Raw genomic sequence first — 57,682 nt, 5'->3', positions numbered from 1 at the left:
TACAGTTTCCCTTATTCATGTCACACTGATGAAAAATGTACCTGCCCTCATGTGACATGCAGTCCAACTCAGTGATCATGTCAACATTTGTGCCTGAAATAGAACATTCACGGCATGCATTGGTTTTCTTATTTAATCAAATGAAATAAAGGGTTGGAAAGTCATCATTTGCTGGGAGATACATATGGTGAACACTCCATCGACTAGAGCTCGTGAGACATGGTTTTGACAATTTAAACTTCGTTATTTCAATGTGAAAAACAGTATGCCATCTGGTAGACCACAAAAGTGCAAGGACAACCAATTGTGGAAAAACTGATAATGCACAATGCTATCTTCAACAAGTTGTTAATTTAAATCACGCAGCGATCAAAGGAGGACCGGAATTGGCCAGAAGACATGGCAGAGTGATTTTGTTACATGACACAGCAAAACCAGTGACAGACAACTTGGAATTGCTCAGATTCCTTCCACACCCACCATTCTGCCCCATCCTGGCACCATATATCACCTCTTCACATCAATGAGGCACACGCTCACGGAGCAGCACTTCAGTAATTTCGCGGAAGTTGGAAAATAGCTAGACGAATGGTTTGGTGCAAAAGCCAGACAATTGTTCTGAAATGGTATTTATAACTTACCAGAAAGGTGGGTGAAGTGTGTAGAAGCTAATGGCCAATATTTTCTATAAACAAAACATGAATTTACCTTCAAAATTACGTGTTTCCTTTACCAAAAAAACTGGCAAAAACTTATGCACACACCTGGTACTGTATATCTCCAGTAAACTGACATAACCATTTGAGAATAACAGAAGTTACAAAGTCATCACAATTAATGCAAAGTAATAAATATGGAAAGGTGATCTCTTGGAGACTGTTAGATAGCTCTACAGTACTGGAACACAGCACAGTTGTCATAGGAGCACTGAAAGTAGAAGATATCATCACGTTGAATGGGACTCGACATCGGGGTGCAAGTATAATATTTTAATGTCAAGCCCCAAGCCCCACGAGACATAGAAGTGCAAAATATTAAGTGCCAGAAAAGTATACTCAGTTTTTTATTAACGAGATTCAGAGTCATTGTAACAACATCAGGAAAGAAACTTACCAGATTTGTTTAATTTTCATTTTGTGCATCATCAAGAATAAGTACAATGTTGTTTTAGTGACATGATTTCTTCCTGAGAATAGAATTTCTTAATTTTTGATCTTTTTCTTTTTTAATAAAGTTGGTATTTCAAACACCATATTTGTTTATTTATTTGTGTAACACTGGTAAAATCATGATGTCACCTATCCCTGTTTTAAGCATCAGGCTAACAAACGGTCCACCCTCTGAATCCTCAAGACTCCTGACTGCTAGGCAGCCTGTGTATATATAAATTATACAAGAACAACCATCACAGATGCCAGTTCACAGACATTTTACTGCATACAGTAATAAATAAATTACAAGGTATTGTGAGTAACAGCAAAAATAACTCAACACAGTTGTCAGATAGACAGCAGACAAAGTGTGAAAAGTCCTTCTCAATGCAATTAATGTGCTGATGTAGTTGAAATACTTCAAAGGGATCACTTTACATACCCCAGTATCAATGAAAAGGAATGTTCATTGGGGTAACCACTTATCGAGGTTTTAAATAAAGGTTAAAGATATCTTCATATAGTTTTTAAGGTTTCAGAGGCTGTTATTAGGCGTGTAAAAGAAATGGTATACAAGTTGATCATAGGTTTTGAATTGCAGTACGCTTCCACTGCATGGGACCCTCAACAGGAACACTTGATTGAAGAACTTGGAAGGATTCAAAGCAGATGATTTCTGACAAGACTAGTGGATATGGAAAGTTACAAATGTATGCCCAAGAAGACATAACAGTAAGGAAATGAGCTGTTCAACTAAGAAATATATTCTAACCTCTCAGTGGTGAAATGGTATGGAATGTCGTAAGTATAATAAGCTTTGGCGGAGTTTTTAACAGTAGTAAAGTTAATAAGGTTGGCTTTCTTTTTAAGAAGAGGAATTAGGGATTGGAATTGTTTACCAACAAAATTTCCATCTTTAAAGGCATTTAAGAAAAGACAAGATAAAATACTGAAAGGGATTCTGCCTCATGGACAAGGACCTAAAAGGAGATCAGTGGAGAGTGATTCATATACAAATATATCATAGCAAAATTAACACTTTATTTCAAATGTGGACAAAATTTCAAATCAAAATAGTAGTAATTATCTGGCATTTTGAACAGGAGGCTGGAAAATGCTGTAAATTCATTTGTAATTTAAAACACATCTGGATATTCTGAGAGGATCCTGTTCTAAGCCAGTTCACATCTGTACAAATTAAGAACTTGAGCCAAATTATCCTTTTCAGCTGCATTCACTTATGCGGTCTAGTTTTGGTTATTGTTTATTCAGACAAGAGGTATTCTCACATCAGCCTGTTTTTCAATGTGAATATTCCATTCATTTTGTAAAGTAGTTCCCGAACACTATGAAAACTTGCTCTCAACGTGTATTTTCTCATGCATTCGTAAGTACGACACTTTCCTGAAAGCCTTTCCGCACGTCGAACACAAGAAAGACTGAGGTTCATTATGCAGTTTCTCGTGCCTTCGAAGGCCCGACGCCGTTCCAAAACCAATACCACAAACAGAACACGAGAATTGGGTGGCATTAGTGTGTTTACGTTCATGTCTTCGTAAATGCGACGATACTGTAAAACTATTTCCACAAATCGTACATAAGAAGCGACTCTTTTCAATATGAAATTGTTGATGCTTTTCTAACTTCGCCAATGTTTTAAAGACTCTTCCGCAAGTTGAACAAGGGAAAGGACTATTAATGTGCATATCTTCATGCCTTTTTAACAGCGACACCCACCTAAACTCCTTTCCGCAAACTGAACATGGGAGATTGGTCTTGTCACAACTGTTGTGCATTTTCTCATGCATTTTTAGATTAGAAGTCATCTTGAAAGTTTTTCCACAAATGGAACAGGTGAACGGTCTAACAACAACGTGGATTATCTCATGGGTTAGTAGTCGCGACAACTTTTTGAAAGAAAAACCGCAAACAGAACAAACGAAAGGACCATTTATGTTATTTATTTGAACTTTTGGGAGACCCACAGATGTTCGAAATTCTTTATCGCGAATCAAAGACGACATAGGTTTACCACCAACATGAGAATATTCATGGTTTTTAAAATCTGACAGCCACATGAAAGTACTTTCACATATAGAACATTTAAATGGCTTCATTGCAGAGTGGACATCCAAGAGATGTTCCTCAAGACTTCCATCAGTAAACTTACTATTGCATATTGAGCAAAACAATAGCTCATCTGTGTGCGACTGATGCACTAGATGACCTGATTCCACCAGCCCTCCAGTTAAAGCCGCAAACTTCTCCATACTGAAAATATGTACAAAACTTATTACCATTTGGCAGCAACAACAAAACAAAATTAAGTATAGATTCAGAATGGAAGAATAATGCTATTTCAACATAACTTTTATTTGTTTAAAATATACTTGCAGCAATCGCAAGCTGCTGCGGAGACAAACTGATTATAAACATTTGCAGAGTTACTTCACAGATCTTATGTTAATAAAATCAATGAAATTGCATAGAGGCACATTACCATGGGCTTTAAAAATAAAAATGGATTACTTGTGTACTCATATAGTAAAAGGATTTGTGGAGAGGCTATGAGAACAAGACCTTTTTCTTTAAAAAAACCCACAAAATTTCAGGGATGATCACCCTGTTGGCACTTATCATTAACAAATGCACTGTCACTGGTTTACAATAATGGTACTGTCACTGGGAATGTTAACAGTAGGTTCTCAGAAGAATCTTTTGAATGCATCTACTTATTCAGGCCTCCTCTCATGGCTCTTGAATTTTACAATAGGATCGATTATATATCCGGGGGAGAGTATGGCTTACATACAATGATATTAGCCCATAAATTGATGTCAACACACAAAAAAAAATGCATTTTCTCATGGACAATGAATCCCCTCTCTTTTCAGGCATCTTCAGTGTGATGACGTAAGTTTTGTATGTGTGCCATGATCATAGGCAAAGGTTGATTCCCTCAAATCTCCCTGATATAGCACAAACAACTGACAAACTGTCTCTCTGTTCATTACACGATATCCCGTAACATTACTTAGATTGAACATATTTCAAAATTATTTATACTATTACAACTGCTTGAGTTAACAGGTTGAACCCTGCTCTAAAATAATATCTTTTCATCACTTGTGAACACACTTCTGATATTATAGTTCTTCTGACTAAAATGTGCTTTTCATGGCTTGTCGTACATGTCAGAAATTTATCAAATCAAGTTTCTACAGCCATGATTGTTTGTAATACAAAGTTTATTTTGAATAACTGGAAATTTTATATTTTATAAAGTTAAATTTCTCTAGATGATTAAATTTTCTCCTGAGGAGACCTATATCTACATAGTATTGATAAATGTGTTGATCATCCCTAACAAACATGAATAACATAAGACAACATGCCATTAGTGGTCATAGTAATTCGTATTTATCAATGATCAACTCATACTTTCCTAACATTACAAATATACGATTTTACACTGGTCTACAAAGTGACTGCTACATAAATTTGTGCAAATTGAGATATTGTGTTTAAATTAACAGACCAGGGTTGATGTCCTTGCCCTAGATATTAATTAATTGTTACTCAAATTACCACCTAAAATATCTACATATAAACAGTGATACTGTAATCAAGCATAACCTGCACTAGCTCACACCCAAATAAAATTGTGACTGAAAAATCAAAACATCCTATTTTAAACTATTGTTTTACGTACCTATTTCCTAGTAATGACTCTAACTTCATCTCACAGAGCAAGGAATACTCATAGACAAGAATAAATCATGTTGATGACCTGCGTTCCAGCAACTACCTTGTTTTGTGCACTTAAATGGCCATGGATCAGTGTGTCATCTTGTTATTTCATGGTCCTCTAAATAAGTGACAAACCCATAACCTTGCTGTTCCTAGAAAAAAAATGAATTTCAAGTGATTTTGTACAAACTAGTGCTTTTATTGGAATAATCCTGGATTTTTTATCAATTAGTTAAATCTCATCTATTTAATTATAATTAAATGAATAACAATGGATACAAGTTATCCATGAAACTCATCATTATTACTCAACAGAGATTGACACTATTAAGTTTCAGAATTTTTTTAAAATTTGCTTTACGTTGCACAAACACAGAGAGACTTATGGCTACGATGTGATAGGAAAGGGCTAGGAATGGGAAGGAAGCTGCCATGGCCTTAAGTAAGGTACAGCCCCAGCATTTAACTGGTGTGAAAATGAAAAACCATCGGAAACCATCTTCAGGGCTACCGACAGTGGTGTTCGAACCCACTATTAAATTCATATTTTTACAACATTCCGGCCGCTTATCTGCATTAAGCATAATTGATATCAGTGATGTCCTATCATTTTCAGCTGCATGAATTTAAAATTTGTGGCAGGTTTTCCACTCTCCACCATACCCTTATTATTATTATTTTTTTTTTCTCTTGCGTATTCGATGCAGCTACTTTATTTTCATTTATCCCAGGTGTTTTTTCATGCTATTTCATTTACTTTCATCATATAGTCAATGGCTCCACTCAACCAGAACTCTCTAATTATTTTTTACATTGTTCAACATTCATCTCGATTCATTGTTGATTCACTCTCTACTGAGTCCACTGTCAGCAGCCCTGAGGATGGTTTTCTGTTGCTTCCCATTTTCAAACCAGGCAAATGCCGGGGCTGTACCTTAATTAAGGCCACGGCCGCTTCCTTCCGACTCCTAGCTCTTTCCTGTCCCATTGTTGCCTTAAGACCTATCTGTGTTGGTGTGATGTAAAGCAACTTGAAAAAAAAGAAAAGAGATTCACTTACTCTCATTAATATTCTCACATAACCTTATGTCGTAATCGCATGGGACATGCATTTATTTATCTTGGGTTATTTAATTTTATGTCATGTGCTTGCTTTTTACTTTCTTATGGATCATTACATTGCCCTATATCCTTACTTTTGCCCCTTTTGTACATTAGCAATAATCACTTAAACATTGGCTTTAATTCATTATTACAAAAATCATGTGTGTCATCAAAATATTCCTAATATTTCCCAGTTACCCAAAATTGAATAGATTCCCTTTACTTTCTTTTAAACAGGATTACTTCTTGATTATTGGATTTATCCTGCATCATGGTTCCTAATATGACATAATTTTATTATTATTATTATTATTATTATTATTATTATTATTATTATTATTATTACTGTTTTGGACATCATCTTAATCCTGATAATATTCACTCAAAGATTTATTATTAACCTGGTATTAATTTAAATACTATCTCTTCCATCGAACCTTGTTCAAATGTTCATTAATGCTATTACCATGACCCAATGTAAATGTTTATATGCCATTCAAATCAAACATTACAATGATTATTTATTTACATGGATTTGCACATAAATCACCGATAATTATTGTTACCAATCCACCTATAACTGATAGTTGAACATTTATTCTCATTGTTGTTATTATTCAACAAATTAAATTAATTAAATTTCAATTGAAGAGCCTAACTTAAATACTTTTAATCTCTCAAGTAAGGTTATAATTATGTTGTTCGTGAATTCAAACTAGGCACACAAATAACATCCTTCACATGGACGATATCCACACTAAGGCTTATCCATTTGTTATTTTCCAGAATCTGATACTATGTCTATTTATGTTTAATTTCATTCTGAAAAAATTACAGTATCACACCAGAGGCCTCTGTGGCAAATGTTCCAGTTCTCATCTTCAAACAGCATCACCTAACCTAACCGTATATGTATCGTGAAAATACAGGGTGAACAAAAAATGCCGCACTTAGAGGCCGGCATGAGATTCTTCATTCCATTGCAAGACAAAGGTTTCTATAGCCAAATCAGATCTGGTGCAGATGGAAAAAAAGTTAATAAAGAGAAGATGGCAATACTGTCACATCCAGCAGCGCATCAGAATGTAATAGAGAAACGAGCATCATCCCGCCCTACCGTACCCACTGTCACAGCTCACTGAGTAGATTGCAGGGTTATCGAACCTACATGCACCATGGAGCTATGGCTCAAATCTAAGTCAGGTTGTTTTTTTCTCTTGTATGTGTACCATTACGTTACAATTGACGTCAATTGACATGAAGATAGATCGGATGAAAAATGGTGCAGGTCAGCTTCAAGCGTCAAGAATGCATGGAGTAACCTTTTATGACAAGTTGATCGCAATTAAGAGGCATTGCCCGACGAGAAGGAAAGGAAACTCTATGAAAAATGAACAATTGTACGTAAAAAAAAAATTGAAAACGCCCTATTCTTATCTACTTTGGCAAAGAAGATTACACCAGAAACGAGCTATAAAATTCTGATTACCTAACAAGAAGAACAGCTATTATAATCGAGAGAACCGTACTAGAATCCATACGTGGGAAGAATCCAATAACAAACTATTGTAAACTACTTAAAAAAAACGGCAGGGAAGCACGTATAATACACTCCAAGTACTGAGCTGAAGAAGAGGTGTCGGATTACGGCATTCATAGTTTTTTTTCTAGGGGCTTTACGTCGCACCGACACAGATAGGTCTTATGGCGACGATGCATTCATAAATAAGGCCAATAGTAACTTATAAGCGGCCAGATTTTCTCAAATAATACAAATAATCCATCTACAAGATTCAAATAACATTGTTTAGGCAATATATTTCACCAAGAAAGAACCAATTTACAAAGATATAATTAACTCTGAGTATTATCCTTAAAGAATAAGAAGCATGAATACAATTAGGCAATGTACTTGGAAGAGCTTTGTATGAAAAACTAAGATGTATTCTGTGAAATTAACAATGTCTTTTCGTTACATGGAATTTGGACTCGAAATGGAGCTAGCGTAAATCGATGGAGGAAGGCTGACCAGATCATCGTAAGCTCAGGCCCGGTGACTTAGAGAGATCCAGTATGGCGTAATCCAGCACGAGGCTAGATGTTCTGAGATGCCATGAGGAGGAAGAAGAAACCAACATCGGACATAAAAATGGCTTGAGATAAGTAACATTTTCAAGAAATTTAACTATCAAATTACTTCATTTAGTGTAGTATAATTGTAGAAGTGCTGAAGTGCCAAAATATAACTTGTTTGTGCCAATATGTGAATTCTAAGGCATATGCCAGAGAAAATAACCACAGATATGTGTTATGTATGTATAGTAATATACTGCCGTGCTCGTAAGATGATCTTAGGTTAATGTGAGCAGTATCGGGAAGTGAATGATGATGTTTTTGAACCTATATGGTTAAGAGAACGTCGTATATCAAACTAGGCGAGGCTAAGATAAGAAATTGAAGTGTATAATAAGAAGACTAGGTTACCCAACGACCAGATCGACTAACAAGGCCAATATCGTTCATATTTACGAAGAACTGGAATAAAGTAGCAGCTTGCAGTGTTATGAATAGATACTTAGGTAAAAGAAGTGTTTTACTGCGACGTAGTATTAATTATGGGGAAGTTGAGTAAAGATATTGGTTGTATGAGGAGGAATCGCAGTAATTAGATGCGTGAATAGTAATATGTTGTTGGTGTTTTGAAATGTTGAATAGTTATTGTGTAAAAAATGATTGAATGACATAGGCGCGAATTTATGGCCTAGCTACGGTTATGTTACGATTGAAAATGAGGCAAACAATGGAATTAAGGCCTAGATACGTGAATATTAAGTATAGCATAGAGGTTAGATGGTCGATTGGTTGAACTTAAATCAAATATTGAGATAGGTTGATCGTAATTTAGATGTGTTTTGAAGCACATATGGGAAAGAGATATAGTCGCCTAACAAATATATTTGTCTCACATAGTGAATATATAATATTGGAGCACGTTTTGACCTAAACATGGCACATTGGTAGGCAGTAAGAGGATTCATTTTAATTGAAAATGCACATAGTATTTAACTGATCTGTACGACTAGCAGGTTTTGACGATTGATGAACATGGATATGGCACTCGTAAATGAAGATTTTTGATTTTATTTTGGCACATATTTTTTTAAAAATATAAGGATGTTGGAATTGATATTAATATGGTTAGGATTAATTTCTTTTAATTACTTAAGATGGCATTTTGAAGCCATAGTTGGAAAAGAGTTACTTATCTCATGCCACAGACAAGTCAATACGTATTCCAATCCTAAAGAAGACTGCAAATAGACCTAAAGGAAAGAAAGACCACTCCCTCCTTTAATAAAGAATAAACCTTATTTATCCCCATGATGAAATAAAATCATGAAATGTGGTCACACAACAAAATAATAATTAATGCCCAAATGAATTAATGAGACCTACCCAATTTTAATTGTATTAATTCAAGAATTTGATTTGTCAAGAGTGATAAAGTGTCACATTTGAGTTTATTTTCCTCTATTACTAGAGATTGATATTATTTTATTATTTGTAGTATTAGCATGCTAATAAATTAGTTTTGAGATTATTTAAGCGTTTATGTTCCAAGGTAGAGGTAGGAAGATTAGTTATAAGATAATATATAGACTGGTATTTAGGAGTTATGATATATTTAGAGGCTCATATTGATTTTACGATAGGATTTCGGGGAAAATAAGTAATTTATTGAACAAATTCACCCTCTTCAATGGAACTTACGAAGGTAGATAGTATTATCGGCTATATATATATATATGGATGTTTTACCCTGAGACGCTGACTAAACATTGACATGCAACCACCGCGCTTGATCTGTATATTCGTCCCCGATTTCGTATAGTTAATTAGTAGCATTTAAGAGGAAAGATAGCACGGGCAACAACGTATTAAATTAGTATTACAACATGAAGCAAATTGAAAGGAAGTACAGCGCGATGGTTATACATATATTGTTGTCGGTCCAACGTGGAACTTGATAAGAATTAGGGCTACGATGCCAGTACAGGTCACATATGTGTGACGTCAGGTCCCTAGTTCCCGTTGTGTAACTGCATTTGTAAGCATGACATCCTGTTGTCACATCACAATAGTCGAACACATTGTTCCATTCGACTGAATGCGTGACTCGACTAACCACGCAGTGCACAACCAAAACTGGTCCTGTCAAGTGCATGTAGGGCAGCTTCTCGATGGAGTACACAAATGGCAAATACGTCAATATGCTTTTAGTGTTGGGTGCATCTGATAACCAAGCTTCTGCTGCTGCTCGTGAGTATGCAGCATGGTACCCTCAAAGGCGCCATCCCGTTGCCCTAAGCTACACCTGTGGGAAACCGGTAATCTTTGTACACAAGTAGTGGACAGAGGTCGTCCAAGGAGTAGACGTACTCCACAAACAGAGGACGACATTTTTGAAGCCGTTCACCAATCACCTTGGCAAAGTACCCGTGATATTGCAAGGCAGTTCCAGGTACCTCAAACACTGGTTGTTGACGTGTTGCACGAAGAAAAACTGCACCCATATGATTGCACGTTAAATCAACATCAGTGGCCAGAAGACTGCATTCGATGATGATGATTGTTGTTTTAAGGGGCCTAACATCGAAGGTCATCGGCCCCAAGACTGCATTCAACGAGGACAGTTCTGTGAATGGCTTTTGCAACAAGTTGAAGATAACAAACATTTTATAAAGAATATGATATGGAGTGAGAAATGTAGCTTCACTCGGGAAGGTATTTTCAACCATCACAAGAGCCATTATTGGTCTGACCACAATCCACATGTCACCTGTGAACATGGTTTTCAGGCACGCTTTGGCATAAACATGTGGGCTGGAATCGTAGGAGTGCTTTGAGGCCCTTACCTATTGCTGGACAAGTTGAATGCACCCCGCCATCGTATGTTTCTGGGCCATACTTTGCCTGACGCTTTAGAAAATGTTCCACTTGGTGTTCGGCGACAGCTATGGCTTCAGCATTATGATGCACCACCACACTTCGGAATGACTGTGCGTAACTGGTTAAATGAAGTGTTTCCAGGGAAATGGATTGGTTGTGGAGGTCCAATGTTCTGGCCTCCACGTTCTCCAGGCCCTAATCCACTAGATTTTTATTTGTGTGTACACTTAAAAAACATGTTTATACTACTCCACCCATGGATATACAAGACCTAATAACTCGCGAGCATGCTGCATCAGCAATGGTGGATGCAGGTGTGTTGCGTAAGGTCCGGCAAAGTATGCTCCAGCGAGTGGCGAAGTGTTTGCAAATGCAAGGTGGTCACTTTGCACATCTGCTGTGAAGCGAATGTTGCTCGTAAGTGTATGTACCAGCTCTGTAAAGATAAGACTGGACGCCACACGTACACTATGTAATTATTGTGCGTTGCATAATGGGCAATTCAGTGTAGCCTATCTATTGAACTGTATTGTGTTTCCTTGTACCACACTGGATAGAGACAATGTTACTGTATCCACTATTACACTGACTGACAGAGCAAATGCAACACCAAGAAGGAGTGGTTCGAAAGGGATGAAAGTTGGGGAAAAAACAGAGACGGCACGGACGAATAATTGATGTTTATTTCAAACCGATTTGCAGGTTACACAATGCGCACGGCATCGACTCAGTAGGATGTAGGACCACCGCGAGCGGCGATGCACGCAGAAACACGTCAAGGTACAGAGTCAATAAGAGTGCGGATGGTGTCCTGAGGGATGGTTCTCCATTCTCTGTCAACCATTTGCCACAGTTGGTCGTCCGTACGAGGCTGGGGCAGAGTTTGCAAACGGCGTCCAATGAGATCCCACACGTGTTCGATTGGTGAGAGATCCGGAGAGTACGCTGGCCACGGAAGCATCTGTACACCTCGTAGAGCCTGTTGGGAGATGCGAGCAGTGTGTGGGCGGGCATTATCCTGCTGAAACAGAGCATTGGGCAGCCCCTGAAGGTACGGGAGTGCCACCGGCCGCAGCACATGCTGCACGTAGCGGTGGGCATTTAACGTGCCTTGAATACGCACTAGAGGTGACTTGGAATCATACGCAATAGCGCCCCAAACCATGATGCCGCGTTGTCTAGCGGTAGGGCGCTCCACAGTTACTGCCGGATTTGACCTTTCTCCACGCCGACGCCACACTCGTCTGCGGTGACTATCACTGACAGAACAGAAGCGCGACTCATCGGAGAACACGACGTTCTGCCATTCCCTCATCCAAGTCGCTCTAGCCCGGCACCATGCCAGGCGTGCATGTCTATGCTGTGGAGTCAATGGTAGTCTTCTGAGCGGACGCCGGGAGTGCAGGCCTCCTTCAACCAATCGACGGGAAATTGTTCTGGTCGATATTGGAACAGCCAGAGTGTCTTGCACATGCTGAAGAATGGCGGTTGACGTGGCGTGCGGGGCTGCCACCGCTTGGCGGCGAATGCGCCGATCCTCGCGTGCTGACATCACTCGGGCTGCGCCTGGACCCCTCGCATGTGCCACATGTCCCTGCGCCAACCATCTTCGCCACAGGCGCTGCACCGTGGACACATCCCTATGGGTATCGGCTGCGATTTGACGAAGCGACCAACCTGCCCTTCTCAGCCTGATCACCATACCCCTCGTAAAGTCGTCTGTCTGCTGGAAATGCCTCCGTTGACGGCGGGCTGGCATTCTTAGCTATACACGTGTCCTGTGGCACACAACAACACGTTCTACAATGACTGTCGGCTGAGAAATCACGGTACGAAGTGGGCCATTCGCCAACGCCGTGTCCCATTTATCGTTCGCTACGTGCGCAGCACAGCGGCGCATTTCACATCATGAGCATACCTCAGTGACGTCAGTCTACCCTGCAATTGGCATAAAGTTCTGACCACTCCTTCTTGGTGTTGCATTTGCTCTGTCAGTCAGTGTATGTTCTACGTATTGGTTTTATTTGTGCCATGGACGAAACAAAGTGGTTGTTTACGTCTGTAGGAAGTTCATGTAACGTTTGAATGCTTAAATGAAGGTAACTGTAATGGTAAGACAGAACATAGTGTATAGCATAGTGGTGTATATTGGATACAATTTGATACATTAACTGAAAATAAAATTGGCACGAATGCGACTCGAACAGCGGCGCATCCGCCCACCCGGAATGTATGGCATTACCTCATCTCACTGAGTTAACAAGACCGATCTGACAGAGCAATGAGTTCATGCGACCTGTACTTGGCCATGCTGCACGCTGTTACAGCATTCCCAGAGCCTCGTTCTTAAACTTGCATTTCTATTAAACCTATTGGTGGGACTAGGTTTTGCAAGATAAATTTTTGTTTTGAATTTAGACGAGGAACCACACGCCGACCTCCATGTGCGGCTCTTTTTGTTCACCCTGTATATTTCAAGTGCACGTAGAGAAATGATAAACTCCTCACTACAAATTTACAAGAGAACAGCCTTTCCAAAATTTAACTAGACGTAAGAAAATACAAACTATCCTCTGAAATGAGTGATATACTCTACCATATCTTGAGGTGTACTATATTCTTACTTAATTTCAGTAAATACCATTAAAATTAAACGATTGTTTACTTCAAGAATATATTTCTAATAACAACTACTATCGGCCCTGTAATTTTGAGTTATCTTTTAGAGAACTGTCGAGGGATATTACCGATTGACTCCAGAATCGCCTTCGATGACGAAAAGAGAGCTCAAAAGTGTACGTAGTGTGAAAAGGATACAGTACAATGATGATCAATCACATTTTGTGGCAAATATTTCAGTTTTCTTATTCAAGCAACGTCACCTAACCTAACTTCACTGTATTATATGTATCGTGAAAACATTCATAACACAAGTAGAGAAATGGTAACATTCTCCCTGTAAATTTATACAGGAATAGCCTTACTGAAATTTAACTAGATAGAAGATAATGCAAGCTAACCTCTAAAATTAGTGATGTGTTCTGCCATATCTTGAATTGTATCATATTCTTACTTAATTTCTGGGTATAGAATTAAAACTAAGCGATAGTATACTTAGCCTCCATTTCTAACGAGTTAATAACTGCTACTGAATACGTTGTTTACGTATTTGTTATGAAACCATGTTCTTCTCCTACGTTTCTGATTTTCTCCATGAACCAGCAGTTGGCAGGTATTACTAATTGACTACAACTTCACCTTTGAGTCTCAATGAGAGCACTCGCAAGTCCATATAGTGAGATAGTGATACCAAAGTTGATCTATTGTATTCTGTGGCAAATCTTCCAGTTCTATTATACAAACAGCATCACCTAACCTAACCATAGTATATGTATCATGAAAAGATATTTCAAGCACAAGTAGAAAAATGATAACCTTCTTGCTATAAGTTTACATGATTTCCAAAGTTTAACCAGAAGCGAGAAAATATAAACTAACATCTGAAGCAATGATGCACTCTGCCATATCTTGAGGTGTATCACATTCCTACTGTATTTCAGTATATAGCATTAAAATTAAGTGATCGTTTATTTTAGCCTTTATTTTGAACTATTTAACAACTGCTGTCAGACACGCTATTTATGCATTTCTTACAGAAATATCTTCTCTTTGTTTTTGAGTTTTCTTCACAGAACGGCAGTCGACAAGTGTTACTAATCGTCTCTGAAGTCACCTTTGAATGCCAAGAAGACAGCATGCTAGTGGACAGAGAGAAGAAACGACACAGATGATTGATCACATGCAATAAAATTGCAAGGTGCATAAATATCTGTAACGGGAAATATCGCGCATGGGTAATTGCTTGTAATAATGGATGCATCAGTGATAGGGCTCTCGCTGTAACCGAAGGATAATATAGAGTTTAATATAGGAATTTGAAGGGACAGACAAAAACCGTCATTATAACAGGGTTCTCACTATATGCCGTATTTGCTAAAGCGGACTTCTAATCTAAATGCTTTGATTCAACATTAGGCATCTTGAAGCAATTAATTACACACTCTCTCTCTCTCTCTCTCTCTCTCTAATTTTCACAGGAAGCACTTGTTATAATCTATTTTATCCCATGTAGTTGATGTAACAGATAACTGTCTGGCTGCAAGTCTGCCAATTACTGTAACAGACAAACACACTCTGGATCACAAGTTCGCTGACCATCAGCTGGTCACATATTTCTAACCTCAAGCCTGTTATCCAATTGAAGACTGCATTTACTGCTGCTACACTCAAATGTTTATCAACAAGCGAGCGGTCAATCTCCTTGGATTTCCCACGGGGCTGGATAACTGAACCATAGCCGGGGGCCTTCACTGCTATTTGCTACCTGCTACTGTGAAATTGTGTCCCTTTACCACAGGTCGTCTGACAGCATGAAAGAATTTGTTTGCTGGCCTGCCTTTACAACATTGTCTCTAACTAGCAGTTGGAAAAATAAAATCCAATTCTACAGTTTATTCCTAATGCTTGCCAACTTTTGCTATCATCAACTCCTAGCTCGTATACTTGCACATTCAATTATTTCATTGTTCAAATACTCTGAATTGTTTCTGATTCACAGAAAATATTAATAAGTTTTCAAAGTTCAACTCTCTCATTGGCTCTCATCAATATCAGCGCAGAAGTTCACTCCATTATATATTTTCAGCAGCTCGGTAACTTCACCAATATAAAGTCTAAAACTTTAATGTACAAGGACGAATGACTGTCCGTTGACTGATCATAGACTGATGATTATTAGAGCTCCGGGTTATCTCTTGTAGGTGCGTGGGGTTCACAGGATCTACTTTCCTAGTTGTACAGAGATCATGTGATCTATCATTCCCATGTGCTGGGGGTGGAGTTTCCAGTAGCACTATCACCTACGTCTACAGTGTTATCACTTCACTAACAGCTGATTAACATTTGAAATAATAAGCTTGTCAATTGCTGAGGTATATTTCACAATTCAATTGTACACCCTTTAATTATTCTTGTGGCGAGGGTGGCACCCCTTTGCATGGCAGAGGTACAACTCACAGATGTAGTTCAGCAACATCTGTTCATATACTGGAATCCGTAGAGTGGTGTTTCGCAGCTACTGGAATTTAATACTTCTGATGTAAATTAGTCGATAAAACTGTCTGAACATTTAAATTACATGTCTGGATGTCAGCTGAATTCAAATTCACCAGTATTATTCGTTTGTAGCTCAAAATACAATGGTTAGTGCCCACATCCTTTCCTGTCACCTGCTAAAATGGTGACTTTCTGTTGGTTAATTGGTGAACCGCAACTTCTCCAGAGCAGAACCATTTCGTACCATAGAGGGGTTTAGAAGTATTCTATCCTTAATTTCATGTTCCCTGACTTTCTCTACTCTTTTGCATTGTTCCTTTATGTCAAAGGAACCAGAGGGAAAGTTTCGGCTTGTTGGTGTGAGAGATTTTATTTGACCTTCATTTACAAATGTGTGCTTCAGTGCTACAAGCAAGATGTGACAATAACAGTGTTCACGGGCTTAACTTCTCCTGGTGTGATTTCATTCTGCTCTAGTAGGACAGGAATGTTTGAGAAATACTTTGTACTGGTAGAACTATAAAATGAAATATAAAAAATTAATATAATTTCTATTTGATACTGTGTTATGGGTGCAATATGTATCTTTGTCATTAATTTCTTGTTCCTTGAATGGGTGAAGATGTCTCTTATAGAGACACAAAATATTTCAAGAAGTAATTCTAGGAAAGGAATAAATAATTTCCAGTAATTTAAAGGTGGAATTTTCCACAAAAGAACTATAGCATACTCGTTTAAGTTTGACAATAAGGGTTAAAAAATTAAATTCACTTCATGCAAGAAATAGCTTCTATGATAATAATTCTGCTAGTAGTATTCGGGAGATAGTGCGTTCGAAACCCACTGTCGGCAGCCCTGAAGATGGTTTTCCATGGTTTCCCATTTTCACACCAGGCAAATGCTGAGGCTGTACCTTAATTAAGACCATGGCCGCTTCCTTCCCACTCCTAGCCACTTCCTGTCCCATCGTCGCCATAAGACCTATCTGTGTCGGTGCGACGTAAAGCAAATAGCAAAATTCTGCTAGTCTCACAATAATCAAGCTGGGAAATGGGGCATTTCTTTTATAATTCTATATGTCCTGCACTTCCTTTACTTCAAAACTTTGTTAGTTCAAATGCAGTCGCAATACACTGGTTTCATGCAACTCAATGAAGTTGGATGCCATGTTTTGCTCTTCTGCAAATTGTTTCAAATTCTTTCAGGGTGACAGCACTGCTTCCCTCCAGTATCAACAAACTCACTCTAGTTTTAAATGGTACATCACATGAAAGTACCACAAGAATATTTTAATTGAGTTGTTATAGGAATAAAAGTGAACTGTGTATATTCAACTAAATGAGAGAGAAATACCAAGAGAGGAAGTAGACAAAACAAATAAAAGTAAGAGGTATATGAAAAAAGAGATGTGTCAGGTAATAGGATTATGAATAATACTCCATCATAATGCGAGTTCTAATCATGACTTCTGACCTTGACACACTTATAAGGTGCACATTTAAATCTTAATGCCGGCCCCGTGGTGTAGAGGTAGCGTGCCTGCCTCTTACCCGGAGGCCCCGGGTTCGATTCCCAGCCAGGTCAGGGATTTTTACCTGGACCTGAGTGCTGGTTCGAGGTCCACTCAGCCCACGTGATTAGAATTGAGGAGCTATCTGACGGTGAGATGGCGGCCCCGGTCTAGAAAGCCAAGAATAACGGCCGAGAGGATTAGTCGTGCTGACCACATGACACCTCGTAATCTGCAGGCCTTCAGGCTGAGCAGCGGTCGCTTGGTAGGCCAAGGCCCTTCAAGGGCTGTAGTGCCATGAGGTTAGGTTTAAATCTTAATGAAAGAAATTAAATTCGTATGTTCTGGGTGAAAACAAGGTTGATTAAGCATGAAGAAAGTTAAGTTATCATGTTCGGCATTTTATTACAGATGTACTGAACTGATCACCTCCCATTACATGAACGAGAATATGTACAATCATAGAAATGATCAATGTGTGTGTAATAAAATTGGGACAAATGTCATAACTGGAACAAGAAGAAGGCCTTAACAGTAGGAACAACAGAGAAACATAAGATGCTGCATGTTTGCACCTAGCAAAAGAGATCAAAAAAAATACTGGAATCTCACACAGAATTTCAATAAAACACAGTACTCACTCTTTTCTTTCTTCCAAACTGGGGATCAGTTGGTCATCATCATGCTTGTCTATGAATATTTCACTCTTAATGTCTGCAGAAGGCTATAGGAAAGAAAGAAAATTAAAACAAGTATTAAGGTAACAAGTATTAAAAATGTAAAAATACAAGAAAAGTGAGCAAATATATTTACTATTTGCAAAGCACGAAATACAATTAAATTACCCTACAATATACAAATGTATAAACTAGAAAGGAATAAATAAGTGTCAAGTCATAATCGTTCAGAGAGATTAGAATATGAAAAGGATCACATAATAATGACAGATCAGTGCGAGAAAAGGGAGCAACAAAAAGAAGAGTCAATGACAATTTCCACTTCCTCACACACTGTCATCCATCAACTCCTCTCTCTCTTCCTCCCTCATAGCACTCTAACCTGTGATTGTGTTTATTTTGTTATGTGTTCCTTTCCATATTCCCATTTTTCTATGTATGAGTTCATTTCTCATTTGAATGTCCCTTTCCATTATTTCAATATGCCAGCAGGATTTGAATTCTTGAGAGGATGTATAATGGTCCTTATCCCCACCCAGCTTCCCAGGTTGGTGTCTACTACATCAAAGTCCAGTCTACAATGTTTGCAGGTGTTGAACTTTGACTCTACAGGATGTCTATCCAAGTGCCAAGTTTTAATCAAAATTCACAACATTTTATATTCAAATTACTCATGGAACCCTTCATGTCTTACTTCTACAGATGTGAACAACACCTGTTATAATAATAGTGAAAAGTTTAGAGGAATTAACAGTTGTGCATTTTATCAACTGATGACTGCTCAGTTGAATTTAATGACCTGAATCTCGCTCTAAAAGTCAGAGAAATGTAACCTACGTTATACATTTTGAAGCCAACAATGAGCAGTATGACAGAATGCCTCATGTAACAAATTATGCAAAAAAAAATAATTAAAAATTGAGGTTCCAAGACACCTGGGAAAAATACCTGTCTGTCTTTGTGATATGGCCTTGAAACTCTCAGAGATCAATTTCTCTCAAGATTGCCCACATCCCCTAACGCACACAATACTATAATAGTACCTCAGATGCCGAAGGGGATGTCCACTCTTCTACTTTCTACAGGAGAGCAATTGTAACTAAACTTGGCAAGACTTCTGTTGAAGTTCCAGCAAATGCAAGGCTGTTCATTCGCTCAAACAGCTTGACACATATTAAAATCAAATAAATTGGGACTGATGAACTAGCTGACCTTTAAAAACCAAACATCATCATCAAAATCAAATAAATCAAATCAATAATTAATGCTCACAGCCACGCGCCTATAACCGCAAGGCCAACTCGCCAGGTACATTGGATGTATTGTTACTGGTAGAGCGGGAGAAAAAATTAAACTTAGAAGTTAATTTTTAGAAGCAAAAATTTGTTTTCAATTACAGAAATATCAAACTTCATTTAGTCTCAAACCTGAAAGAAAGGATATTTAACTCTGAATAATTTGATATCAATATGATTTTTATGCTGCAATTCACAGATGAAGTAGGACACAAAGTCATTCACTGTACACGTAACTATCATAGACGTCTGGTTCTTCACGGTCCGATGCATGGTGAACAGCTGTGACTGTGCAGAAATATTACGGAGCAAAATCATCACTTCCACAAAGTGGAATTTGTTTTTGACCAAAAACAGTCACTATTACTTACTAAATCATCTGGAAACTCGAGGATATCAGAATAATTTGGCCCTCAACATCGCCCAGCCTTTACAAGAAAAAGATGATGCCAGTACATGGAACCAAGAAACGAGAAGATGTATAATTATGGTTCAGGAAGTACAACAAACACGCGATATACCAAATAAACAAAGTAAACTCTAAACTAAACTGACAGCAAGATCAACTGTTGTATTCATAAGACAACCAAAAACCAATCCATGCAATAACAACTTCAAATAACCACAATATTAACATTCATTTTCAATAGATATCATTTGTCGAAAATAAAATATATTCTGTAGGACTGGTGGATCTATCTGTTGAGTAAAATGCAAATTCAATGCTTTAAGTTACTGTCACAATCATATTTTACCACACATCTTTTTACCAACAGCTAACCAAGTGACCAAAATCCCTAAATAGGACAGAGCCGATGTATCGGTGCTGTGAGCATACTCACCATAATATCTCGTGCTAATAGATCAGCACACCGAGTGCAAGAGGGTTAAGTTCTTAAATAGGCAGGACTGACCATGCATGAAAAAAGGCAATTCAATGACACATACCTCTTTTATTATGTCTATACAAGAATCTTCCACAGGGATTTGATACTGGACATCATTCATCTCACTATTGTCAGCAAAGTTGACCGTTAACTCCTAAAATGAAAAAGACTTGTTCATTAAACCAGTAAGTGACTTGAAGATATGTTTGCAGAGCAAATATCATGTGAGCCCTAATACTTTTTAAAACTGAAAATTAAAAAAATAAGGAAGAATGCGGACAACATATAGATTTCACCAAAACATCATGGGGCCGATGACCTTTGATGTTAGGCCCCTTAAAACAACAAGCATCATCATCAGCACCAAAACATCATGATACAAAGTCAGAAATGATCAGAAGTGTTCAGAGAATCAGCAGAAATTAAGACAGCACTAGTTGATATAATCACTATACTGAGTGGTTTACTTTTAGATTTCTCACATAATACCCAAATTAAAATTCTCCCCACATGTAAACTTCTAAATGGATTTCTCTATATTATCCTGAACCATATTTGAATCTTTAGGTTCTAGTAAAACAAAAGGAAGAAAGAATAACTGTTGCAAAGCTGTGCACTGTAATGGCCAAGATTCCTTTCTTGTAAGATGTGTTTAATTATGTCTAATCCCAGAAATCTCATCACTACTTCCAGCAGCTGCACTGAAATTGATAAGGGCATCTAGAATTGGAACACAACATTCCTTAGCTGTAGAAAATATAAAAGCCACTCAGTTCTCAACTTGTAGTTGTACAACCTCAAGATTTCCTACAGTATATAACCAAATCACTGTTTAACGGAAGATATGACAAATTTTTAAATACAGCTACTTCAAATGGAAACTGAATCAGAGATGCACGCTTTTCATATTAAAAGTTTCCCATGTAAAAACAACGATTTTATACATGGCCCATTTGGTGAGAACACAGTAACCATTTTACTAGACCATCATGCCTACTTCAGAACTATCTGATAGATCTTAGTAAGAAATTCCCAAACACATTATTTTGAATTCCAACCCTTAAACTTAAACAAATCTTGCAACTTCAGTTAGCCAGTCTAATTATAAGTAATCTGGACAAAGATATTTAAAAGTAAATTTTTCACATGATATCTATCAACATAAAAAATAGGAACATAAAATATCTTACGCCAAACTAGCAAATCTTCAGTTAAGGTCAAGAATGTTTTATGACGAAATATATATACGTAATGTACAGCTAACACTCAATACTTTCAAGACATATAAAAATATTGGGACCTTCATGTGCACAACTTGTCTGAGCTCTCCTGAAAAACTGACAATACACACAATAGTTGTTTTGACAGAGAAGGGACGATATGATATACACAATCTGGGGCCTGTGTCAGAAAAGGGAACACAACAGGAGTAAATATGAAAACATAAAGGAATACAGAATAGCTCGTTGATTTGAGGAAAAAATTAACCTATATGAAGACGAGAGTATATTCCACCCATATACAGTAGAACCCCTATTTAACGTTTCTTCAGGGACCTTACATCGGGGTTTACCTTAAATCGAGAAGCATACTTTTCCAGAGATCCTTGCCTGTATTAACATAAATTGTACCATCATATATTATTTGCATATTGACAGCAATAAAACAAGGAGATATCTACCATACACTCTGTACCATAGTTAAGGTTTGTGCTTCATTTTGACAAATTTTTGTTGGTGAATGCTAAACTGCTTCGATTTAATGTTGTTCTTATAATGTTATATACGACTTTTCGCAAAAGGTGGGAAAGCTACCAAACTCACACAAAAACACATTAACCCATTAGCGCCTGAATTAAATTTTTTTCTGAGATTTGCTTATTTATTGTGTTTTGCCACATGTTTGAGACCAAAATAAACTAATAAAACAAGTTTCAAAATTTTGGAATCGCTAGGTCATAAGATATTTGATGTTGCCATATGGCAAATCTAGGCGCTTGCACTACCTATTTTTAAACAATGAGTTTTGAAAGTCGAATTTAGCTTACAAAGTGGTTTTTCCTTTTTTCGTGCAGTAACAGTGTTGAAATAGCATTATTTATTGTAAGAATATGGAATATCAATTTGTATTCACATCACAGCAAAAAAAAAAAAAAAAAAAAAATTGAATTATTGAACAAAGGAGAAAATATTTGTTTGCAGTACATAGACACATATGTACAGTTCGTTGCCTGTCAAAACAAAATACTCACTGGAACAAAAGAATAAAATCAAAAATAAGAAAATGAAGAATCAAAGAAATTCAGATGCAGTTACAAACTATAGAGTAACTACAGTAATCTATATTTACAGAGGCATATGAAAGCTTACCCTCAATACTTGCGTGTTAGCCACAGGGATAGAGAATGAAAATCTTTCACTGTCTTCATATCATCCTGCGTGTCCTAATAAGAACGCTTGGACGGCAACTTTTATATCCAGAAATGAAAAGTATGGCGATAAAACAATGAATTTCATTAGCAGTTATTTGTGGGTCCGTACGATTTAAAAACACTGCATACATTTTAGTTTCTCAAACTAAATGTTCGATCAGCTGGTTATCACAGATCCCTCCATGGGAACTTAGAATTTTCCATTCAGCTGATTATCTGTAAACAATTAAAAAATGTTAACAGTCATGGATTTTCACTTGCTATAACTAGGCTCCGGAAATGTCAACAGTCGCCCAATACTGAAATCAGCCCCATCGGTCTATCTAGGTTTGTTATTTGATCTATTATTTCCTCTATCAGTTATCCGCTCTTTCGCAGTATCAGGTATTGAAACAGAAAAGGCACTTCGTCCTCTGGTAACACACCTTTACCATCGTAACTAATCCAGATTCTTTCATTATTTACAAGCTTCATTGCAGCACTGACATGTATCTGTCGAGAGAGAGATTATCGATAAGCCCACCATCATCTTCATCACCAGGAGCCCTCATCTGTAAGTACATTTACATAGGGCGGTTCCACAACATCACCATCGAGATCTTCAATCAGTAGCATATCCAGTGCTTCTAAAAGGGAAACAGTATAAAGTATCATGATCTGACAGCTGCAGCAATGTTACTGAGTATAAACGCCTAGCGTTGCCATACGGCAAGGCTAATGATTTAACAAACACTACTACGGCATTGTGCGCCCATACCATTTGAAATGCTTACAACATATATACTGAAGTGTGCACAACACTACTGTAAACATAATACAATGAAAAAGCTTCCTATAAATTTTATATCCTTCTTACGTGAAGCCGGCAGCCATTTCGCAGAAATCTTAAAATAACCAAGAGTCCACCAGCCTTTATGCCACAACAATAGATTTTAAAATTAAACGTGATCACTCGATGCTACAAACTCTTCTCTAACTGTCGGATGACACGACAATCCTCCAGATTATTTCTTGTTGCCAACAGTATTAAAAGAAAAAGGTGCGAATTGTTGCCATATGGTAACGCAAGGCGCTAATGGGTTAAAATTGGTATGAAAAAGCAATCAGGTTTTTTTTAAACTTTTGCAGAAGTTTTCCAAGCAGCAGCTTACTCTTTAGCACATATTTCCTAATTCAAATAGTCTTAACATGAATATTCCATTTCATTCTTAAGAACTGTAATAGCATCAATCCACAGGATTGTGGCAAAAATTACCATTTTCTTATTTGAAAAGGCATCACCTAACCTAGGTTTACCGCGCACGTATTATGAAAACATATTTTAACCTCACTGTAGAATAACATTTTCACTAAAAATTTACAAGAGCAGCCTTTCTGAAATTTAACAAGCTGCGAAAGTACATAACATAACCTAACCTCTGAAATTAGTTATGCACACTGCTGTATCTTGAGAAGGAGAAGTATCACTTTCTTATTTTATTTCAGTACATATTATTAAAATTAAGCAAACGTTCAGCTTTTAATTCTCAGGAGTTAACAACTGCTGGCATTGCAGTTATTGCGAGGACATATTTTCCTGATGTTTGATTACACGAGTCGGAGACTCGGAGTTGCAAGGAGACCTCAAGCTCACTCAAGATAGACTCACTCACGCGTAGCGAGGAATCGATATGGAAGATGATCGATCGCATTCACCATACAAATGCTGGAGTAGTCATATACAGTATTTGATAGTGTATGAATATTGATAACGGCTACAAATTAATGGCCTGAATTTGCCCATAATAATGGAGGAATCTCTAAAAGGGTCCTCATTGTAACCAAAGGATATTGCACAGATATATCCTATAAATTATAACAACATTGTCATTAAAACGGGAGTTCTCTTCTGCTACAGCGGCTGTGGTCGGATATGCATCTAAATCCAACATCTCACTTTAGGCCTAAGTGCCTGAGCTCTAATTTCCTCTTCTGCTTGGAATCATCCATAGCAAGCTTATGACATCTTTTTCATAGGTCCTTAATGTTCCATAACTAAAACAAATAGAAGTAAACATTTGAGAATGTTAACATTTCCTTAACGCTAAATGCGGGTTTTGCCCTATTGTGAATTACATTAAATCAAATATAAAATAGCATTGCTCTTATAGAATAATTTTCAGGACTGAAAATTCCTTCCATTAAATGCAGGTTTACGTTAAAACGAGGTCACGCAAAACTGGGGTTATAATGTCCAGAACTGATTATGTTAAAATTTTTAGTTATTTCATAAACAATTAATAGGACCCGGATCCATATGCACTAAAAATCTCCCAAAATATGCATGCTTATATGCAGTAAACATGCTGAAAATATGCAAGAAAATATGCACTAACAACAGAAGTAAACACACAAACCAAATGCATTATTTAATTTTAACTCGGTGTTAAATTAATAAACATGTTTCATTCCTTGCAAAATGATGCATGGAAGTAGGTTATCTACAATTTTTCAATGTTTTCGAGGGTCAATGAATTTCTGTTGTAGGACAGAATTAACCCAATCGCATCATTTGACGACCCTAGCTCATCATAGTTACTCGTGGCATATGAATCAGATGACGAGCTCTGCTCACGGCGATGCACAGCTGTACATCAATCCATATAGTTCAGTCACTAACCCACAGACGCCACTTGTATACATTCTGAGCTGAAGTTTACACATGTGGCTTCGGTTTTGTCCCTTTCAACAGGTTCTCGCACACTTCCGGAACAAGAGATAAGAGAAACTTTATTCACATAATTTCGCTCTTGTCAGTTGCCATCATGTCGTCAAGCAGATATGCTGGTGTTGATGAAGAAGGAATACGGAAGCTAATAGATAGTCTTCTGGAGAGTGATATTGAAGGCAGTGATGTTTGTGACGACGAAATAGACCCTGAAGTCCTTAGTTCGAGTACTAGCGATGCGTATAATAGTTCTGATGACACGGAAAGTGATGCAAATAACGACGGTGTGCCGAGTCTTTCGAAACGAGCTCGTACCTCGGCACAGACTAACTTGACTGACTGGAACTGGACAAAAAGTGACAATAAACCTGTTGTACATCAGTTTAGTGAATACAGTGGGGTTAGTGAACATTTTTTGAAAAAGTTTGATACACAGCCACTATCTGAACTCTCAGTTTTTTGTGAATACATGAACCCTTTGTTTGACAAAATGTCTGTCGAGACAAATTCATATGCAGCAAAACAGTTGAGCAATCCTGACAGAAAAAAGTTGAAAGACGATGACAAATGGTTTGAGACTACACCCGACGAAATTAGGGCATATTTTGCGTTAGTTATACTGTCACAAGTGCGAAAGTCAAGAATACAGTTATACTGGAGTAAAAATAGGTGTATAAACACTCCTATTTTTCGTGAAACCATGAGCAGGGGAAGATTTATTATAATTTCACGATTTTTACATTTTGTTGACGATGAACAAGTCGATTGTAGTGATAAACTAAGAAAGATTAGGCCTATAATACAACATTTCTGCTCCAAATTTTCAGAATTATATTTACCTTCACAAGACATTGCTCTAGATGAAAGTCTAATTAAATTCAGAGGCCGCCTTTCATATGTCCAGTGTAATAGGTCTAAACGTTCTAGGCTTGGAATAAAAATTTACAAAATTTGTGAATCAAGTTCTGGCTACTGTCTGTCTTTCAAAATTTATGTAGGTGATGATGTAACGGATCCAAATCTGCCAGCAAGTACAAACATTGTTCTCAACATGTGTGAACCCTTGTTAGGCCGAGGACATACATTGTTTTTAGATAACTGGTATTCTTCCCCAGATTTATTCAAAAGGCTACACGACAAGCAGATGAATGTAATTGGAACTGTTAGACAGAACCGAAAAGACATGCCTCGCGATATCAGTAAGACGAAACTAAAACGTGGAGAGTATGAGACGTTGGCTGCCAAAAGTATGTTGTGTGTGAAGTGGAAAGATAACAAGGATGTTTGCTTTCTCACCACTAAACACAAATCAGCTGACATGACAGGGACAGGCAAACTCAGACGAAAGAGAGGACAAACCCCGAGGGAAGAAGTGATAAAGCCCAAGTGTAGCCTTGGATATCAGAAGGGGATGGGTGGTGTTGACCTTCAGGATCAGGTTACAGCTCTGTTCCCCGTCATGCGACGCATAGTGAAAGGATATAGGAAAATAATCTTTTACCTCCTGGATATGTGTATTTTCAATTCCTTCACTGTGTATCACAAGATCGCTGCTAACAGAAAGACGAGCTACACGAACTTCCGAACTAGCATTGCGCAGCAGCTACTAGAGACTGTTCAGTTGCCGGAGTACTCAGTTCGAGGTCGACCTTCAGCGAGCACCACCCCAACCAGATTACAAGCTAAATCATGGGCCCACTTTCCCATGCGTATTCCCCCTACAGAGAAGAAATCAAAAGTCACAAGAAGGTGTGTTGTGTGCTACAGCCGAGGTAAAAGAAGCGAAAGTTGCTGGCAGTGCAAAAAGTGTGGCGTAGCTCTTCACTTAGAAGAATGTTTTGAGATGTACCACACCAAGCAGACGTACTAAAATAGCGGCATTGGTAAGTTTACTACTTCTTTATTATGCATGCAAATTTTCAGAAAGGAATATTTACTGGTTGGTTTTGTATGATTTTCTAAATAATAGTGTGATGACGACGGCAGTAGAGCAGTATTTAAATGTGATTTCTTAGTGAACTCCTATGGTATTTAAATGTGAGGCGAATGGGTTAATGTATATGCTGAAAATGATCGTTCTCCGTCGACTGACTGGCACTGGCACTGACAGCTCGGAGCATTCTTCAGCCAAAGACTACCTGATTTCACTTATGTAGTTGTTTATGGATTGAATCTTCTTTAGTCCTGGGTTTGACTCCAACACCACACTGAGTTTCCTTTTAACCTTTCCTTCAGTTTCACCAGGGACACCATTTAAAGTACTATTAGTGTTTTGAATTAACTGAAGAAATTTGTGTAGGGGTGCACCGCGAGTTTCTAGGCCCTTAATCACCTTCGAAAGTGACGAATAATGCACATGGAAGGAATTGATACCTTTATAAACAGTTTCAGATTCAAATGTGCACTTTGCTTCACAAACACTCGCAGTATCACTATCATCAATACTTTTAACTACATCTTTCACTTGATTAAAGTTCTCCTGGTAGAATGATACCACGGATAACCAAGCACCCCATTTTGTGAGAACATGTTCCGGCAGAACAGAAAACTGAGGGAGATAAGTTTTGACAACTGTACACGACTGCACGTTATAAAAGAAATTGTACACAAACCGTGCTTTCAGGAACAGTTTTTCCCTACTTGAAATTAATTTGTTGACAGATGGAAATAGGGTATGTACCTCTTCTGCAATACGATGCAATCCATGGGCCAAACATGTGACATAGATGAGATTTGGGAAAAAATACTCAAGAGAGACTGACCAGTTTTCAACATGTACGAAGCTGCATCTGTGACTAAAAGACGCACTTTGTAACAATCGCTCTCTGATTCACTAGGTGACACACAGAAGTTATTCAGAAATCTTAGATAATCGATCACACATAAGAGAAAAATATACCTGTATATGCACTAACGTTCAAAATATGCATCTGCATATGCACATATGCATTTTAAAAATATTCGGGCCCAAACAATTAATATGCAACACCCAAGAAATAAATGTCATGCCACATTTAGATTTGCACCTCTAGTTTACAGTTAGCAGGCTGTTTCTAAAATCCAACACTAAGCACATATAGTTTCAAAACTCAAAGCACTGCAAGTAACCGATAATGACAAGAAATTAAACATATTCAAGTGTTAGCAACTCAAATTAATTTTGTAAGTCAAATTCATTATTAAAAATTTAATTAATTAAAAATGTGTCATATGAAAATTATACTAATTGTATTTTACCTAACATACTTCTTTCATGATAGAGTAACTAACAATTAAAATCAATATTTAAAAGCCACAAAGGAACTGATGATTACAAAACGTTAAAACCTGCCGTAATTGATTCAGAAGTTTCTACTGCATTATGCAACACTAGGCATGTATGAGTTGGGTCTTCAGTATGGATGTACAATTACATTAAAGTGGCAGAAAATGTAAAATAATTGTATGCGACTATGTTTGGCCAAAATTCTGGATTTTTAAGATTGAGAAGCCTGAAAACTATCAATTTTGATATATATATCCAGAGTACCATAAGTCCATAAATTGGTCTTGATTGAATCAATTAATCTATCACTATTGATCAGTGTGTAGGGCTGTTGCCAGGTGGTCAATTCCCTATCAATTCTTTATCTAGTATTTTCCCAAATGATTTTTAAAAAAATTGAAAATTTAAAAAACATCCCCCTTGAAAAATTATTCTAATCCTCTATTCTTCTTCCTGTAAAACAAATATTTGCACCAATTTGTCCTCTTGATTTCCAATGTTATCTTCATATTCTGATCTTCGCTACTTTAAAAAAAATTCATCTTAAACATATGTTAATGTCATTCCACACCATCTCTGCACTGGCAACTTGATACATACCATACTGCTCGGTTGAACAGCTTGTCTCCTTACTCTCCTTACTCCCAGTTTTACCAACATTTCCATAACACTATTCTTCTGCCAAAATCTCACGGAACAAATTGTGGTGCATTTCTTTGGTTCTAATCTATTGTTAAATTAACAAATCATGGTGAGTGTCCCATACAATGGAACAATACTCTAATTGAGGTTTTACTAACTGACATACCCACCCTCTCCTTAGCATCCTTACTAAAACCCATAAATACTATCATATTCACATGATGGGATGTGTAACCTTTACTTACAACCTCATTAAAGTGATTAGCTCAATGAAGATCATTCCTTACAATAACATCTAGGTGCCTTCAGTGATTCCTATGAGGTACTTTCACACATCAATAGAGTAATTAAAACCAAAAGGTTATTTCCTCTTCATAAAATTTATAACTTGATTTTCCACCCCGTTTGCCATCACACTACTATTTGCTGTCCATCTACGCAACTTTCTTTGGGTCTTTCCAGATTCACACAAAATCCCACACCATTGTCAAGCGATTTAAAAAAATTGTTCTGCAGTATACCCAAAATTTTAATAAATTGTACCGAATATAATATGAACGGTATTTTAATCCAATACACTAAATACATTGAAGAACTGTGTGCATGACGTCTACTCTTTGAACAAATACCAATACCTAATTGACTATGGTGTATAAAGGCATTATAACCTGAGAGACTAGCTTGTTTCTGTAAACCCTCTGTTACTTTATATCTCGTGCAAACACTGCTTAATGCTCAGAATCACGGGATATTTCCTCTTCCGTCCCCGCAAGGAATTCTTGCTTGTCTGTGAAGGACTTCATCACTATAGAGTTGTGGAGCAATTGCGGCTGATGTGTATTTGAAGACAAGGCTCTCGGAAGCCTTACCTGGTAAAATACAGAAAGTGAATGGATTGACCAAAAGCTCAATCCTGGCTACATTTACTATGTAGGGAAGGTGGAAATGATAATCCTCTGGTATGGAATAAATTAATGTTACACAATTATCACTGGATGTTGCCAAGTACAACTCCCTATTATCATCAAGGGACTACATTGTTTTAGTTACCAATAGGATTTACTTCTAAAAAGTGTTTCATCGTTGTTTCAAGAGTTAACTTCCCATTATAAATGTGGATAAAAGACACCACTAAAGTTTCCAACCATAATTCTTCAGTAGTGGTACCAACTTCAAGACTTCGGGCCAATGACCTTCGATGTTAGGCCCCTTTAAACAACAAGCATCATCAACTTCAAGACTTCGGGAAGAAACCTCATTTGCGCGTTCACATAAGGAAATATTTTATAAATCCTCCAACTGTAAATTATTTTCTGTTGCAATGTGAAATTCTAATTCATGCTTAAATTGTTTTTTATGTAGGATCTGCCCCAATATATGTTATGTAAATTTGATAGAAGTTATTATTATTATTATTATTATTATTATTATTATTATTATTATTATTATTATTATTATTATTATTATTATTATTATTATTTCAGTTAGGAGTTATGAAGATAAATTTTCCAAACGTGAAGCCTGCTTTATTCTCTTAAACCTTCTTCTTGAAAATTTCTGTTTGTGTGATTATGATCACTTAGTGTGATGCCAATTTATTTTTTGAGATTATATTTTAATTGGACTCAATTAAATTAAGCAAATTAATTCTAGACAAGAGAAACCAGCATGTTCATGAACCGGAACATAGAATTTTTTCCTTGATCCAGTAGTTTTCTATTTTTTTCTTTGCATTCAGGCCATCTATGGACCATGGTGCTTGTGTTCTTGCTCTATTTTTGTAAACTGCCCCTTTTAGCGTAGTGGATTATGTTCTTAGTGGCTTCTTGAGCCTTCGTATTGGCCCAGTATTCCTTCATTTTCCCACTGAATTCTTTCCTGCACTCCTCTGACCAATTCCCAGCTCCTTTGTGACTAGCTGATGTAAGGGATGATAGGAAATGTTTAGTTTTGATCATTAAATGGTATGCATTCCAGGGAAATCCAGTAGCTTTGCCTTTGTTAGCAACCTTGAAGATCTTATGGGATAATCTATTAGGATCCATTCTGTGTAGGTGTCCATAGAATGTTAGACGTTGTATTCTGATGGCATCTATGAGGTTTCCTTAATGCTGGTAGGGCTCATTGTTGGGTTTGCACCATCACCTTCCATCTGGTAGCATCCTTCACCTTATTATTCTTCTCACAAATTTCTGTTCTTGCACTTCCAGGGCTCTCAGTGGGGTCTTTTTAGTTAGGGATAGGCATTCTGCTGCGTAAAGGACTGATGGTCTGACTACTGCATTATAGTGTCTCAGTTTTACATTCTTTGATAAATTCTTTGAGGCATGCAGTTTTCCGCAGGCATGATAGGCCTTGTCTAATTTGATTTTCCTTTGTTCAAGAGCCATCGTTTCTATTATTATTATTATTATTATTCAGTTAAATGAAGTTGGCATAGTTTTTAATTTTCATGTCGTGCACTGTTGAACATTTTATTGTGTATTTCTTTTGTCTTTGGTGATGTCATTGTTAATTGTTGTCATAGGTGTAACATGCCATTGTACTGTACTACGGTAATGGATATTTATTTGTGGTTCAGAAATATTTATTAACTATATGGTACCTTACTGTAAGATTTTTTTCTCCATATTTCTAATTTTGAAGTAGAATATTATGCTTAGATGGACATAAATGAATAAGAGGTTAGACTCTATTACATGCCATCTTTGCATGCAATTTTTTTGAAAATAAATTACTAATACCAATATAAATAGTCTAATCTACAGATCATTTTTAATTTCAATTTATTTTCATATTTTCTCACAAGTTAATTTTTTTTCTTTTTCCTAGTTGGTTTACTGACACAGATAGGTCTACTTATAAGTTTAATCCAATCTCAATTTATTTTCATTTTAATTCGTGAGTACCTTAACTGGGTGACTGATCCACGGAATTCGTTATTATTAAATTTTAGTTTTATGCAATGTTAACTTACTTCCATTTCATTAAATTAGTTTTATTCGGGGAGTTCCTTTTGAGTGCCAAGATTCCCCTACCCTTGAGAAACAGTAAAAGGATCCCCTCCTTTTCCTACTATGCTCTCACCCTTGCACATACACCTTCCTGTTCATTTCAGGGTACGATATGCTGTATTGTATGGTAAGCAATTTTTATCATAGTGTTATTGAAGTGTTTATTGTATGGTTGATTATTTTTCCTTTATCACATGCAACCACCCTTTTTGTCTATGTGTTCTATTGTTTGGTATTGCAGTTCTCTGGTTCTTTTATTACTTCTTTTTTATTAATGTGCCACACTGCCTACTGTGATTTTTCCATTAATTTATTCTAGGACATGTTCTTTATAATAACAGTAACCTTCACAGTGTAGTTGCCATTGCTGACCACTATCTGGACCATGTCAATGCATAAAGAACAAAAAATCTTCCAGAGAAAGTAACTCTGGAAGTGTTGACCAGGCACAGGAGAAAAACTGCAATGCAATTTCACAATATTACTTCAAGAGCACATACCTCCTTGACTTTGTTGAGATGAAAATCTTCCTCAAATGAGTAAGTAAATAGTTCTGGATCATCTTTCACTATCAGCTGCTCATCGCCTACAGGGTAGACACTTACCTCCTTCAAAGAAAATTTCAACATCAAGAACTAATCAGTAAATCGACTTCAACATATGTCTGGAGATTGTATAAAACGACAAAGGTACATGAAGAAAAAGCACTCCAAAGTTCACAATCTCACCATATTCAGGAACGAAAGAAAATTAGCACAGATAGGTGTTATGGTGACGATGGATGGAAAGGGCTAGGAGTGGGAAGGAAGTGACCCTGGTCTTAATACAGAAGCTACCGACCTGGTATTCGTCTGGTGTGAAAAAGGGAAACTATGCAAAACCACCTTCAGGGCTGTCGACAAAGGCATTTGAACCCACTATCTCCTGAATGCAAGCTGATAGTTGTGTGTCCCAAACCACACAGACACTTGCTCAGTGCACGGGGTTTGACTTGTTTCTTCTGAGAAGAAAACATTCATCAGTTGGCATCATTTTCTTTTCTTGTCAAAGTTTCCCATTTTCTTCAGTGAAATAAAGCCTACCTGCTGAAAATAAATTTACAGTGCTTATACTGACACAAAATTTAGTTCCTAACTCTAGTTTGTGTAACAGATATATTCTGAGATAATGCAACATTTGCATTATTCTTCATTGGAGACATCAATTGAAGACAGGTATTATTAACTGAAAAAGAACACCTTAAATTCTTCAAAAGTGACATAAAAACATATTTAACATATGCATCATTGCGCAGATTAATTACAAAATGAATAACAGTGCAAAGAATCCATATAGAGTGCAGGATCTAAGAATAAGCAACGTGTAGCACACTACTGCCAACCCTTGGGAAAATTATAATTTTTGTTTTAAATCCTGATTAACTTGCACGGTACTGTAGGCAATTACATTTGTTATGATTTTCTGGTATATCTCATTAACTTATGGTCTGGCATATTTCATTCTGAAATATAATTGTTTTGGGATTTACAACTCAACACTTGGCTTCTGGATGAATGTGAGCCTCTTTACGACTGGATGTGTGCATTAGTTCCGAAGATTAAATGCTGTGAGTTTTCACAGTTGCTTTACCAATTCTGTGAAAGTACTAAAGGAATTTCACATGGCTGAATAGAAATTATGTAAGGATGAATGAGGGGAGTTATTTTGGTTTGCTTCTGTCTACAGACATCTGGAATAAATAGTTATGTGAATGAGGCTTTTGGAGAGGATATGTTCAATCTGTTCCTTATGGAGTAGACTTTTGCTAGAAAATGATCTCCTTTACTTCTGTAACTTTCAGTGTGTCCTCAGATCCAGTAAAGTGTGATATGATTGGTAACACACACAACATGGTGAGCCTTTCTAATCTTAATGATTGCAAGGTTGGACGATTCACCGGAACAGACAGCTTTTAGTATAGTGTGTGAAATGATGCTGATCTTATATCAATCTGTCTGTTTCAATGTTAAAGGATATCCAGTTTAGAGTTATCTGAATTCGTTGTACCTTTGTTTCAAATGCTATAGGATGAGAAGAACCACATAAAGAGAAACAATGTAGGGAAGACGATGAAGCAGAAAAAAAAATCATTCTCATAGAGTTTTCCAGTTTGTAAGATGAAAGTGACTGAGATATGAGTGATGCTAGTAATGCCATTTATTATGAAGCCAGTACCTGTTATGTAAGGTGTGAAAATGGTGCTGGTAGGATTGGATGGTGCAAGTATTTCAGTGGCCTTGGCAGACTGATACATAATAGAAGCCTCTGGCTAAGTCAGGAAAGCAATGGGAAACTATCTCACTCCTCATCTCTCCAGTATGCCACTTCAGTAATAATCCCTGACAACTAATGATGGAGCTGTTGAGGATCAAATCAGCCTTCAGGATGAAGAGTGAACACACATATAATTGTCTAACAACACACATGATGTTCAGCAGCATTTCATTAGGTTCAAAAGACTGCCGTCTAACGGCCCATCCTTTAACCCTCAGTGGACGACCGTCTGACATTTCACGACATCCTAGTTTCCTGTTCTGGACGTATGTCGGTACATACCCGCCAGCTGTTTCCATGGAAAATATATATGCATGTGAAGCAATTATGCGTGCTGGTGCTATCTGTAGTTATTGTATAGAACCTTTGAGCAATATCAGAGCTTTCTAGATGCATTAAAATTTTGTTCTACAGTTTTACAGGTAAATAAAAAACGAGCTGTTATTTACATTAGTCAGCTGTGAAAATGGTGGCGCACAGACAGGGTAGTAATACCTTGTCTGTTATAGCTTGATTTTTAGATGAAACTGACAGCAGTGATGATGAATTATCAGTTAGGGACAGTGAATTTGATGTTTCTGAGAGTAATGATGAAAATTCTAGTAAAATGGAATTAAATGAAAGTGATACAAATAGTAGTGAACCAGACAATGGTTGGAGAGTTTATCGCACAGCTGATCCGAAATTCGTAAAGAAACCACACACTTTGATTAGTGGTTTCTCACTTCCCGCAGGTAGAAAACCATCTACTCCCGTTGAATTTTTTAAACTATATTTACGGAAGAACTGGTACAACAAATTGTTGATGAGACTAACCGCTATGCAAGGGATAAAGTACAAAGAATACACCATTCAGGGAGAGGAAAATCTGGACTAATTGGACTGATGTGACAATCACAGAAATGAGGGCTTTTCTCGGTGTGGTACTCACTATGGGCATGAATCCTAAACCAGATATAAAGGATTACTTTGATGAAGATTGGGTAAAGAAATGCTCATTGTTCAAAGATGCGTTTTCCAGAGACTGTTTTCTAACCATTTTTTGGATGTTTCAAGCATACCCTCCTAGTCCTGCTGCTACTAGAACTAGGGGTGACAAAATACACAATTTAGTGGACTAATTGAAAGGGAAATTTAGAAAGTATTGCATTGCAGACTGTAATATTTTTACAGATGAAAGTACGGTGGGCTTCAAAGGACGCATCATTTTCAAATATTATGATCCCCCAGAAACAAACTAATTGGGGACTGCACATATTTGTAGCAGCAGATTGTAAGAAAATATTTGTATGCTCATTCATTCCATACTACAGTGCTCCTACAACATATGCACTAACACATCCTAATAATTTGTTTACAACAAGAACTGTTCTTCATTTATGCCAACAGATGCTTCACAACATCAATGGTACTGATGGCTTCCACACCTACACTGACAGATTCTATACCAGTTGTGATCTGGCAGAGGAACTGCTGAAATTAGGGTTTCACATAACAGGAACAGTGAATACAAACTGGAAAGGATTGCCAACTCAAATGAAATCAACCGCTTTTAAGAAGATGAAGAAGCATAATGATGTGGCATTTAGGAAGGAGGATAAAATGGTTGCTCTTTCACGGAAGGACAAAAGGATTGCGTTAATGTTGAGTACGTGGCACAACATCAGGATGCAGCAATACATGCCTAAAAGTAGGAAGGACGCTAATCATATCCTGAAGACTGTAATGATTTGTGATTATAATGACCATATGGGAGGAGTGGACATATCTAACCACTATATGTCAATATATAATTTTAGGAGGAAATCTTACAAATGGTGGTGCAAACTTATCTTCTGGTTGCTGGATGTCTGTGTGCTGAACAGCTTCATATTATTCAACATGGAGAGGAAATCACAGCAGCAGAAGCCACTGAGGCAAAGGCAATACAGGAAAAACTGGTTGATGATGTTAGTAACCAAAATGTCAACAAGAGAGGACGATCATCAACCACTAATGAAGAAGAACGACTGAATGGGAAACTTCACTTCATACATTCAAAACACCAGGGGAAATTCCAACAAAGATTGTGCAGTGTTCAGTAATAGGCAGAAAAAGGGCAGAAGAAGAGAAAGAGCGTATTTTTGCAACACCTGCACCAAGAAACCTGGAATTCATCCTGCAATTTGTTTCGAGAAGTACGACACAGAGAAGAAATATATGTATGAAAACGGCAAGCTGTCTATTCAACTACATGTTTATTGATTACAGCATGTATCTAGATTGATATATTAATTCATAATGTTGTAAGTCAGTCTTTGTATCTCCATTATACCTTCATTTTTTGAAGAAAAAGTACGACAGTGCAGGACTACACAAGAAAAAAGAAGTTGCCACCTCATACTTGGGGCTAATGGTATTCGTCAATGTTCTCCAGATTGTGTTCTTATCAATGAGTAAACATTGGCCAAGCAACTGCATTTTATCAATAAAAGCAACATCAAATAGTTCCATTAAACCACAACTGAAACGGATGAAAAGATCAGGTAACATATGAGACAAGAATGAAAGATTATGGACAGATCAAAATGTACTTTCCGTAACTAACACAGCATTTTAGCAACATATGTGACTTTCAGAATAAAATATACTTGCAGGCTATTCTATTTTCTTAAGTTGAGTGTGCTTAAATTTTACATTCACAAATGATAACTTCCATTCAGTCTTTTGCATGTGCATGTGCACTTTGTTGTCCTTTCCTGAACTCTCTGTTTCTAGACAGGACCAAGGATTTTCCTCAAGATTAAAAGTATTCTGATTTTCTATTTCTATATCTATGAAAATTAATAGCCCAGATGAAAATTCACTTCTAGAGAAAGAAGACAAACCAAACAAATGACAGGAATATATCTAACAGTTGTATCAAGACAAGAATGATTTGGTTCTGGAACAAGAAGAGGCTGTTGATGCTGATGAAATGGGAGATCCAATTTTGAGACCACAGTTTGATAGAGCTGTGAAAGACATAATTAGGAACAAGGCATCTGGAATTGATGACATTCCCTCTGAATTACTGACTACCATAGGAGAAACCAGCACGGCAACATTATTCTATCTAGTGTGTAAGATATATGAGACAGGGGAAGTGCCATTGGATTTTCGGCAGTTTGTTGTTATACCTATTCTCAAGAAAGCTGGTGCTGACGAGTGTGAAAACTACTGCACCATTAGTTTAGTATCTCATGCCTGCAAACATGTATTATTTACAAAAGAATGGAAAGACAAGTTGAAGCTGAGTTGGGAGAAGATCAATTTGGCTTCAGAAGAAATGTAGGAAGCAATCCCTACGTCTGATCTTAAAGGATCGAATTAAGAGGACCAAGCCCACGTATATGGCATTCATAGATCTAGAAAAAGCATTTGATAATGTTGATTGCATCAAGCTATTTGAGATTCTGAATGTGATTGGGATCAGATACATAGAATGAACAATTATCTACAATTCGTATAAAAATCGGTCCACAGTGATATGAATCGAGGGCTTCAAATAAGAAGCAGCAATCCAGAAAGGAGTGAGGCAAGGCTTAAGTTTGTTCAACTTTCCATTGTTTACATAGAACAGGCAGTAAAGGAAAACAAAAAAAGGAATTTTGAAAGAGAATCACAATCCAAGGAGAGGAAATAAACACCCTGAAATTTGCTGATGATATTGTTATTTTATCTGAGACTGCAGAAGATCTCAAGAAGTTGCTGAATTGTATGGATGGAGTATTGGGTAAGTAGTACAAGATGAAAATAAGTCCAAAACAAAAGTAATGGAGTAAAGTCGAACAAAGATGTGATGCAGGTAATATTTGATTAGAAATGAAGTCTTACAGAAGCAGATAAACATTGTAATTGGGTAGTAAAATAACTAACGATGGCAAAAGTAAGGAGGATAAAAAATGCTGACTAGCACAAGCAAAGAAGAGCTTTCACAAGAAATTTGCCCACTTCAAATATTGATATAGGAATTAGATGTATGTTTCTGAGGCATTAGTCTGGAGCATGCCATTGTATGGAAGTGAAATATGGATGATAACTAGCTAAGAAAGAAAAGGAATAGAAACTTTTGAAATGTGGTGTTACAGAAGAATGCTGAAGGTCACATGGGTAGATCGAATCACAAACATAGAGGTACTGAATTGAACTGGTGAGAGGAGATCAATTTGGCAAAACTTGATGAGAAGAAGAGATAGAATGATAGGACACATCTTCAGACAACCAGGACTTGTTCAGTTGTTTTTTGAAGGAAGTGTAGGCAGTAAGAACAGTAGGGGTAGATAAAGGTATGAATATGACACGCAGATTAGAGCAGATGCAGGATGAAATAGTCATGTGGAAATGAAAAGGTTAGCATAGGATAGGGTGACATGGAGTGTTGTATCAAACCAGTCTATGGACTGATGACTCAAGCAACAACATCAACATCATCAGAATTACTTATTCATTGCAAGACATTTAGCTACTTAGTGTCTCAGCTTGACACTGAGGAACATAGATATATATAAATATTAATATAAATATTAATAATAATGTAATAGTAATCACCTTCATTTCATATTCCTCCTTGACAATGCTCATATCAGCCTCATGTACATTTTCACTGCCAATTTCAGGGTGTGGTTCCATTTTTACTGCAGCTAGTTTATCATCAGCAGGCGGAAAGAGCAGATCTGGCAACTAAATACGTTCAGCAAATTAGCAGAACACTAAAATTAAAAACAGAGTGATTCTCTCCTCTAATGTGGAAAAATGAGAAGGTTATCTGGAAGGTAACAATGATAACAGTGCAAAAAAAAAAAGATGTATAGTTCAATTCATTATCATTTTTGTACTATAAATGTATGCCACTAAGACAGCAAGTAAACATCCAAGCCTGCATCTCATGACACTAAAGCAACTATCAGTTCATAGTAACACTTACATCTGCAAATTAATTACAAGTGTGCATAATGGGTATGTATGAGATTATCTTGTACTCCAATCAACAAGCCGACTCTAGACGAGTACACTTCATGTAATAAGGTGTACAGTGGGCGGAGCAAGGCAAAACTGGCAATAAAGGCCAATCGACAATTAGTAAAGGAGGCAATTTTCACAGTAATCAATGTTGTGTAGACTTGTTTCACTTTCCAGAGACAACATAACATGTTGCATATACTCCTCCAAATTTGATAAACTATAATTAATATTCAGAAGCAAGCATTGGACCATATTTCTTGGTTTACTATCATCATTCTCACCCCAATCGTCTCCTGGCATTTTGTCACAGAGAGAGACTCATCCTGTACAACATTGGCACAGCAACTTAGAAGAGCCGTAATCCCTATATTACACAGCATAAAATAATCATAATCCTTACAATATTATTATTATTATTATTATTACAAAAACATAGCAGAATATCATGGCAAAAATCGTATCACATGCAAATGTTCAGGTTTCAATAAATAGGGACTCTCAAAGAAGATAAACAGAGCAGCTACCAATACAATACGAGTGTGTGTATTTGTAACTTATGGATTACCATGGCCATACTGTTCACTGTCCCTTGTTGCTAATCAGATCCTCTGATGATCCCATCACTTCTATCACCAGATCCTAAATCTCACAGATCAATGGCCATAAAGAGAAAATTCACACCCGGCAATAAAACCTATGAATATTTGTTATATTTTACTTAGAATTCATACTCGATGTATTAATTGATGAACTTGGTATCAATACATGTAATAAAACTGTCAATGGTGTTGTGTTGCCGCAACTCAAAAATAGCTGGGGATATTTCAATATATTTGGCAATCATTCAGGAGTATTCTTTTTACCCTGAAAGCTAGACTACACATTATTAAGATAATTCAAGTTAGGCACATGCTGTAGAAGAAAATATCCTACAAGAAGGTACAACATGATTGATATAGCTCTTTAGACTTTTGGCATTCCCAAAGCAAATTGTGGACAGGGTTAAAATGTAAAAAAATTATTTTCAGATCTTAATTAGATCTACTAAAACATAAGCGGAAGCATTCAACCAATAAATAACTCAAAATGCATGTTCTTCTGGATTCAAATATTACCACTTAAAGAACAGCAAGTTATTTTGCATCATTAATACATGATAATGAATTTAACCTTCCCACAGGTCAGTAAATTAATTAACAATTTTTTTCATGGGAATTATTTGAAATGAATAGTTTTCAAGATATTATCTCCTGGCAAATAAATCACCCAGCGATGAACATGCAGAATGGCTGGTCATCTCCAAAAGCAAGGTGCACAGTTACAGCTTACCGTATTTGCTTGCATATAACTAGCCACCGCACATCTCACACCCCATTTTTTAACATCTGGAATTGCAGGAAAAAATCCCTGCACAAAACTCGCATTAATTTCTGTCACTGTCATGAAGACATACAGTACACACATGAAATAAAGGTTGGGTATTTCGTGGATGTGCCTACAATAAATATTGCGACTGTATCAATTGCTGTTAGGGTTCTTTGTAAGTAAGAGTACAAGAAAAAGCTGCATTTCCTTCTACCTGCAGAACGGTTCAGCCTAACTGTTGTAACAAAACTATCTAACTCACAAACCCCTGCCCCAAGACTGCGTTCCTAGCCAGTCAGTCACACTCAGCCATATTTCTCACACTTCCGTTTTTGTCAATATGTTTATCGCTACCTGTCCGGCAGAGCTGATCACATAAACAGGGAGTGTTTCCCTGTCCAGGCAGTCAAGTCATCACAGTTTTAGGTATAGTCCATGTCCATCTGTTGTACTGTCAGCAAGTACGAGTATTCTGTCTTCAAGTTTCATTGCTGTTTCTCAGTTAAGTTTTCTTGTGTAGGTCGATCTTTAAGTTATAGAAAAACGTGGGAGTTATACGGCTGGGTTTAAACTCACAGTGATAAAATATGCTGATGAACATGGTAACAGAACTGCCGGTCGAGAATTCAGTGACTACAGGCGTATCCAGAAAGCTGCGCTAGAAACCACCAACCGAACATGTAAGGCATTCAGATGGCCGAAAACTGATAAGTTTCTTGAGCTGCAAGACGACTTGCTTAAATATATTACAGAGCTGTGAAATGATGGCTTTAGTATCTCGCACGAGATGCTGCATTTCAAAGCATGCGAACTGTCGATTAAAGGAGGAATCAGTTGTTCGGATCTGAAAGTGAGCCAGGGTGGATCCATATATTCATGACACGAAAAGGATTGTGTCTGCAAAGGCATACATCGCTCTGTTAGAGAATAACAAGCCAATTCAGTGAGAAATTTCATCGCCGTATAATAGCAAAGCGGAAGAAAAACCATTACCTCTTATCTCAAATTAGCAATGCAGATCAAAACCCTATAAACTTTGACATGGCATGCAAAACCACCATCAACAAGAAGGGAGAATCCGAGTTGTACGTACAACTGGGTGTGAAAAACAGTGTTGTACTGTCATGTTAGCAATAACCACAGATTGAAGAAAATTGCCACCGTACGTTATTTTCAAAAGAAAAACTGTGCCTAAAGCGGAGTTTCCCAAAGGCATTTATGTACAGGTTTAACCTTTCCCGAGTGGAACACGGATATATCCGAAGCCGATCTGTTGTCCATGAGCGGAGAATGGATATACAGTAGAAAGTTTATCCGAAATAAAGGAGGTGGAGCGACTTCAGTTGACACATATTTTCGGGTGACACATATTAAATATTTTCGGAACTTAAATGTCGAAATAAAAATCATAAACTCTGTTAAGCAAAGGTGCATACTGTACATACATACATACATACATACATTATCATTATAGACTGTTATGCCTTTCAGCGTTCAGTCTGCAAGCCTCTGAGAATTTACTAAACGTCGCCACAATCCTCGTTTTGCAACTAGTGTTGTGGCCTCATTTACTTCTATGACTCTTATCTTTAAATTGTTAGAAACAGAGTCTAACCATCGTTGTCTTGGTCTCCCTCTACTTCTCTTACCCTCCATAACAGAGTCCATTATTCTCCTAGGTAACCTATCCTCCTCCATTCGCCTCACATGACCCCACCACCAAAGCCGGTTTATGCGTACAGCTTCATCCATCGAGTTCATTCCTAAATTAGCCTTTATCTCCTCATTCCGAGTTCCCTCCTGTCATTGTTCCCACCTGTTTGTACCAGCAATCATTCTTGCTACTTTCATGTCTGTTACTTCTAACTTATGAATAAGATATCCTGAGTCCACCCAGCTTTCGCTCCCATAAAGCAAAGTTGGTCTGAAAACAGACCGATGTAAAGATAGTTTCGTCTGGGAGCTGACTTCCTTCTTACAGAATACTGCTGATCACAACTGTGAGCTCACTGCATTAGCTTTACTACACCTTCATTCAATCTCACTTACTATATTACCATCCTGGAAAAACACACAACCTAAATACTTGAAATTATCGACCTGTTCTAGCTTTGTATCAACAATCTGACATTCAATTCTGTTGGATTTCTTACCTACTGACATCAATTTAGTCTTCGAGAGGCTAATTTTCATACCATACTCATTGCACCTATTTTCAAGTTCCAAGATGTTAGACTGCAGGCTTTCGGCACAGTCCGCCATTAAGACCAAGTCGTCAGCATAGGCCAGGCTGCTTACTACATTTCCACCTAACTGAATCCCTCCCTGCCATTTTATACCTTTCAGCATATGATCCATGTAAACTACAAACAGCAAAGGTGAAAGATTACAGCCTTGTCTAACTCCTGTAAGTACCCTGAACCAAGAACTCATTCTACCATCAATTCTCACTGAAGCCCAATTGTCAACATAAATGCCTCTGATTGATTTTAATAACCTACCTTTAGTTCCATGGTCCCCCAGTATAGCGAACATCTTTTCCCTCGGTACCCTGTCATATGCTTTCTCTAGATCTACGAAACATAAACACAACTGCCTATTCCTCTCGTAGCATTTTTCAATTATCTGGCGCATACTGAAAATCTCATCCTGACAGCCTCTCTGTGGTCTGAAACCACACTGGTTTTCATCCAACTTCCTCTCAACGACTGATCGCACCCTCCCTTCCAAGATGCCTGTGAATACTTTGCCTGGTATACTAATCAATGAGATACCTCGATAGTTATTGCAATCCTTTCTGTTCCCTTGCTTATAGATAGGTGCAATAACTGCTTTTGTCCAATCTGAAGGTACCTTACCAACACTCCACGCTAATTTGACTACTCTATGAAGCCATTTCATCCCTGCCTTCCCACTATACTTCACAATTTCAGGTCTAATTTCATCTATTCCTGCTGCCTTATGACAATGGAGTTTATTTACTATCCTTTCCACTTCCTCAAGCATAATTTCACCAACATCATTTTCCTCCTCCCCATGAGCTTGACTGTTTGCAACACCACCATGATGATTTCCTTTTACATTGAGAAGATGTTCAAAATATTCCCTCCACCTCTCCAGTGATTCCCTGGGATCTGTTAAGAGTTCACCCGAATTACTCAAAACACTGTTCATTTCCTTTTTTCCTCCCTTCCTAAGATTCTTTATTACCGTATTCGTAACAGCTAAACCCATACTAGCACAGAAGTCCAGCAAACGCTTCCCATTCCCATTAGCTTCCATATCTTCCCCACATTTACCAATCACCCTTTCGTATCCTTCAGTTGTATTCCCAACTCTCGCACTGAAATCGCCCATTAGCACTATTCTATCCTTGCTGTTGACCCTGACCACGATGTCACTCAATGCTTCATAAAACTTGTCAACTTCATCCTCATCTGCACCCTCACATGGTGAATACACGGACACAATTCTTGTCCTAATTCCTCCCACTGACAAATCTACCCACATCATTCGCTCACTTACGTGCCTAACAGAAACTATGTTGCGTGCAATGGTATTCCTGATAAAGAGCCCTACCCCAGACTCTGCCCTTCCCTTTCTAACACCCGTCAAGTACACTTTATAATCTCCTATCTCTTCCTCCTTATCTCCCCTTACCCGAATATCACTTGCTCCTAGCACATCCAGATGCATCCTCTTTGCTGACTCAGCAAGTTCTACCTTCTTTCTTCCATAAGCCCCAGTAATATTGATAGCTCCCCATCGAATTCCATTTCGTTCGCCAAGTTGTTTCCAAGGAGTCCCTCGCCTGTCAAATGGGAGTGGGACTCCATTACTCCCATAGGTCCGAGGCTTGCTTAAAGTGTTCTGAGCTCGGTAAATTCATGAAGCAGGATGCTGCCCTACTTGCACATAGTCCAAGTGAGGATCTCTCCTCTAACGGGTTATGGACCACCAGTGAATTGTGTAGTCCTAGCCGCCTGAGCACAAGGAGGGCCACGACTCAGAATATGTCCGAGATGCCCACTCCCATTCCATAGCAACTGGTATCCCGACTCTCAGGACCACTTACTAGGCCACTCAGCCGTTGCCCATGGTTTACGAACTAGGACGTGACTACAGTAACCCACAAACATGAACCATGCATACTGTACATTAACATTAAAATGTTTACATAATCTCACTCATTGTATCAAATCAGTGATTTTTCTTCTGAGTTTTCTTGGTGCAATGCTGTCGCGCCACCGTTTAATCAACAATACATCAGCTAGTGTAGATTCACTGCTTTTTTCAACAAAGCACAAAGCAATCTGAAATAATTAAATATTTTTTTTACTACTGAACTGAATACTGTATACAGTAATTGAATTACAGTACTGTAATTAAAGCGTGATACTGTATTTTTTATAAAAATTCAAAATCAATCTTACCTCCAATGCATTAAATCTATCATCTACTGTAATTCTATTCTCAGAACTGTTATTGTCAAGGTCAGAGTTGTATGCATAATCTTCATGACAAATAGTACAGTAGTAGTAGTAGTAGTAGTAGTAGTAGTAGTAATAATAATAATAATAATAATAATAATAATAATAATAATAATAATAATAATAATACAGTAATATTAAGTCCTGCTTGTTCAAGAAAAAAGTATAATGGAAATAACTAGAGGGCAAGAAACTGCTCTTTTTATGCTGCATTTGCATTCTGGTATAAGCCATAATATAAAAATAGGGTCTGCCTAGTAGCTCTCAGCCCATATAGCAAGAGAATTACTAATATCGACAGCTAAGAACAAGGAGGTAAAAACAAAATATTAAAATACAATTTTGCCAGAGCATTTTGGTTAAGCAAAGTTCGGTTAAGTGGTGTTCTACTGTATATGGGTAGAGTTCTTATTCAAAACTGGCACCGATTTTCACTGTAGTATTTAATGCCAGGCTCAGAAGATGGCAGCACCATGCAGATATAGGTTTGATGGTTAACTTATCACCACTAGAGACCTCTGTGTCTTCACAAATATTTGCAGCCAGCTGTTGATTCAGATGCATGCATGTGATACTTCATAGGCATTAGAGTATGTTAGTTTTTCTGTTATTTATTTGATGCTTTTCACATAATGCCACAGAAAAGACTATGGACTGATGAGAAAATAGTATCTACTTTGGATTGAGTGATGATCATATTTCAGATATTAGTTTTTCTAAGAGTGATAGTGAAATACGTGAAACTGATGAGTGTGAGAGCAAGAACAGCACAAGTGACAGTCTGGCGTCTGATGGCGACAGTGACTCAGAATGGAAAGATGTGACTGACCGGGATCCAGGGCCTAGTCATAGGGTTCCTTTGTTAAGTATAAACCCTGGTCCAGTCTTCCATCTAGTTTTGATAGAAATACAGGGCCTGTAAAGTATTTTGAGCTATTTTTCGACGATGACTTCCTAAATATAATTCGTGAAGAAACCAGTCTCTTCGGTGACACAAAGAAATAAAAGAACGCCCCCCCCCCTCACACAGAAGTCAAGACTAAATGAATGGAAACATCCTCTAAACTCAGACATAAAAGCACTCTTAGGAGTTGTGATAAACACGGGGCTTCACCCCATTACCCCATTACTATTTTTCTAAGGCGTGGGTTAGTAAGGTACCATTCTTTACGGACGTATTACCCCGTGATGAATTTTTACTCCTCTTTCGGAATTTACATTAAGATCATTTCAGAAAAATTCAGTATGAAAAGCCTGTCATTAATAAAATCAAAGAAAAGTGTATGCTTCATTTTACACTCAGTGAGAAGATTTCTATTGACGAGAGTATGATATCCTTCAAGGGGAGAGTTTCATTTAAAGTTTACAACCCAATGAAGCCAACAAAATTTGGACTTAAAATGTTTGTTCTGTCTGATATTAGCAACAGGTACGTGTACCATTTCAAACATTACACTGGTAAAGAGGAAACTAGTTTAGACCTTCTAAAAACCACTCAGATTGTTACTGCTCTAGCAGCTTCTCTCACCAAAGATCCCAAGAACTCTCCTTCTAGCTATCACGTTTATAGTGACAGGTATTATACGTCACCACAATTAGTTGACCAACTCCTATTCATGAATATACTAACAACAGGTACAGTCATACCATCCCATGAGGACATGCCACATCAGCTACAAAAGAAAAATCTGAGCAAGATGAAACAAGGGGACATAATTTCTTTCCATAAAGAATCTAATCTTGCTCTGGCATGGAAAGATAAATGGACAGTTTTCATGTTGAGCACTAGCCACAAAGGGTCAAAGACAGACGTTACATCAGTCCCCTCCAAATACCCAAACAAGCCCCCAATAGACAAACCCAATATGACTGTAGACTACACGAAACACATGGTTAGTGTGGATCATAGTGATTACTATATAGCCTATTACCACTTCATGCATAGGACAATAAAGTGGTATAGAAAAATCATCTTCTGGCTCCTTGAGATAAGCATTGTCAACTCATATCTGCTCTATGTCTTGGACCAGAAAAATGGTAGCTCCGACCAATTACACATAGAAAGTTCAGGCAATGACTTGTTGAGTCACTGGTCATCGAACAGGTAACCTCCAAGCAAAAAGAGGGGTTTTCCTAAAGGGGAGGCCGTCTCTTGGTCCCCCAGAAGAACGCCTGAATGGACTACCTCACTTTATGGCTAGGACAGAGATAGGTACCATAGTTTGGGTCATGTGCAAAAAAAAAAAAAAAAAAAAGGGGGGGGAGGGCTTTTCAAGGAAACAATTTATTAACGCAAAACCTGCAGCCAGAAGCCTTTTCTGCATCCCTGTAGATGTTTTGAGGTATACCACACTTCACAACATTTCTAAAAAGCCATGAAGGTTTTGTGTGTTTTGTAGAAAAATTATATAGTGTACATATGTACATTGCAGTGACTTGTGCCATTATTGCACTAAATGCAAGGACATAAAATAAGAAAATTCAACTTTGCAACCAACATATGCTATTCAACCTTGCAGTACCAACAGGTAAGCATAATACAGCTGCGGTATAATTAAATTGAGTGCATGTAAAATATATTCTACATATTTTAAAATTCAGAAAGAAAAAAATATTCTGCTCAGAAACAAAAAAAAACATCTGCTTGAAGGATTAAGAGATGGAATGTGGACAGCTCTTGCCCAGGTCTTGGTCTGTATGGCGTGGGGAGCACGGCCAGGGGCACTTCTCTGACACCCAGCAATGCTAGTCTGGGATAGTTTCTGCGAACATTTGGTAGAAGGCACAAAGAAACGTCTTCAGGAAATGAAAACTGATCTCGTTGTAATTCCTGCTGCAATCACGCATTGCCTACAGCCTTCAAATGTTTTTTGTCAACAAGCCCTTCAAGGATAACATGCATAAACTTTATGCCGAATGGATGGTAGGAGGGGAGTATGAGCTGACACCAGCAGGCAACCGTCAGTTGAACTAGTGTGTGTTTGGAATATGCAGCCATGGGTTACGGTGTCGACAGAGTTCCTTGAAGACAAGCATCGCGAATGCGTTGGACTGAAATCAGGATGATGCTGTTTGGGATGGTGACCAGAATGATGATAGCTCAGAGATAGAAGGCAGTGACAATGAAAAGGGTCAGTATGCCAATTGTCTTGTTTCAATACCCTAATGCAAAATTTTACATTTTTTCGAGAATACGATCTTTTGCACACAAATCCCTGCATATTTCACGAACGAAATAGTTCACACTTATCTTTTGTCAAAAAAAATGCTAGTTATATGTGAGCAAATATGGTAATCAGTCTTAGCTTCATTCTGGCAGCAACCATTGTTAATGTTGTTCACAATATAGTGCTTGCATTATATATTACAGGAAGATGCTGTTTTTTTGCAGAATATTCTCTGGTTAGTAAGCAATATATGCACGGATTAATTTCTGCTGATTCTTATAGGCTGCATTTTTTTCTACTCACTATTGCCACTATACAGTTAGTAGATCATAAGGACGTCACTTGATAATTGGATTGGGGGCATCTCAACTGGCGAGACAGAAATTAATAATTTGCAGTTTGCTGACAACATCACCCTACTTGCCAGCAGTGAGGAAGAGCTTTCAGATATGTTAATAAGTATGAAGAATGTGGGTCTTGAGAATGGACTCGAGCTCAACCTCAGTTAAGTCCAAACTCAAACCAGTACAGCCCATTCACAGGCCACCTGAAAGAGTTGGATGTAGTGCACGATACTGTATACATTGGGTCAACTATTGGTGAGACGGAAAGTTCCGAGAAAGAGATGAGGAGGATTTTGCTAGGTCAGTGAAATTAACAAAGGTTAGAAAGAACAGGGGAATCACTAAAAATTCGGGTGGTAGAGAATGCTGTTTGTGCACTGAAGATCTTTAAATACCATTCTTTTTATATCAATAAAACACTGCTTCAGTTCTTTGGACACATTGTGGGGCAACCCAGAGAAAGTCTAGACAAGCTAATCATGGAAAGGAAGTCTGAGGCCAGTAGACCACGGGGAAGGACTGAAACCAGATGAACGGGACAACTGAAGACTCTCGCTGGTTCATTTTTCCAATGCGCCCTGAAGAAACTGAAAGGTCGTCTGGAATGGCGATGATACAGCAGAGATGTGACCAGCAAAAATGAAGCTAGTGGAGTCAAGACACTCAGAAATAAGTAAATCAATTAGTGATGTGATTGTTATTATACGAGCAGATTATTACAAAGAGGTGTGTGTGTGTGTGTGTGTGTGTGTGTGTGTGTGTGTGTGTGTGTGTGTGTGTGTGTGTGTGTGTGTGTGTTCATATATGAATATTTGTGAGGGAGACCACAGGTAAAGGCTAGTCATTTGATAAAATCACCACAAAGAATATTGATTGGCTGTATTTCTTATCTTACTTTAATATTAATATACATAATACCAATAAACACAACTCTTTTTCTGTCATATCATTAGACACTTTACTTCAGTAGCACTTTCAGAGGAAATTGAAGATTTATCATTCTGTCGCATACTAATTAAAAGTTCACTTACACAAGCAGCCGCCTCTCCTGCAGCTGTCAGCCATCCAGACTGACACTCTACAAAGTGTGGCTCCTGCATGTTGTTTAAAGATCCTGCAAAGTAAAAAAACTCCTTTAATGAAAACATTAGAGGACCAAACAATATTTTCAATAACATTATTCAAACCTTTCTGATTACTGCACTCTAAGCACAGAATAAAAGATATGGCGATCTTTTGAATTTAGACCCTATCCAACAACTCAAATTTCAAATAAATTACCCACAACTTTTGAGAGCTTGTGAGGAATATTCCTGCAATTCATCAGGAATAATGATGAATAATTTAACAGATTTCATTATTACATATGAAATGAGAGGTAACTCTACAATGGCAAAATAGTTTTACATGTACCTATGTATCTAGACATGTATATTGACAGTCTTTAGGGCAAAGGCTTTTATCCCCGACAATACCACACTGAACTGAAATTGAAGGTACTGAAGAAATGAATGGCGAGATATTTTCCCATGCTTTTTCACAAAAACCAGGTGCTCCCAATGCCACTGAAATGAATACATTACATTTAGTATGAGGGTAATCCCAAAAATAAGGTCTCCTATATTTTTATTAATACAGAACTCTGTTCATGTGGCTGTTGGTCACAATATTGTGAAAAGTGTTTCCCGCGCTCGCACATAAACATCCGCATGCTGCACTAAGACACTCAGTCTTGGCTTGGCAACAATTGAGAATTGAGCTCCCGTTGGGTGTTACCGCCAAGTGCGAAGTGCGCGCAGTTATTCGGTTTTTGAATGCAAAAGGTACTGAACCGATTCAAATCCATCGCCAACTGATGGAAGTGTATGGTGAGTTGTGCATGGATGTCAAAAATGTTCGTAAGTGGTGTAGAGTTTGCAGCCATGCAGACTGGAATTCACGGCGAACAAAGGAGCGGGAGACCATCAATTTCTGTCGAGCCACTCATGAAGGTTGAGCAAATCATGTGTGAAGATCGGCGAAAACCCTGGATGATCTCTGCACTTTGCTTCCTGAGGTTTTCCGAAGCACTGCTCACAAAAATGTTAACAGAAAAGTTGAAATACCGAATGGTGTGTGCAAGATGGGTGCCATGCATGCTGACTGAAGACCACATGCGGCAATGAGCTGATGCTTCCAACGCATTTCTTCAACACTTGCATCTGAACAGGACAACTTTCTGGACTCAATTGTCATGGGTGATGAAACCTGGGCATTCCACTTTACACCTGAGACCAAGCAACAATCACATCAGTGGCGGCATCCCTCTTCGCCAAAGCTGTGGAAATTCAAACAAACACAGTCTGCCGGTAAAGTCATACCAACTGTGTTTTGGGATCAAAAAAGGGGTATTGTTGGTCAACATTATGCCCGCTGGGACCACAATTAATGCTGACAGGTACTGTGAGACCCTGAAAAAACTCATGCGGATAATTCAGAACCAGAGAAGAGGAATGTTGAGCAAGGGCGTAAACATTCTCCATGACGCCTGGTATGTCACCCGGCAAACCATTGCTCTCCTGCAACAGTTCCAGTGGAACATCATCACCTACCCACCCTATAGTCCCGACTGGGCACCCAGTGACTATCACTAGTTGAAAGAACATTTGGCTGGAAAGTGATTCAGCACCGACGACGAGGTAAAAGATGAGGTTCATAACTTCCTGAACAGCATGGCGGCGAGCTGGTATGACATGGACATACATAAACTGTCACAGCATCTACAAAAATGCATTGACCGAAATGGTGATTATGTAGAAATATAGCTAAATGCTCAAGCTGTAAAATGATGTAAACCATGTATTTATAAAAAAGATAGACCTTATTTTCGGGATTACCTTTGTATAAATATAATATCAACAGTCCCTAAAATGAGCAATTTTTGTAACTCATACCTTAGTCAAACTGATATTCTCATAGTAAAAAAATCAGACTTGGACATCATGAGGAAAGTAATACACCTGTTTTAAACTATACAAAAAAAAAAAAAAAAAAAAAAAAAAAAAACCAGACAAGGATAAAGATTAATACAGCAGATAACAGAGTACGAACATGGCATTATTACAGAAATCAAAAATGAGTAGGTAAACAACGGAAAGCAATAAATAAGTGATAATCAAATGGCTTCACCCACATTCTACACTTTCCACTTCAAAGCTGAATATCGGAATATTTTCAAGGTTGAAGTAAGACCAATAATCAATGTAACAATATGCAGCATTGTGGTCTCCCTGGAAGAGAAGAGAATCATATTTACTGTATCTAAATTTGAGGGATCCATTTTAGTGAACCAACAATAATGTTATTTGCTTTATATCCCATCAACTACTATTACGTTTTTTTGGAGACGCCGAGGTGCCGTATTTTTTCCCTGCAGGTGTTTTTTTACATGCCAGTAAATCTACCAACATGAGGCTGACATATTTGAACACCTTCAAATACCACCAGACTGAGCCAGGATCGAACCTGCCATGTTGGGGTCAGAAGTCCAGTGCCTCAAACGTCTGAGCCACTCAGCCCGGCTGGTGCACTATGATGCCCAAATTATGGACATTTCTGTTAAGCATATCATTAGTAAGTAGAAAGAATGTTTCATGATCATGGAAGACTACTGATGGAAATGAGTGACTGAATGGGTAGCTATATTTCAAGAAAATAGAACTCTTGACTTGCATGCACCACATTAGGTTCGTTCCAACACGAGTCCCTGACCGTCCGACGCATGCACAGTTGAGAGAAAGCGTTCCAACACACACCAAACCAATCCTAGACTGATGCATGTACTCAAATGCGGCGTTCCAACATACCGCAAACTGCAGTTACTGACCACTAGAACTCGTCCGAGGCCTGTGGTATGAACCAGTAGTACCGACATGCGCAATGGAATACATGCACGACAGAGGAAACTCACTGGACAGACCACGTGCGTTTCCACTCCTGTTCTGTTCCTTGTTCTTCTCCCATGTGGTTTGTTAACATTGCCATAACCTCTAAGCGGTAATAATTATTTCTAAATCTGTTAATGAATTCTGTTATAGTAATAATTAGTAAATAACGAATTAATAAATATGCAATAAAAATGGAAAGGTACAGGGATTTCGTTGAATCTTCATCCAGTGGAGACGAGTTGGATATGCAGTTATCTGTGTCAAGGAAGCAAGAAAATTATTTGCGTAAGTTTTAGTGCTGCTAGTGGATTTCTCAAGATACTTTCTAATCACGTCATTCTGATTTCACCGTCCAAACTCAGTAGCAATTATTATAGTTGTTGTTTTTTCTAATGGTAGAAAATGACAGGGTCACGGCCACATAAAAGTTAATTAGTTATTTAAAACTTGTAGGTACTCCTGGTACATCAAAACGGAAACCTGCTTACCACTTGTTCCACCCTAGTGGGACCTGGGAGCGAACTGTGTTGTACATGTTGTGGAGGGATGTATTTGTTATTATGTGTTTCTCCATTGGTTGGTTGGCAGTAAGTTCTGTGTCTATGAGGAGCATTTATTAAGACGAACACGAACACCCAGTTCCCGCGTTCGTGGAATTAACTGGACTTGGCCAGGAATTGGACCCGTGACTTCTATGAAACGAAGGTTGTGACAATTACCTTTGATAATAGTGAATTATGAAGATAAATAATAAAGAACGTGCAAGTGTATTTATGTTATACCGAGCGAGTTGGGCACACAGCTGTGAGCTTGCATTCAGGAGATAGTGAGTTTGAACCCCACTGTCAGCAGCCATGAAAATGGTTTTCTGTGGTTTCCTTATTTTTACACCAGGCAAATGCTGGGGCTGTAGCTTAATTAAGGCAACGGTCGCTTCCTTCCCACTCCTACCCCTTTCCTATCCTATCCTCGCCATGAACTATCTGTATCGATGCGATGTAATGTAGCTTGTAAATTTATTTTTACGTTTGTAGTTTGAGATTTACGATGCCTAACGAAAATGTGACAATATCAGCAGTTCCATTACACAGCATTTTCTGCCGAGTATTGGGAGCTGAAAACGTTTATTTTCTTCCTTACATCCTCAACTATAATCTCCGTTAATATCGTTCAGTATCTCGCTATATTTCCTTAATCGCATATATTTAGATAGGCCTATGTACAAACATTTGTGTTTCATCAAAGTTCTTATATCAAAGACTATAACATTTCTTTAATCCAATTTACTTAAATCATAGTTCTTTAACAGTGAAATACAGGCCTAAGGCTTCGAGGCAGATATCCCTCCCTAACCAATTAAAACGAATATAAACCATGTGTGTGTATTTCATTCTTTATTCATTTTTAAAATACTTGTTGCACCGTGTTCTATCCGTATATTGAATTTCATCAGTATTTCAGTAATTTACCCTTTCCTTTTTCTCACGAATCTACAAACAACTAAACAGGGCAAGGAAATACGCGCCAAACTCTTTGTTTACACGTCAGATTGCTGTCCAGGAAGTGTTCCAACACGATCAAGTTCGGGACCAGCCGCTGACCAATCTTAAACCGGCGCATGCGCAGAGGGCGATGCATGAACCCGCCGGTGACCGTCAGAAACTCGTGTGATGGAACGAACCTATTGTTGACCGCTACAAAATCATACAATGGTGAATACAACCAAATACAGTAGAGACAATACACGACACTGAGCGAGATATCGAGGGACAGCTATTGGAGCTCACTCTAGCGGATAGACCTGAACGGTACTGATTCTGTCATAAGAGCACGTGTATTTTTGTGTGAAGTTTTTGGTGTTATTTATGCGTTTTCAGTGAGTTGACATAATTAAATAGTAGCGTGTGGCATTCCTTGATATCTCCTCTCAACATGAGGGGAAACGTATGTGCTGTGTTTGGCTGCAGTAATTACGAAGTAGAGAAAAATGCGCGCTCGTTCTTCAGGTTCCCTCGTGACAAGAACATGTAAGTAATATTGTGTTTACATATATATTCTTCCGGTGACAGAGATTTTTATAGTACTTCATAATCTTCTGACCTGCTCGACCCATGTTTTAACGGGCTTAAAATATAATATGCATATTTTATTGTATAGTGCAGCAGTTAACCTTCAATACCGATGTGTTGTTGTAGGTGTGATCTGTGGGTTTTGAAATGTCACAGAAGCGATTTGGATAAAGTGTACAAGAAAGAAGGGACGTTACGCTTGTATAAGAATTATAAGATCTGTTCAGATCATTTCCAGGCCAGCGACTTTAAAAATCCTAGACTATAGGCCTACAGCCAAGGGTATGTTACATTTTTACTCTAATTGTACGTAAATATTCCTCAAAGCATCACTATCGACAACATTTTCAAACTTTTCTTTCTTTTATCCCTCTTCTCAGATTAAAGCCGGGATTTTATAGATTTTCTTTCTGTTAGTAGGCTTCATGTTAAGAGGAAAATTGTCCAGCTATTAAATGTTAATTCATTGCATCATATGTGTAAGGAATGTGCCAATATTTTTATTGACAAATGTCTTAATGTGATGATACATTGTTTTTAAATGAGGAAAAAAGACAAATCCAACCGTAAGATTTCAGGCAGGTATGCTAAAGCTAAAAAAGTAATGCATAAATGAAAGATCAAGCCATTTCACAGCAGTCCATTTCACACCTTGTTTATATGTCTAATTTCAGTCTTTGAATAATAACCTTTTAAATAATTCTTCATTCATTTATCCAGAATTGCTTTAGCAACTTCGAAGTTAATATCTCAATACCACTGTCTTTCTAGACGTAATTTATTTATCCATTTCCGTATATACATTTCCATTGATATTTGAATTTAGCGCGATTTGTTCAGGTCAAGTCACTAGGAGCGCCACAGTCGAATTGTCTCCCATTTTAGCAAGGCGAAATCCGTAAGTGTCGTGTATTGTCTCTACTGTATTTGATACAACCCTCTTCATGATGTTGGGTCATGGAGGGATGGCCATGAAACAAAAGCAAGTACACCTGAATGGCACAATTTGCACCCACCTTGTGAGAAAGTAGCAGAAAGAGATTGGTATCAGATGCAGTATGGTTTGATCCAAAACACTTTTTCACAAGAATATTATATCACAGATTGAATTCACAGTACGGTAGCTAATTATCTTATGAGTAGTCGACCACTAATTATATTTCAAATGTTTGTCACAATACAGTACCGTATAGGCTATATAAGTAAAACATATTTTATTATTATCTTAATTTCAGGGCAACACCGTTTACTATATTTTTTAACGATCATCACCTCCAACACGCGTCAAGGGTGCCGATCATAACAGTTGAAGGGAGCCAGGGCAACAATATACTGGAAACACTTCTGTCCTCGAATATCGTACAGTTCGAAAGAAATTTCTCTTTATTTGTACTTTTTTAATAATTCATTTACATGTGATGTAATTCATATACCATATACATAAAGTTTTACCCTTCCCTGAAAGAACTTAATATATCAAAATAAAATGCGGTTATACTATAAACACGCCACCCCGCGCTGGAATAGGCTACAATTGGCATCATTTTCTTACAGTGCGGTGAAACAAGCGCGCCAATTTATATTACAACTAAAAGAAACCAGTTTTAACTGACGTCTCTTGAAATATTTTACACAACGATAAGCATATTGATGACAGACTGCAGAAATGCACTAATTCTTTGACATATGTAGAACTGCACCGTTAATTTGGTCAGAAACATACTAAGTTGTTATCACAATATGAACTTGGGGCAAATATTCGTTTATAGGAAAGGGAGTTACGGATTTGAATAACTTACCAAGGGAGATGTTAAAAAAATTACCAATTTCTTTGAAATCATTCAAGAAAAGGCTAGGAATCTGCAACCTGGGTGACTGCCCTAAATGCAGATCAGTTGTGATTGATTGATTGATTGATTGATTGATTGATTGATTGATTGATTGATTGATTGATTGATTGATTGATTGATTGATTGATTGATTGATTGATTGATTGATTGATTGATTGATTGATTGATTGATTGATTGATTGATTGATTGATTGATTGATTGATTGATTGATTGATTGATTGATTGATTGATTGATTGATTGATTGATTGATTGATTGATTGATTGATTGATTGATTGATTGATTGATTGATTGATTGATTGATTGATTGATTGATTGATTGATTGATTGATTGATTGATTGATTGATTGATTGATTGATTGATTGATTGATTGATTGATTGATTGATTGATTGATTGATTGATTGATTGATTGATTGATTGATTGATTGATTGATTGATTGATTGATTGATTGATTGATTGATTGATTGATTGATTGATTGATTGATTGATTGATTGATTGATTGATTGATTGATTGATTGATTGATTGATTGATTGATTGATTGATTGATTGATTGATTGATTGATTGATTGATTGATTGATTGATTGATTGATTGATTGATTGATTGATTGATTGATTGATTGATTGATTGATTGATTGATTGATTGATTGATTGATTGATTGATTGATTGATT

General features: G+C 37.5%; 1 protein-coding gene across 4 annotated transcripts; it reads right to left on the bottom strand.

Annotated features, from left to right (window-relative positions):
• Nucleotides 1-2,191: 2,191 nt before the first annotated feature.
• Nucleotides 2,192-56,548, bottom strand: LOC136882345 (zinc finger protein 596). Of its 4 annotated transcripts, XM_067154942.2 has the most exons (8): nucleotides 56,172-56,548; nucleotides 50,192-50,274; nucleotides 39,381-39,512; nucleotides 32,999-33,106; nucleotides 20,501-20,593; nucleotides 18,222-18,304; nucleotides 14,610-14,713; nucleotides 3,267-3,422 (listed from the first exon to the last, which is right to left on the bottom strand). In XM_067154942.2, the coding sequence occupies exons 2-8, from the start codon at nucleotides 50,258-50,260 to the stop codon at nucleotides 3,400-3,402; spliced, it is 612 nt and encodes a 203-aa protein (XP_067011043.2). In that variant the 5' UTR covers nucleotides 50,261-50,274; nucleotides 56,172-56,548; the 3' UTR covers nucleotides 3,267-3,399. The 4 variants fall into 4 exon arrangements, with proteins under 4 accessions (XP_067011040.2, XP_067011041.2, XP_067011043.2 ...); XM_067154939.2 differs by lacking the exon at nucleotides 14,610-14,713 and having other exon boundaries at nucleotides 2,192-3,422; XM_067154941.2 differs by lacking the exon at nucleotides 3,267-3,422 and having other exon boundaries at nucleotides 14,563-14,713.
• Between the last annotated feature and the right edge of the window lie 1,134 nt (nucleotides 56,549-57,682).

This window comes from Anabrus simplex, chromosome 10 (genome assembly GCF_040414725.1).
Source record: "Anabrus simplex isolate iqAnaSimp1 chromosome 10, ASM4041472v1, whole genome shotgun sequence".
Classification (NCBI taxonomy): Eukaryota; Metazoa; Arthropoda; class Insecta; order Orthoptera; family Tettigoniidae; genus Anabrus; species Anabrus simplex.
The sequence above is the reverse complement of the archived record's forward strand: the minus strand, read 5'-3'. Positions and strand labels throughout refer to the sequence as shown.

Bases quoted from the DNA above. Each gene is read 5' to 3' on its own strand.
- LOC136882345 (XM_067154939.2), bottom strand. From the start codon at position 50,260: ATGCAGGAGCCACACTTTGTAGAGTGTCAGTCTGGATGGCTGACAGCT. The intron at 39,513-50,191 runs GTAAGTGAACTT...GAACGTATTTAG, and splicing joins CAGGAGAGGCGGCTGCTTGT to TTGCCAGATCTGCTCTTTCC. The intron at 3,423-18,221 runs GTGAGTACTGTG...ACATATTTTCAG, and splicing joins AGTTTGGAAGAAAGAAAAGA to TATGGAGAAGTTTGCGGCTT.